Source organism: Accipiter gentilis, chromosome 9 (assembly GCF_929443795.1).
Source record: "Accipiter gentilis chromosome 9, bAccGen1.1, whole genome shotgun sequence".
In the NCBI taxonomy this organism is placed as follows: Eukaryota; Metazoa; Chordata; class Aves; order Accipitriformes; family Accipitridae; genus Astur; species Astur gentilis.
Genome location: NC_064888.1, coordinates 36828947 through 36901035, shown reverse-complemented (window position 1 = coordinate 36901035; position 72089 = coordinate 36828947). Strand labels below are relative to the sequence as shown.

General features: G+C 38.2%; 1 protein-coding gene and 1 long non-coding RNA gene across 2 annotated transcripts; both read left to right on the top strand.

The window, feature by feature from the left end:
- Nucleotides 1-18100: 18100 nt before the first annotated feature.
- On the top strand, nucleotides 18101-52389 carry RAB11FIP2 (RAB11 family interacting protein 2). The gene is made up of 5 exons (XM_049810729.1): nucleotides 18101-18610; nucleotides 30031-30473; nucleotides 31190-31652; nucleotides 44601-44646; nucleotides 47763-52389. The coding sequence occupies exons 1-5, from the start codon at nucleotides 18258-18260 to the stop codon at nucleotides 47988-47990; spliced, it is 1533 nt and encodes a 510-aa protein (XP_049666686.1). The 5' UTR covers nucleotides 18101-18257; the 3' UTR covers nucleotides 47991-52389.
- A 9820-nt stretch (nucleotides 52390-62209) lies between these two features.
- Nucleotides 62210-67006, top strand: LOC126042776 (uncharacterized). Its single transcript, XR_007507288.1, has 4 exons — nucleotides 62210-62288; nucleotides 63264-63413; nucleotides 66440-66562; nucleotides 66856-67006. It is a non-coding gene; the product is annotated as an uncharacterized LOC126042776 (long non-coding RNA).
- Nucleotides 67007-72089: the final 5083 nt, after the last annotated feature.

Here is a 72089-nt window from a genome sequence, read left to right as displayed (position 1 = left end):
TTTTGATCTACTGCAAAGACCTGCAGCAAGGGTCAGCGAGCAGGATCTCTGCCATTTGTAGAGGGACGAGCACACTGACAGGACAGGGAACTGTAAAACAGATATAGTCACGACATGCAGTTATCGATTAAGTGGTTGGGAAAGGGATCGTACGGTAACCGTTACCTGATCCCATCACCATCTGCTCTCATATCACAGGGCTGCCTTTGGTAAATCACCTCGAAAACTACCAGCAGCTCCTCAGAAATACAATTTAGGTGAGGCGATTGCACGGGGAAACAAACTATTTGGATCGAATGGGAAGCGGGAACAGGGCTCAGGGAAAGGTCTCATTGCCCTCAGGCTGCCGTGTTCTGCTCACCAGAGGTGGCAGAGCAAAACCTACTGCTAGGCTGGAAATCTTGAGATTTGCTCAAGACGTTTACACTCCCACATGCGAACGTGTCAAACGGGTTGGCTGAGCTTCAAGCTCCACCATGTTAACTGTGCCGTAACAGTTAAAGCAGCGAACCCAGCGCGTCTGCCCCGTGCTACACGCTTTCCTCCCGGCATCAACACAGGGCTGCTCCACCAAATGGCTACGTCGGTCCCATTGGCCCCAGCTGGGGAACCCTTCTGCTCTAAAGCACCTTGACATCCTCCACCGGTAAAACTAACTCCACAGAGGGACTACTACCCATGTAACCAGGCAGAGCTTGTGATCGGGGGAAAATCTATCCATAAGCAGAACAGTCACCAAAAAACCAGTTTCCTAGCACAGCTTGGAGGGCAGTGTTTTAGCCAGTCTCTAACGCTATCTTGCTGTCTCGGAAGATGTGTCAGTTTAGGTCCTGTTGTCATTCAATTAATCTTCAGTGTGGCTTCAGTAAAGAGAGAAGCTCTCCACTCCAGATAGCCGGGATAATCATTAATTAACCCATTAGTCTTACTTCACCATTCCTATCCTCTCTGTGCTTTACTGTCATGACACGACTAGATGTTTCTCCTTATTTTGACGGGGCTAAGAATCCCCCTTTGTTTTCGTTTTAGATTTCGGGGTGTTTTTAAAAAGAATTTGATGAACACCTGTGATTTCATCTGGAAGTTGTTTTTATTCTCACGCTGCGAAGAGCTAACTTCCAGATCACCCTCCTGTCCATATGTCTATCAGATGTGTTCTTGCTGTGCTGGGTTGGGCAGGGTCGGGGGGGGGGGGGGGGGGGTTCACTACGAACTATGAGCTTATCTGACCCGGAGCAATGACTGCCGCAGGTGAGTTGTAAAGCTATCTGCTGTTCAGATAAAACTCAGGTGCTATGCTGCAGGTCCGACCTCTGTTCCCAAGAGCCTTCTCCTGTGCTCTGTCCAGAGGGCCACCAGCTTTTGCTCCCCAGGGAAGGCTCCTTTGCCTCCAGGGAGCCTTATCGGCTACAGCAGAGTCAAATATTACGGAAACTCTAAATAATTGCTATGTTTCCTTGTGCTTTTATTTGTTATTCATCACTTGCCCTACAACTCTGTATCACTGTAAAAGATAGATTATCGAATAAAGATCCCGTGATTATTTCTTTGAATTCTTTCTCCCCCAGGACAGAACAAACTGAGAGGATTGTGTGAGCAACGGATTAGTTTAGCTTGAGCAAGTGTTCCCAGATCTGGCTCTAGGGTATAATAACACCTTTCTGTTGTCTCTGAAGTACCTCCGCTCAGGAAATATGGGGGGAAAGACACCCTCAGATACATTTTCTTTTTCTCCTTAGACAATAGAAGTTAGCAGACTTAGAGCTAATCATGATCCCTCTTAGGTTAACAGTGTTTTTATGACTGACTTCAGTAGCTATGATGAAGAGCCCACATACAGAAATACTCTGGAAAGGTCAGTTCACAAGAACACTCGACTTCGGGGGACAGGGCAAGTAAAACAACTCTGATGTAACGACAGCTGATATCTCCTTCTAAATAAAAAGTTACAAAAAATTAGGACCAATTTGCTGGTTCAAGCCAAGTTTTATTTAATTTACAGATTTAGCTAGCATACTTGTGCAAACAAGATAAAAAAATGCACTACTACTTTACCGCAGGTAAGGTTCTTCATTATAACTACAGACTTCTAAAACATGGTTTTCCGGCTATTCTGCCTTTATATACTATTCCACCATGATAAATCTTTAAACATATTATATAGCTGTGTTTCCTGAGGTTTCCAATGTATGGATATTTTAATGACACCTGCAGTAGTGTTTAAATGAGTATAAAGAAATAAAATTTATGGATTTCAGATGCTTGAGAGTTTAAAAGCAGACTGAAAAATACAAAAATGAGGAAGTGATGAAGGATAATGAGCTACAATTGCTTTGCATTTGGGATTTTCAAACATCTTTAAACCATTGGAATCTCTTCTTGCATTCAGATGTATTTCGAAGAGCTTTAAAGATTCTTTCTTCCTAGAGATGCTGTGCACGGGGAATGGGTGTGAACCAAAGCCTTCCTCTGAACGCTCCTGTGCCAGCCCGTGGTTCTGCCCCACAACCTGAACTTTGGGGCTAAGGTCCCTCTCTGTTACGTCCAGGATTGCCAATTCTTGTAACGCTTTGTGGAAGGTGCCGTCTCGAGTACTAAAATGGTATCGGTGACCTCTGAGGGCTACGACTGGGGAGAAGGGATGCTGAACTTCAGCTGGAGCCTCCAGACTGGTGCGTGGAGACGGGACCGCAGGGACAGATGGTGTTCCCAGTGACCACCTGTGGAAACTGCAGTACCGCTTGTCATGTCCTACAAAACATGATTGCTCTTCTGCCTGAGCAGCGTGTACTGAGCTAAAAAACAGTACACGCTGAGGTGAGTAAAGATACAGGAGGTATGTGGCCTTCACATCCAGGCTGCTGGAACCACTGCCAGAGAGTAACTGGGACAGAAGGGAAAGAGGAGCAAAGTCTGCCTGTAGACACAAAGGTGAAGCGAGCTGCATGCAGGCAGGAGGTCTTCTCCTGTCAGGAAGGTGCTGAGATAGAGCAGCCTTTGAAAGAGTTGCTGTACACGTATCATACTGATGAAAAAGTCACAAAAGAAAAAAGAGGTATGTCAGTTCATATGAATTTAGACATTTCAGGAGTTTCTGTAGAGTCTACAGAGGAAAAAAAAAAAAAAAGGCCAATGATGTTGAAAAAAGGAAAAATAAAACAGGACAGAGAAGTGAATGAGTCAGCCTCAAGAACTAGGATGCTGGTGATACTTTCCACATGCTCAGTAGGGGCTTCCTAAAAAGCAGAGTGTCTTCTGATGCTGAAAGAAACAGATAAGAAAAGCACCAGTAGCTACAACTGTATCTCCGTAAAACTTAAAGGAACACTTGCACATACAGCTTCACTACGAAGCAATGGTCTAAAAGGTCTGGGTTACTGTGTGACTTCCTAGGTTAATTTATTTATAGTCTATTTTTTCATGTTAAATATTTCCAAGTTGGTGATAACGGAGCGTGATGCTTTTTTTTCTTCTCCTCTCCTGAAGGTATGCAGCAAGCTGAGTTTTGTATCCAAATGTACGTGTCTCATTTGATGGTGGTTTAATGACTACTTTCCCAAATACAATAATGCTTAGCCTCAACAGCATTTCTACTGTAATTTATATAACAGCCAAGTGCAGGAACATTTCTCCTTTTTCTCTTTGTCTGACAATATCTCCTCGTCTTTTTTTTTTCTTGTTTATTTCAACTCAGGAGTGACTGGGGGCGGGGGGGAACTGGAAGTTATGCTAATGAAATTCTGTGTTTCCCTTTTAAAGATACAAGCATAATCTTTTCCTAACATGCCTATTGCAAATTCAAGCATGCAGGATCAAAATTCAGAATTATTCTCACTCTCAGACAAATACATAAAAATCTCTAGAACACAAGTTTAAACCACAGCAGAGAATACCACACCTTGAAATCAACAGACAAGTTCAAATATAAACCTGAAATCCCACCACTACAGACGCTGCGTGGTGAATCTAGCCCAAGACTTTGTCTGTAGATGCACTTTATCAAACAACCCCACCTGGGACTGGGAGAATGAAGCGATAGCAGAGACCTCTCCGGAGTCACCTCTCTGGGAGCTAAACTGACTGCAACTTGTCTGGAGTTGGATGTCTGGTTCTGGTTTTATTTCTACAAGGCTGAAGTTAAACTATATATTCTTACCCTCTGTCATTTGACAGAAGAATGTACTCAGACCCCTAACATTTGCACTGCCTGTCTTGCTGCCATGGTTAAGAGAACCTACTGCCTTGTAAAAATGTAACTACACGTGTTTCATAAAAATCAATATAAAAATAACAACACTAGGGTACTTACATCTTTCTGGAACAACTGAATTCTGAAACAAGCATCTCTGGTTCTTCCTCCTGCAAATGGATCAAATTACTTTTCACTAGGTAATAAAGTGTGGTACAATAGCCTGCCCAATCTGTTTTCATCTTGTCTTGTACAAAGTCTCAGATATACTTACTCATTATTCAACCTAATGGGCCTGCATTTGGCATATATTGAATGTTAGCGCTCTCCTCGGAAGTTGCAGAGGTTAACTGCTCCTAACAGTCTCTTTCCTTCCTTTCTGGGCATGTTTTCACCGTGAATAATAGGAAAAACAGAACGGAATGTCATAATACCCTAGAATGAAGGTGCCGGTACAAACCACAGAGATGAAGTAATGGTAGCAAATGTTTCTCCTAATCCCTGATCATCCCAATGGAACCTAGCCCATACCTGGAAATATTTTGAAATGTATCGGGGAAGGAATCCGCTCCTGCCAAAATGCTTGCAGAATTGAAGGCCCACATTGTTAAGCATTATTGTCATTCTTTATTCACTTTATTGGTAGTGTTTGCATGATTGTGGCTACGCATGAAAAAAAAAAAAAATGCTGTCAGAAGCTGAACTGAAGATGTTACACCCTTCATTCAATTATCGTTTCAGAGGGGGAAAGAAATATTTCTAAACACAAATGACCTTATTTAATGTTAACTATGTTAACTATGAGCTCAATCATGGTAATTGTAGTCCTGGAAGTGGTCCTGCTGCAGCAACTTAAAAGTAAAATTACTTTTGAAAACAGAAGCTTGAAAAATATTTGTATATAATTCCTAGGCTCTATAGCAAGGAATTACACAAACTGCTAATCACGCACAAAAAAATTAAAAAAACTGTTGATACAGCTGAAATTTTTCCTTTGCTCTTGTTTTGTGCTATAACATTTTTCTAGTCCCTGCACTCAAAGTAGATACATCACATTTTGATGTAGTTAGGCTCTTTTCAAGGTGTGAAATCGGTAAATACCAACACCAAAGGAAAAAAATTCTTTTAATACTGCACTGTGCCACTTGAAGCAGTATTACCCTTTGGCTTCAAGCCAACAAACTCCAGTGAGAACTATTTTATAGCACATGACTATAATAAAAGATATTTAAACATGGCCTAACAATGGATTAAACTAGTAAGACATAGTTTCTGTTAGATCCCAAGGATGAATATCAAAAATAGAGGCAATAGTTTTGAAACAACAGCCAGCAGTGAAAAGTTTATTTCTAATATAAACCAGACAGTCCTCAAAATAATTTGTGGTTTATTTAATTCTTACCGTTCATCTTGTGTTCTTTTGAGTAAGCTAAAGTAAGACACCCGCCTAAAAACACCAGCTGGTTTAGATTTTGATTCTGGATCTCTAGTGAGCTGAAAAACTGTAATCTGCATCTGCAAGGGTGGGGAGTCATTTCTGTAAACAGGGAAAATAAGGATTTGTTGGGGGGCGGGGAGGGCAGCGTATGAGAAGGTGAATTTTGGGAGCAGAGAGAAAAACCAACCTCGCTAATATATTATAATAAATTACTGTTTTGTCATTATCTGGTTATGTTTGCACAAACATCAATTGCATGTGAGCCCTGAAAAAGAATGTCTCATTGCCTTTAATATGCACTGCAGTGTGCACCCATACAAAATCATTACTGTAACAAAACCAGCTGCGTGTAATAGAAAGCAAATGATTTGCAATGTTACTATAAGAAACTACTTTATTTCATATTATCATAAAAAGCACAGCACTGAAAATTTGCATGACAAACACAAGAATCCAGGAAATTCCAAATCTAATTCATTTTTAGGTTTTAATAGGTATTAACTTACGGAGGTGAATTGTTAAGAACATTTCTTGAAGAATATTTCCAGAGAGTTTAGCTGCAATATTGGAACTCGTATTTAGTGAAATGTGAACTAGTCCAGTAGATGAAGAAAATGCAGAAGCCTTAAATAGTGGATTCACTGCTGGACCTAAAAAAGCATATTTATTTTTATCACCACGCTATGGCTGAGGGTTTGGGTCTATCAAGGACCTCTCTCTTAAGTCATTGGGACTTCACTCCTCTGAACAAAGACTGCTGGATCAGATGCTGTTCTTCTTAAAATTTCAGTTCTGTTATCAACCTGCACAGTTACAGTTCTCAACTATTGTGAAATTATAACAAATAAACATGAGCAGTTTCAAACCCATGTTCTGCCCGGTCATACGGAGTAGTTGGCTTACTCAACTGATTTAGCAGATTACAAAGGATCAACTCCCAACTCTATCTCACACAAGTCATGAACCAAGTTTCTGTTGTCTTGTGGAAGGTAAGCCTATTTTATGTAACTATCGAAGGAGATAACAGCTGTTACCAAAAAGGTGGCAAGCATGTAAAACAAAAACTAAAGTCTTGAACAAATGAAGCTTTATAAGACCCAGGCAGGACTCAAACAAATGTTCAATGAAAGTCACTTTTATGGCTTTACTTTGGTTTATCGCAAGGCAGTAATAAATGTGTCTCATTAAAAGCCAGTAAAAGAACACCACCTACACCACCAATTGCTGTAACTGCAGATACAGCAGATCTGGAATAGTTACCTAAAGACCCTCATTTCCTAGCATTTAATGCTTCCATGTCCATATAAACTAGCCTTCTATGGATTTAAAGACTGTTGGATGCTAAAAGCAGCAGCTGTTGCTGGGAAAATGACACTTTCAAAGCCCTGTTTCTTTCTCAAGGTGAAGTTAGAGGGAGGTTGAATGAACATGGAGCTCTCCTCGGCTAAAAAAAAAATTGCCAGAGGAGAACATGCCAACAGAAAGACAAGCAATTCCCCTATTCTGGCTAGAGTGTAAGTGTTTTGCCTCAGCTTTATTGCTCAGCGGGTCAAATTCATTCCTGGTGAAATGGCAGTTCCCATGGTGAAGCCGCAAGAAAATTCTGAAACCTTCTGGCACCTGTCAAGAAATGGGGATGTGAAAGTGGGGGGAGGAACTGGCATGTAGAAGCTGGGATTAAGGGTGGGAGCCACCACATAAAAGGTTATTCTTGTTCTAGTTGTTAGAACTTTTTTATTGCATAGAATTTACATACATGCTTATTAAGTGGTTTAAAAAAGAAGCCTGACAGATATTAAACAGCATGCCACACTCTTTATGCTGCTGCCATACAGATGTGTCCAAAGCATAAACAGACTTACAGTCAGCACTCGGTTGCTCTATGGGAGAGTATCTCTGCAGTAAATTTCTCCAAACTTTTCAGGACAATTAACTTGAGAATTGGAAACTTTTTTTTCCCCCAGATTTGATCCTTTCCTTGATCTCTCACTGCTTTCCAATTATGCAGGGAAAATATATAGCAAGTGTTTTAATACCCTAGATTGAATTTCCTAAACCTAAGCTAGCAGCAGAATTACTGGGCCAGGGATTCTGGCACAAGAAGTACAGCTGTGTGTGAGCTGGTGGGAAAACTACTGGAATATCATGACTAGTCTTGGTGTTCACACTTCAAAGAAGCCATGGAAAATTGAAAATAGATCAGAAAAGAATGATTTCAAGAGCTGGAATATCTGCCTTGTAGGGATAGATGTATGCAGCCTAATCTGTTTACTTTATCAAAAGAAAGGTTAAGAGTCTTGATCATGATATATTAAAACCTACATGTGGAGAAGATTTGTAATGGCTCTGTAATTTAGCATATAAAAAAATTCATCAAGACCTAGAAGCTGAAAATGGTCAAATTCTGATTATGGATAAAGCAGACAGGATTAGCAGTGAGATTAATTAGACAGCAGGAAAATTTCTACAAAAGAATTGTGGGTTCTTCACCCCAGAAGCTTTTCAGTCAAGACTGGATGGCTCTTTGACATAAGGAGACCCGTGAACTGGGCTGGGTGCAGGATTCCCAGGTGAGGCATTCTGGTCAGGGCAAATTTGTCTATCGTGATGATCCCTATGACCAGGGATGTGCTGGGGCAGGTCAATCTTATTCAGTTGAACTAGCTGGCAAAATCAACATTGGTATATGAACCACAGTAAAACCTACATCCCAAATAGTCCCCTCTTCACAGCAATGCTGATGTTCTGGGAAGCCCCGTCACCTATGTTTGGCTTGGTGCGCAGCTCCTTCTTTCCTTCCCGATACCTCTCATGCCTGGGCTTTTCTGTAGAAAATGTAAAAATGGAACCGAGTAATCTGCTTTGTCCAATCCCACTGGTGCCACACACAACCCAACTGCTCCAATCTTTCTTCTACCTCTCTACCCCTTTTCTGTCACAGACTCCTAAATTTCAGGCTTGCCACTGGATAGAAAACTCTGGAAAAATATCTTCTTTGGGAACATATGCTGCATACTTAAATGTTGAAGTGAATGTCTGTTTCTGTGATTTAAGTAATTTCAGGGATAAGCCTGAGTAAAGGTTATTTGCACAGTAATGTTAGTTTTGTGCCTCTTTAGTCACCGCTCTCTAGGCACTATCATGCTGCTCAAACCCAGCAATGGTACAATTATCAATGCTTTACCTAAAACTTTCCGTGAGCTCTTGATGTTGTCACTAGGGAGGGAAGGACCCACGTAGTGGCAGGACACTGTACAAAAGATCCCGAGATAAATCAATCAGCAAGAACATCTGATTGCCAAAGTGGAGCATTTAATTATATAGCCTTTTCTATCACTGTAAATGAAGGTGGACATGCTGTTGCAGTAGTATGGGAGAGAAATGGGAGAGGAAAAAAAATGAGATTGAGCAGCAGCAAAGAAACAAAGGAGAAGCTGAAGGAAAACAAAATATGGAGATGATTTAAAATCACTTATGAGACCTGTGCCTGCTAATGCATTTTTTCAAATGATTATGACTTACATAAAATACATTCAGACATCTTCTTCTCATTAGAAATACTGAGCTGAAAAAAGATATAACCAGTATCCCAGTGTGTTCCTCTTACATGAGCTTTTGAACCACAGCTACGAAGTTGCATCCAACATTGGTATGCCTTAACATCATATGTTCTTGGATGATGAGACATCTGTGTTCTTACATGGACAATCATATTTACTCCAACATCAGTGAAAGTGTTTCTAAAGAACAATTGCTGATGTGTTAGCATGGCTTCTATTTTGCTATTGAGACTGGTATGCTCCATCTTTGATTTCGTATTTTTCTAGCAGATGGGAGTTTCAAAAGAGCTGCTATAGAGAACCTTCACTGTTATTCACTGCTTTTTCACAGTGAGATAGACAATGCTGTCAAACATCAATGGAAAAAGAAGCGCCATTGGCTTAAGCCATGAAGATGCAGTGAAAACCTAAGGTAATGACCAAAGTAAGAAAATAAATCACTTTTGCTAATGCAAGGTGCATTCAAAGTGGTAGGTGAAGAAGCTCAGAGGGTGACGTCTGTATCCTAACACTGTTAGTATTGACTTTTTAGTGAGGTTCAACCAGAGAGCGCTCCAGTTGCAAACGTCCACAGCAATTCCTCCTTTAGAGGCAAAGATGAGGGAGCATGAAGTGAGAAGCTATATATCCAAGAAGAGATTGCAACACCAGGTAACTGTCTTCATTTTTATTTACTCAGACTCTAAAAAGAACTAAATCTGACTACATTGCTTTGCTTTCATGAGCAGATACATTTTCTGAGCACAATTCTAAAGCGATAGTGGACAAAGTGACAGAAGAGCCTCAGTAGATTTCTAGTGTAGGGGAAAGGGCTTCAGAGCTGCAAATAATAACCACAGGCTAAATTCTGCTCTCCATCCCACTGGAGAAAATTCAAAGTAATTACCCCACTGACTTCAGTGGAGTGAGCCTAGATTTATATTACTGTAAATGACAGAAAAAATTGGACACAATATAGAAATAATTTATTTAAGGCCCTAAGTACAGTTGCACAATTCAATCTGTAAATAATGCCACTAATGCACATATGGCTAATTTACATCTAGACTATGAGAACATATCCAGTGCTGATTTCCAGGATACTTGAAGCACCAGGCAGTGCCAAAATAAATTTGCAGTATTCCCATAGCCCTCACAATCTTTCCAACTTTTGGTGTTGAGAAAAAGATGCACTACAGATATTTTGAAAAAGTGAAATTTTATCTGTTACATAACTAGGTATTGGATAATTCTTACAAAAAAGGCATAGCAAGCTGTTAAGCAGCACTCCACATCTACTTGCATGAGCTCTGCAAGCTCTCTCCTCTCAATAAGTTGTTTTTATCTAATTTGTCTCTTACTGGGAGCAGAATTTTAGGAGCAGCTTGAGTTTTCTAAGAATAAACCATGCTTCAAAGAAAGAAGGGTTGTAAGTAACATTGGAGAAGAGTGCTTGGAGTACATACATTTAACGCACATAAAACTTAACTACAGCAATTTAATTTAGATTCCTTCTCTAATCACATATTTATATTAAGACCTTGCTGAAGCCAAATTGAAATTTATATTGCTAGGAGGCAAAGATGATATAAAATCTGAATTATTTATCAATTCAGTAAGAGAAAAAATTTCTCCCAAAACACCAAATATTGTTCTGGGTTTATCTCAGCTCTGCAATGTGGGGTGGAGACTTAGAAAACCCACATCTTGGTTTACCAGGGCTTGAAAGGAGACATGTTAAGTCAAAGTGTAGCAAATACATCAACCCTTCTTCCTTCCTTCATAAAATATTTTATGTTATTTTATTTTACTTTTTGTTTTGTTTTGTTTTTTGGTATCATCAGGGAAGAAGGGTTCTCTTGTTACCAACACGCAGGAGGTGTTGAGACCCTGCAGTTAACTGCAGATTAATCACGGCTGACTCAGTGCTGCAGGTGGATTCCATTAGACCCTTCAACAACAGAAGAGACATGGGGTAGTCCTCTGGTAGAAGAAAATCCCTGGGAAGAAATTTTGAGGGCAGCTAAGCCTGGGAAAAAGTCTTGGGAATGAGCAGGAAGTTTAAATGTGTTGTTTTAGTTAAGACGACCAAACTTCAAGAAGGACTTTTCACTTTTTTCAAGAGGCATGCTATACTTTAAGGTGGGTAGGTATTTTACCTGTTTGCTGCAATTCCTAACTTAGTAGACAAAGGAATGATGTAAGTATAGCAATTTAATCTTCTTGCAAATAATTCCCTTTTGTCTGCCTGTGTATGGCAGCCTACTGATGCTCAATGTGTAGATCCTGTAAAGTATTTTGAGGCCCAAGAGGGGAAAGAAGTAGAGCAGTTCAGAACTTCCATTACTAAGAACATTTTTTAGGACATAATTTTCTGGTATCTGCTGAGATGCTCCTTAAGAGAGTTGATAACTTTGGATAATTTCTGAAGTAATGGTCTCTGAGATCCTTGGAGACCTATAAAGAGAGAATAAATGCATGAGTTATTTAACCAGGAAAAATACCTCTGAAGAAGCCTCATACTCAGACAATGATAAAAATCTCTCTCTTTTTTTTTTTTTTCCTCCCAGTTCATTAGGAAACTAGAAAGAAGGTAATAATTTTGAAGTTGTTTTTTTCTATTGATAAATGTTTCTTAGGTTCTGACAAGAATGAAAAAGATTATTCTCTGCACAGATGGCAAAATTATCCTTGACTTTCCTTATATTATTTATGTCCATTTCCAATGCATAAAAGTTGTTTGTGACCTTCAAGCATCGGATATGTACTGAAAACAAGACAAGAATGTGCATATTTAAGTCTGAAAATAGATGTCATATAGCCAATTTCCATTTCTAATGTAGCTCTTTAGTTTGAGCCCCAGTTTGTGGTTCTGTGATTTTTGAACGGGTACTTCTCCAAGGGTCAGCTTGGAGGTTTCTGTGAAGTTTTAGGAAAGCCAACGGCAAATCTGAATCTAGTCCTTAGCGGATAATTGTAGAAGAGCTGGATGTGACTGGTCCCATCCCCCGTGGAGGTATTGCCGAAGACAGTTTGAATTCTACAGCGTCTAGGGCAGGGTGATGACTTTTCAGTGTGCCTGAGGTATCCCATGGCTATTGCAGGTTAGAAGTGCTCAGGGAGTTTGCGTGACGGGGATGCTTTGACAGAAGAGCAAAATGGTTTGCCTGCTTACGATTTGTGCAAAAGCTGCCGAGAGCTATGTGTTTTCATGTTTTTAAAAGACTGAATTGAAATCTAACCCAGACAGCTAACTAACATCTTGAGACACAGGCAGTTTGGGTCAAATCTGGATGACTGGCAAGTTTAATTATAGCATTTGATGACTGTTTTACAGCATTTAAGCCTCTTTGAACTTCACAATGGATGACAGTGTTGAAAGGCTGTGAAAGAAGTTCAGCTAAAAATGAACAAAAAAGATGATGCTTCCAACACTCTTAGTGGTACCTGGCGTTCATCTGAAGTCTGATATTCCACACAGTTCTGCTATATCTGTGACTCCAGGTTTCTGGTGGAAAAGTACTGGATTTTTATCAGAACAATGGACTATGGGTATTTGCCTGATTTCAAGCCTTTGCTCCCCTCTTCAGAGATGTTATTTCCTTTGCTGTTTTTTGTATGATCCTGTTTATTGCAGTAATGCAAGAAAGACGGTGAAGAATGATGGAGGGGGGACACAAACTGCATCCCAAGCAGAGGGTAGGATAAAACCATAGCTGGCTAGAGAGAACAGCAGCACAGAAGCAGTGACAGTGGCCAGTACCCGAGAGCTCAGTACCAGTCAGGTGTCTGTAGGGCTGTCAAAAGCTATTGGAGAAGATTCAGCCCTGGTGTTGAGGCCAAATGCCAGCTCCTTCTGAGGAGACGTTCCGTAAGAGTGAATGTGAAAGGTGAAAGAGAGCACAGAGAGCAGGACAGTGCCTAACTCACCCAGCCTCAGAAAACCTTGAACATTTTGGGATGCAAAATTTGGGTTCAGGGCAGAAATATGATGAATATTCATCTAGTTTTTAATATTTACATGAAAATACTTTCAGCTTAATGAATCATTTTCAAACCAAGAGACAAGAGACAAAAACAGTAGCTTGAGAAAAACCTTCCAATTCACAGTGGTGGGCTTGAGCCCAGCTATTTGATTTCTGCAATCAATTAATTCTACTGAATTCCTGAAGAAGTCACTAATTGAAAAAATAACGGCAGCTAAGATAAAGTTAACAGACAACAATGCTCAGTCTCAAAATTTGCATAGTCTCTCCAGAAAATGTGCAATCTGGACAGTTGCAACAGCTACTGAAAGTTAGAGTCAGCTAGGCAGAAAGCAGAAGCTTGTTACATGTCTAGACAAAACCAGCCTGTGCCTCACAACTACATAATGTTCAAAATAAACACGCTGCCCGAGATCTGCCAACAAAGAATTATTCAGCAAATAATTTCAAAGAAGAGATAGCATTTTCATTAAAAATAACAAAAAGTTTCCTACTTCATAAACAGAAATCGGGGAGAAATTAAATCACCAAATTATCTGCTACAGTTTACCACTGTAAACACAACGGCTCTGATCCTCTTCAGCAAGTACGCAACTGGAAATGAAAAGCAGTGGATGGAGCTGTCTCAGCAGCACAGGCAAAAAGATTTTTCTTGCATTTTCTTTCGCAAGGGCAGCCAGAATATCAAGCCTCATGTTTAATCAGATGTACTGTTGGCTCAGGAGGGAGAATTGAGACGGTATTTCAAATTACTGAAATTGAAAAAAATCCACCATAATTCTGGGAATTCCCTCTTTAAAAAACAATCTAGATCTCCTGGGCCAGAAATGCCTGGAAGAATGTGTAATAGAGATAGATGGCGCGCATGAGGATTAAGGTTCCGTATTAAATACGCCATAGATATCCACTGTTGTTCTCTGATAAACAATCATTTTTTAAACTTGCTCTCATCACTATATCATGTTTTCTGTCCCAGTCCACGCATGCTGAGGATGTTCTAGCATGAATTCTTCCAGTCCTTGGTTTTGTTTCTTTTAGAGGATTTTGAGCTCAAAGTGTTGTTTGGAGCTTGCTATCAAAAGTAGCTCCCTTGAGGGCTATATTGTGGTAAAAAGCGTTTTTCTCTGAGGACGGCTGGTAGCTCCTGTATCGTTCTCTGCCTTGCCCCTTTCCCCTGTCCTCCCAGTGCCTGTGTAGGATTGGAGAAAGACAGCCAAGAGAAGCAAGCCCAGAATTCTTGCTGCTGAAGAAAAAGCCATCAAAGCTGGAACATCTGGCCTCAGACCACTGTTTCTCCATTTCTGATTTGCGCTATCTTTATTATGCTCCTGGTGGCTGTTCCAATGTCCCCTCCCCTTGTAGATAACATCCCTCTCTTCTCTTGTGTTGTTAGTCCGCTTAGCTATTCATTCCTAAATAAGCCACTGAAAATAAACAAACTTGTGGGATTAAGGAGCATTTTGATGACGTGAGCTAACTAGAAGGAATATGGTGACCTTGATACTTGAAAAGATGTGAGTCCTTTTCACAGAGAAAGCATGAATTACAGATCTTGCCAAAAACCAATCTAAGAAAAATTCCTCCCTTTACCCAAGAGACATTTGACTTTTAATTATCTCTTTCAGAGTCCCTAGACTTTTCTTCTCTTGTATCTATTTTTGTCTGCATATTCTAATCTGCAAAGAGACAGTGAAAACGGAATTTGTCCATCACTTCTGTCAGCTTCATGGTATCCTTCCTCACGTGAGCTGTTGTTTGGTTAGTGCCCATTTCAAATTCAGGCAGAAAAAATGATTTCTCAAAGATTAGTCATCCTCATTAGCATTCCCACTGTACTGCTAAGGCAAAGTATTTAATATTAATGACCACTGATATTCCCGCACTGTTTGTCCTGCATCCACAATGCTTGGCCTCAACATGGGGAGGAAAACAAAAGCAAAGAAACAGTACAGTCTCGTAACCAAAATGGTGCATAGAAAACAAAATGGGTTTTCTAATATAACATTCACTAAATCGTGGAGAGTGAAGAGCAAAACCTACAGTGCATGCAGCCACCGAGTGGTGGTGGTGGTTTAGTGAGCGGGAATCTGAGTCGTTTCTGGATTAATGCTCTAACATAGTGCCAGGGGATACTGTGTTGCTGGAGATATCATTATTTCTCTGAGATGTTTTGTCATTTATATCGCACGTTACATTCAGGAAGATGACAATGTCCCTATTCCAAAGAGAACGAAATCAAAAGGCCGGATTGCAACTTGACCCTAGAGGGGTATAAGAAGGAATCAAATGCATCTGGTGCACCTTTGAGCAGAATTTACTTCAAGCACAGGGGTGCTAGAGAGGGCATCTCCCTAATGCCTGCCCCACCAGCTGTGCAGAGAGAGGGAGAGACATGGGAAAGGGAGAAGGGCTCCGCTCTCCTCATGTGCCAGATTGCGCATGAGGAGCAGAGGACTACTAATCTGCTTATTTTTGAAAGCAGGAAAGGCAGGTTGGGTATTGTATTGATATATTGCATGTAGAGCTACAGAAGTTCTTCCACCTTCCTCTGTTCAGCTGTGTGCATATGCATTCCAGTCGGCCCTTGTTTAGAAAGAGACAATAATAAGAAATTACAGAATACCAATAAAAGACAAGGGAAAAGCACAAATCCTGCCTGTTGTAAGAACTCATATGACTTTTCCTAAGACACAGCATGCGAGACATGATGTTTGACTTAAATTTCCGATTAAATAAATACATTCTGCCTACCTAAATTTCATTTCTTGTTTTGATTTGACGAGTGCATCGTGCTTGGTTTCGATTTAGCGCAGTGAAGAATATTCTATTAAAACAGAATTTGGATGTGGTAAAATTAATTTAAGAAATAATGTGATGTACATATGTCTCCCTGGTTTCCAACAAGAACCCTGTGGTTTTCTCCCATGGCCTAAGCCTCCTGCAGAACACTGTCACCATAATCCTTTCTTGCTCTTCCAGCCTGAAATGCTGCTACTCTTTCCCTAAGCACAGCAGTTCACGCTGGGAGCTTTTTTGACAGCTCTCTGCAAAACATTTGGGAAAGATACCTGATGATGCGGTACACTGGCAGCTGGGGAGGGGGGGGGGGTGTAGTGATTTTCAGGTGAGGGGGACAGCAGTTTATGCCAAAGAGTTGATGTGCAACCATAATTTGACCATTAGTATCTCACCGATACAAACCAAGGCAGATAACCATAGCATTAATAACTCTACAAAATTCCTACCCTAGATAATCCATTTACACGCTTTTGTCTAAGTATGATCCCAAGACACGTTGTGAAGTTATCATTTCCAACTGGACCATCTATTTTCCAACATCAACAAAAATCAGATACAATGTGGAGAAGGAAAGAAGTGCCAGCACCGTGCTAATTACCACAGCACGCAGATAAATATCGTTCCCAGTCAAAACTTAAGGGTCATTCAAATAGTTATTTAAATTGTGTACAGAGATAACGCGAGCTGGGACTCAGACTAATGACCCTGTGTAGACTGGTGATCCCCAACTTTTTCTGACCCTGGACAATTAACTCGCTCAGCATTGAGCGTCGTGGGCAGCATCATACGTTATTCTCCCTAATGGCCTTCAGCTTTAACTTTTTAATTTCCTGTAGGTCTCAGCAGTATGAGAAGGTCTCCCAAGGTTTTTGTTGCTCGCTAACCCGTGAGCCGTGGACTGGGGACTCATGAACGAGGGGCGGTGGATGAAGTATAATCTGACTCGGCCGCCGATCTCCCTGCTTGTTATGGTTTGCGGGGGTGGGATACGCGGCCTCGCAAACCCTAATTGCGTGTGGGCTTCTCTTCTTTTTTTTCTTCTTTTTTGGAGAAACAAAGCTAATACCTGTGACTCCGCTTACAGGTGCGCATGTAGGCGCACACGTACACATGTAGCCTCCAGGTGTACCATCAATAAAGTTACGTCCCCCCAAAACATCTGACAATTATTTCCGCTTTCTCATTTAAATCCAACCGAATCACCAGGGCGGGCGGATGGGGTGGAAAATAACGAAGGACTTCCCAAAGCAGCTCGCAGCGGGACGGGCCGCCTGAGAGCTTGCTCCAAGTCGCCCCTGAGGCCCTAATACGTAATATTAAAGAATAACGACAATAACAACAGCTGTCTATGGAAGTTCCCTCCTCCCCGCAGCCGCCACGGAGCTCTCTGTTCCCTCCTAAATAAAAACACTGACGGGTTAATTAACGAGACGGGGATCTCAGGCGGGGAGGGGACCCCGAGGGCCCAGCTCCCCGTCACCCCCCGGGGGAACCCCGGCCTCTTCCCCACCCGGGGGGGGGGGGGGGGGGGACGACACGCACACCGTCCGCGGCGGGTGCCCTCGGCATCGCCTGCCCCGGGTGACCGTGGCGGGGAAGGCGGAGGCGAGGCGGCCGCCCGCCCCGGCGGCGATGGCGGGGAGGGGGCGAACCCTGCCCTCTGCCCTCTGACCGCCGCGGAGGCCGCCGCCGCCGCCGCTGGCAGCATGGGGAAGGCGGAAGCGGCGGAGCCGGCCCGTCAGGCCGGGCGGCGGCGGCGGCGGCTGCAGGGGGGGAGCGCGGCGAGAGGCTGAGGGAGAGAAGCGGGCAGCGCCGTGAGGAGGGGCGGCGGCAGCCCGGCCCGACGCCGCCGTGAGGAGCGGGGCGGCGGCGAACCGCCCTCCCCCGCGCTGCCCGCCGCCCTGAGGCACCGAGGCCTGCGGGGCCGGGCCGCGCTGAGCTGAGGCGAGGGGGCCGCGGCGCGCCGGGCCGGGCCGGGCGGAGGGGCCCTGGCCGGGGGATGCCCCGGGGGAGGCGGGGAGCGGTGCCGGCGGGCCGGGGGAGGCCGGGGGCGGGAGGGGAGTAGCGTGGGTGGTGCGGGGGGGGGGGGGGGAGCCTGCGGCCCCCGGGCATGGAGTGGCGGGTAGGGCTGCGCGGGGAGGGGGGGACCTGAGGACCGGTGAGGGCCACCCGCGGCGGGGAGCGCTGGAAGAAGGACCGCGCCGAGCCCCTGGCAGGTGCCTGCGCCGTTAAGTGCCCTTAGGCAGGAACTCGAAGACTTACGGACTCGGTGTTTGCTGCTGCTGCTGCTGCTGCGATCGTCAAAGATGATGTTGGCAGAGCAAGCCCAGAAGTGGTTCCCAACTCACGTGCAAGTGACGGTCCTGCAAGCCAAAGGCCTGAAGCCGAAAGGTAAAAATGGCAGCAACGATGCCTACACCATCATACAGCTGGGCAAGGAGAAGTACTCCACCTCGGTGGCTGAGAAGACCCTGGATCCCGTCTGGAAAGAAGAGGCCTCCTTCGAGCTCCCTGGATTACTCATGCAGGAGAATCCAGAAAAATACATCCTGTACCTGATTGTCATGCACAGGTCGCTGGTGGGGCTGGACAAGTTCTTGGGACAGGTGGCGATAAGTCTGAATGATATATTTGAAGACAAGCAAAGACGGAAAACAGAGTAAGTCGTGGTTGGTCGTTTTCATCATCATTTGTACTCCTTGTACGCTTGGGAGGGTGGGAAATAGTAGCCTTAGTATCCATGTACTTTGAAATGAAATTAGGACGTTTCTCTCTTCTGTGGTGTGCTCAAAGCCCCTAACGTATGCGGTCGTGTCGTTGTGGCCTGACCTCTTCCAGAGAGAAGTTTACTGTAATCACAGTGGTCGCCCTGCACGGGGAAGGACTGTCAATAACATTAACATTTTTTGACAAATTCTTGTGTGTAACATGAACTCATTACAGTCTGTTTTTCTAAAGGTTTGGTTTTTTTTTTTTCTTTTTCGTTCTGCTCAGGGCCATATTCCCATTCAACTCCTACCTCAGTTTGAACCATGTACGAGACTCAGACTCCCTCGAAGCCTGGTGTCGTTCTCTTTAAAAATGTTTTCCTTCAGTTGCTGCAACCAAGTGTCTTTAAATATTTTATATTTATGTTTTAGTGGTCAGTGAACCATCACTTAATGAAGGCTTACCACAGCAGCGCAGTGCTTTTCTGATCCCGATTAGTCTTAGGCCGTGATCCTGCAGGCTGCTCTATACAGCAGGCCTCAACAGAGAAGACCGAAGAGAAATTTCTGCTGTTGTGGTAACCTCTACCGTTACCTACATAAGCCTTTGTCAAATAAATTGGCCATTTGCCAGCAAATTCTGGCACTGGAATGCAAAAAAAAAAAAAAAGGCATCACAGCAGCCTATTAGGCTGAACTGTAAACATATCTAACTCTCTGGGGTTTTCAACTAAATTAGTAAAATTGTTATAATTCCTAGTTAGGACACGGTTGCACGAAGATGTCTGGTACCTGTGTAATTTATTCTCCAAAGTGTATGGGAATAAACTGTAGGTGTAAGCGTACAGCAGGCGTGCCTGTGGCTATATGTTTTGTGTTTGTTTTAGCTGTGCTTGTCCCACAGAAGTAGTCTGAGAACAGCATGGAGACCTCCAAGCTAGCTATATGTAGGCAGAGATGTACTAGAGCTGACAAATCTTTCTGCAGTGGTTAAAAAGTTCCTGCCCCAGGTGCCTTTCCTCCTCTAGTGTCTCTTCAGTGGAGTAAAAAGGTTCCCGTGCCCAAAGTTCCGCTGTTAAGATTAAAGTCTGGTATTTCTTCTGTTAGTGATGCTGTGTCTATGGTAAGATGCTGGACTTTGCATCAGAGTGACCAAGAGGCTGGCATGGTTTGTCTGTCACTAACTGTGCTGGGGAGGCATGAACCTCCAGCAGAGTCAGAGCAGGCAGCTGGAAGCGGAAATCAGTACAGCAACACCAGCCAGGTCTAGCTGATAAGACAACTGCTTCTGCAGCAACTGTCTCAAGACCTGGTCCTGCTTATGTGCAGTGGCTGAGGTTGAAGGAGCACCAAAGACGAGTCAAGGCTGTCTTTGCCCTAGTGGTGTTTTGGTGGGGGTTTTTTGTAAACTAAATTTTTAGCAAAACAGTATGTCCAATAACCATATAATAGGAAAGAATGTGTCTGTGCAGAATCTCTTGTGGGTTCGTAGTCTGAAGTATTATACTTTTTAATTGCTTATCTTTTTAAGGACAAACCAGTTATCTTGATGCAATACATGGTAATGCCTGTAGCCTTAGGGTCTTAATTTCTATTTGCACTTGATTCAGGAAGTTTCAGTGCTCTTTAGACATGCATCTTAAATATTCTTTAATCATCAGTTGTAATTGTCTTGCAAGTCAGTAGGCAACTGCCTTAGTTCAAATACCTAGCTGCTCTACAGAAAAGAAGGTGAATGAATGAAGTAGAAATTCTACCAACTGTAAAAACTTTGTAAATCTGGGTAGAAATTTGTATTCAGAAACTGGAGGAAAATATGTAAATTATTCATGTATTACTGTGAATAACAAAACATCTTTTCCCTTTGAGGAACTATACGCTTCTGCACCAATTTTAGCAAAAGCAGTGTTGGAGTCTTACGAAATTATTGCAAAAATTTGTAAGTGGTGTAATTAACATAGTCCTCGTGGTAGTTAAATAAACATTCAGATCTCTTCAGCATTTTTATATGAAGTTGTGCTTAGCAGGGCTTCATAGGTGTTCTTTATTTTTTTATTTCTTTCTCTGAAGTGTGAGAGAGGAACTCATGCTGTGTGAACGTGCAGCAGTGCTTCCCTAGACCACTGCTGAAATTATTAGAGCTCCCCAAGAAAGCCGTGCTTTGCCTGCGAGCTGTACTGCAGAAGATGGGGCCTATGGGGAAATTTTTACAAACAGCCTTAGTCCTATTTTCAGAAGTTACTTGAGCATTTAAGATTGCAAATCTTATTAAAAGTTGATGGGTGTTAGGCTTCTAGAGCCGAACAGCTGTACTTGTAAAAGTCTTATATACATGTAAAAGTGCAGATAGGTGGTTAGTGGGATTTTTGGCAGCACATACTCACTTAATGCCAGTTTAAATTGTTATGAGATAAGAGCCACTGAAAGTCCCGTTTTCCCATTGGTGTCTTTAGGTGCTTAGAAACCTAGAAAATGTCCTTTGTGAAACTCACTTCTGAAAAAATAATTCCGAGTCCTTAAGTGTTTAGATGTTTTTGTAAAGTTATCATGGTTTTCTACTTGTATGCCTTTGTGCAATGCGGGTGTGTAGTTGCTGTCTCCTTTAAGCATTAGTTGGAGACATGGATGCAATATTTGTACGTATATGTGGGAGGAGGGCAAACTTTCAAGAATATATTTGCAAATGCGATCTCAAACAAAACGCTCTTTCTTTTTTTCCTTTTATTAAATCCTTTTAGATACAAAATATTCCTAGTCCTGTGTTGGCAGTAAACTAAGGGTAATATATTTGGACCCAAAGACCTTCTAGCCGTGACTATGGTGTGGGAACTGAGACACCCAGTGCCTTTCAAGACCAAGTCCAATGTCTTTATTACCAAAGCATTCTGATGGTTGAAAGCTATATTCATTGTTTCAGAAACACTAATCTGTTTTATTAAGCAATGTTTTTACTTTCAAATATGTTCAACAGGCTTGTGGTGTTATTAAATCCAGAGTTATTTTCTTATGTTGATGTAACCTTAACATTTCTTGCTTTGTTTGGGGATGAATGAGATCCAGTTATTTGATGAAGTGTCTATTGGTAATATTTCTACTTTTTAATATATTTAATAGCTTCCTCTTTCCAACACAGCTGTACATATGGTGCTGTAAGAGACAGACTCAAGAGTCACCGGGGTATTGCAAAAAAGATATTTAATATTCTGCACAATGCTGAACCCTGTCAGCAATTCCCTAGTGCTTTTTTAGTAAGGAGGTATGAGAAGTGAAGGCTACCAGCTGATTTTGAATTCCTAGGAAGACCGTAGGGTGTGTGACATTCAGCTTTTTGTATTTTTATTTTTTTATTATTTAGTATTTTAAAATTTGGAATAAAAATTTAAAAATTCACTGAAGCTTCAGAAACATTACGTTAGGAAAAAATAATCCTTTTTTCTGTATAGCTTCTTTTTGTTACTTGTCATATGTTAAGAAAAATACTCTCTGCAGTAAAGTTTTCAGAGAGAGGCCTCATGATAGGATTTGCGCGTCTTTGTTCTAGTAAACTTGCTCTGGCGCAGGACTTAATGAAACAAAGCAGTATATTTACCATAATTTGATAGTGAAAATTTTGTACGCACCATCGTCCTTTCTCTTTCTTTCTGAAACTAGTGATTTTTCGAATTCTTAAAAGTGAAAATTCCTGGGACGGTTAGATCCAGATGTGACTCAGATGGTCCCTTACTTGGTCTCTTCCAGAGACTTCAGCCAAAGCATCTGCAGGATCCTAGTTAATTTTCTTTCTGTCTTGGTGCAAAAATGCCCATCACACTGTGCTAACTTTGTAAATTTATGTCTCTGGCATCTCTGCTGTAGTTGGAAATGGACAGGCTCTTTTTACTTCTTCTGCTCTTTTCTCCAGAGTTGAAAACTACGCTGCAGATGCTGAGAGATTTTACTTAGGTTTTTTTAACAGTTCAAAAACCTTGGGAGGTTTATTGGAAGTATATTTAGCATAAGTTTTCAGATCTTAGATTTCTGACATGGTTTTTATTTTTTGCAGTAAAATCTTTTGGGTTTTTTTTTTTAATTCATCCCAAGAAATACATGACAATTTTTTTGGTCTGCTGTTGCAGAATAAATATGCCTCTTTTGCTCTTGCAGTTTAAATGTACATGATGATCAATGAATGTGTTGTTTTAAAGCATATATACATTTTTGTAATAATTTCAATTGAGTTATAATTCCTAGTTGCCTTAATACTGCTGATGATCTGACAATGCATAACATCAAAACAAATTTTTGAGTGATCATGGAATAAAAAAATACTCATTTACTGACATGTCTTAATTTAGTATTTTTCAGTAGTTTTTCTTAATGACTTAATTTTCCTAAGGAGTTTTCTTAATGCTTAGGTTTTTTTCTCTACTGTGCTAAATGAACAGAGCAATAGAAGAACAAATTCCGTTAGCTTTCAGCATGGTGTTACTTATTTCATCAGCATTTGGTTTGTCCTTGTTCTCTAATCCACTCTATTTATTGTCCATTTTTATTAGCTTTCCTGAAGAGCTAACTGTATTGTACGTTCAGCTGATTTAAGATGCAACACTTGTCTGGAATGTTATAAATTTGAGGAGGGCAGGTGATGGTAGAGTTATTATTTCTTATGGAAATTTTGTTGGAGGAGACATCTTTTATTTGTGACTTAATTCCCCTTCTCCCTGGTTTCTATAATACCTCAACACCACACCACCCACCCACCCCCAAACCCAAATTGCAGCAGTGTTGTAAAAAGTTCTTATTTGAGCACAATACAGTGAAGGAATCTTGGCCTTACCTAAGATACTTCTCCTCTGCTTACATCGATCCATATAAAATCGTCAAAAACAGCTTCTCTGCAAACAAACAAAAATAATAATGAGTGCCCACGGTCAGTACCCCTGTGTTGTAAGCACTTATTCTTTAGTGCTGCTGAGCTTCCTGAATGATATGAAAATTTTGTGACTTCCTCCAAATTAATGTGAATTCCTTCTTGGCAGCCTCCCTCTTGGGTATGGACAGGTTCCCCCTTTGATTGCTTCTGCCCTGGCCCCTCTCATCTGTAGCAGCATAAGCAAGAGGCAGGTGCTCAAGTAGGTGGCTTCAAAATACAACTTGAATTGTGAATAAGCAAACACCTAGTAAATGGATAGTATGTCGTGGGCTCAGTGCATGTTAATGAATAGTGCCTTTTAAAAATAATTCTACAAAACATAACGCTTTATAAATATTATTTACTAATTTTGCATCTTAAATCTAGTTTAAACCAGAAAAATGCATTTTAGATTATTTTTGGTGATAAAACTAAATAGTAGTGAAATGGCAGGCTGTAACAGAAATTACCAAAATGTTGTGGTTAAAGAGAAAAAACTTACTCCCCTCTAGTCAAAAGTGGGAAGAGTAGTAACTGAGAAATTTGTTAAAGGCGCAGAAATAATGAGCAGCCTGGAGGATCCATATGGATTCGTGCTGTTCCTTTTGTGGTACTACTCAGGAAATGTAAAAAGAATGAAGGAAAGTTAGTAGTGAGGAGCAGAAGAGAAAGGTAGTTATGGGGGAAAACAAAAAGTTGCGCCCAGTTGTAGATTTATGGGATTATAGTAATATTTTCAAATTATCTAGTAATATTCTCAGCATTTACATTTTGACAACAAATGCAAGCACATCCTGTGAATAAGTCATAATTCTGAGTCAGTGTCTGAGTGCCATCTGGATTGAAATACTCCATTTTCTGTGCACACACACGCTCAGCTGAAATAATTGACCTTAATTCGCATACCTTCAGTTATTTTGTTTCTAAAATAAAGGTTTTCACACATAGTCTTTAGCCAAAATAATAAGTAAACTAAGACCACTTTAATTACTGTGATTCCAGTTGATGTTAGCTAACCCCTTAGTAAGGGTGTTGTGATACATCTCAGTTCCCATATGTATTGTGGTGTTACGATGTCACTCTGTAGTATTTATTTTTAAACTCTACTTTGTATATCTCATTTCAGTTGGCTTCCAGAAAGTAATAGCATTCATCTTTGCAAATGTCATCACTTATTTTAATAAATAATCTGTTTTCTTCTTCATTTCCCCTCATACACGATGTAGTCTGTGCTCTGCCCCTTGCCTTAATTTTCCTACTTACTGACTTTTGGGGCAGTCTCTTGGCATAGTATCTGAGTGATTTATCACGAAACGTACTTCTGCATTTTTTCATAGTGCATTTGCTGCTAATCAAAATGTTAGATAGTTCTGGGCTCTGGGTGTTGGTTTTTTATCCATTAGCTATGGATGTTTATGTTAGTGAGATCTTGTGAAGTGAGTTTCTTCAGTGTATCTCGCTTGAACATCATAATCTAAGATGAAGTACTACTTTCCTGTGACAGCTGATGGATGTGTTCTCTCATTGGGATTTTGATGGTCCTTTTTAGGGGTAATTTTGCTGGTGTAGAAAATTCTCCTTGTTACTGTGTAGCAGATTAAAGTTGCTTAGTAGATCAGGATGCTGATTTTACCTGTAAATCAAGGTTAGAAGCCTTGTCGATACTGTGATGATTGTGTGGCTTTTTGCAGAATTCCTTCAGTAATTTTTGAATTAAAATCGAGATTTTGCAAAAATCTTTGGGTGTAATCTGATGATTTCAGCAAAGCAAATTATATCAGCTCAATAGATATTTACTGGTAGAGTGAAGGCAGAGTGGCATATTTGAGAAGCAGCAAAATGGGTGGGAAAATTCCTTTAGCAGTTTCCATCTTCGCCACTGGCAAGAAGGTGGAGTCAGAAGGTCATCTGTCATGCACAGGTTGAATGTGCCAGCTAGAAGTCTTCTAATTCCTTTTGAAATTGGTAGACAAGTATCCCAGTGGTTTTGGAGGCTGTATATAGTATATAATTAAAATGTAATTAAGATTACATAGTGTTTTTTCTTACCCATACTGTTACTATTTTTCTTATTGGTATTGTCAACCTGTCCTGCTCACTGTTAAATGGTGAGCAGAATAGGTTGAATGACACTTCTTAAAAGAAGAGACCAGACTAAGACTTGGAACTGTCAAATTCCGTGGCAGATTTGGAGGATAAGACACCATGACATCAGCTTCTTGCTATTTGGAGAAGAGAAACAAGATACTGGTTTCAAAATATTTGTTAAATGCAGGATGAAGGTGCAATGAGAATAGTGTATATAAGGAAAAGACAGTTGGAAAACCAAGTTCATGGGAAGAAAATGAAATCAGAGAAAGCGGAGGAAAAGAACAGTTGAAATTGTTTTGAAAATATGTTTGTAGATCACTAGCTATTTAGATAGAATAGGCAAGCCAGAATTTTGTAACTTGCACGTTTATAGTAACTTACTTCAGTTTTCTCCTTCACTCTTCCTGTCTCCCTTCTCTAAGGCAAAGGGTTCAGCACTGCTAATACTACAAAATTTACTTTAATAGAATTGCAGAAGATGGTTACTGTCTTTCTTAGAAATAAGGGAGTTTGCTTTTTCCACCCCTAATTGTAGGTATTGCCAAAATTGAGTAATTTTGTCACAGTTAGAAAATAGCCATGTTTATTCAGATAGGGCTTGATTTTTTCAGGGCTGACTGGGCAGCAGGATTTTTCCTATTCAGCCTTGAATCTTGATCTTCTCTTTATGGGTTCAGAAAAATTGTCAGCATACAGAGTGGCAATTTATATGATACTTACAAAATAAAAACGATCAGAAACCTGTGCAAGACAGGCAAAGCCCATTAGCGCACTCAAAACCAGATGAGAAAAAGAAGCAAGCGTTGTTCTGATGGAAACCATAGGGGAAAAGTCGAAATTAGAGGGTGTATGGAGGACGTTGTCCTACCGGACATTTGAAGGTGAGAGCAAGAAGTATGAATGTGATTCAGAAGGCAATAGGGCTTCCTTTGAAGTTGGGAAAATTTGCCAGACTTTGTACAAGGTCTGTTTAAATAAAGACTGTCTGCAAGACTGGATGTAATATTTGGTTATTAAATAAAAGGGCATCTGCTCTCATAAAAGCCACCCTGTTTTGTTCGTGTATGTTATTGGCTATTTTCCTACTTTGTACAGGCTTTCTATAGAATAAGCTTATGGCAGCCTGACAAATGGAGCATTTATTGTGGCTAAAAGTACTGTAAACAAAACCAAAATAGCAAGTTTTATTGGCTTTTATAATACATTACAATTTTTTAAATTGGCAGTGGTATAGTGGAATTCAGTATTTTAGGACCCAAATGTTGTTATCTGAAAACAGTGGACTTCATTTTCCAATTCTTTTTTCTATTATATACAGTGCTGTTTTTTCTATTTGTTGCTCACGCCCATGTGTTGTAGAAAGAGATTCTAATAAGAAACATTTACAGACTCAGTTGCTCATTCACGTGCAGTTCCACACAAATGCATTGCCTGCATTTGTTCTCATCTGTTTAAAAAAGTAATTATTTGCCTTTGAATTTGAAGAAAATCATGATTTGAGTCTGCTTCTCATATTGTCTTGTTATGAGCTGAAGCATATGGAACCTTCATTATAACTAAAACAAGATAAACTCTCTAAGGTAACAAAGAAACCTCCTTGAAATGCCTATGAAAATTAAATATCTGTGTTTTATACAAAGATTTAATCCAGCAATCATTATTCAAATAGAAATTCCACTGAACTCCAGAGGAATTTTGCTGGAGTAAAGAGTTTATGATTAAATTCTATTGGAATTAATGGTAGTGTTGAACGTGGTCCCAGCAGGTATGAGGTCCAGTCTCTTATGCTGTTGTGTTCTCTTCTTAGGGTAAGGTGAGTTTCTTTGTTTTCCCAGCTGAACTTAGTTTTAGCGTCAAGTTCTTCAAAGTCTACTTTGAAAACAAATGTACAGGCTGCAAAGGCAGTGTATTAGTTGTGTGCTGGAATTCTGTCCTTCAGACCTGGCGAATGTCAAAATAGTATGCGGACATATGCCGTTAGCAGGTGAGTACTGATAGTGACACCGAGTGGTTGTTGATTCATGATAACAATGTCAATAATTGAGTTAATTTAAGTTCTAAAAGAAAAGGCTTTCTTCCACACAGCAAAAGCTTAAGAATTTATGTCCTGATATTGTTCTAAAACAAGCTAGCAAGTGTCATACATCTGTTTAAAGTTTCACTAATTCCTAAGTAGAAACATACGATAATTTGGCAATCTTATTATCAGAGATACAGTATTAATGTTTGAGACCTGGGGGGGGGGGGGGGGGGAGGGGGGCCGGAGATGGAGAAGGGGAATATCTTTTCTTACAGTGTAGGCTGAACCATTACATTTGAATGTGAGGTCCTCTGCCTATTAAGCCTCCTAAAACACTCATAAGCCTTATTTATGTTTAGTGTCTGTCTAAGAAATCATGGTGAAGACTTTCTTAGTTTCAAAGTGATTTTTGGTTTGTTTTTTTTTTTTTTTTTTTCTGCATGGGCAAGATCTGTCTGATGGAGATTTGTAAGCAAGAGCTTGCTCATTATGGCTGTGTATTATTTTTATTTTTTTAAGAGACTATGTGAACATATTTTCTTTTAAAGAAGAGTTTTAAAGGAAGTGGGCTATCTTGTCTTCCAGTTTTGGTGATATTATATGTCGCAAAAAAGATTTACTCTTGGTTCTGTTGTGTGTGTTTTCTGTAGTGACTCTATAGATGAGTTAAAGAGTTTCTGGAAGCAGTTACCAAGAAGTGAACTGTTATTAACTAAAAGGAAAAATGATCCGTCTTCTTCAGACACATAACATATTTCAGGTTTTGCATTTCATTTAAAATACATAAATGAAGTTACCTCACAAGAGAAGAAAAGCTTTCTTCCTAAAGTTTTAATTGTCCTACTGGTTTGAGCTTATGGATCTACTGGTCTGGATTCATGTTGTCCAGTGCTGGGACAAAGAAGGTCTGATATTTCTTAGTTATTCTGGTTTGGTATGGGATATAAAACCTTTTGGACATCACAAAGCAACAAAAAAAGTCATAATACTCTTCATAATTTCATTATTTATTTGGCAGGTCACTTTTAGAAGTATTTTCACAACTCAAAAAATAGTATCTCTGCCTGAAAATTTGATTTCAGCTGTCACCTTTAAAAATATTTATGAAATCTGAAAGGAAATTGAGGGTTATTTTTCTCCTTTCCTGACCTTGTTTTCTATATTTGGCAGTATTGAATAATGTATGTATAACTGCATAATCAATTTTGCATCTGTGCTGATAGGCAATTTCATTTCTTTGTCTCCAGTTCAAAAGTTACTTCATCATGATAATACACTGTTGTGTTAGTATGTGTGCATGCATTTCTCCTGACAGTGGGTTTAGAGCGCTTGTTTGGAGCTGGCGGATCTGAAATATGCCCTTGTGCCCTTTTTGAAATAGGAAAAGGCTATTGATGATGGGTCTGGAGATGGGGTTGTCTTTTGGTCATTCATTTAGGTGAAGCTGTGGAAGGAGGACTGAGCCATAATTCTGCAGGGACAACGGAGCACAACAGGGAATGAATAAGACACTTGGATAATGATAAAGCCTTTGTTGGACCTGGCAAAGAAGCACGCTTGGCTTTTTGAAACAGATGATCGCACCTTTGATCTCTTTTCAAGGAGTGGGGGTTTATGTCATGGTTCCAAAGCCTGTGGAAATATTTCTGAAGTTAATCCTCCTGGTGACCTGCAAAAGAAGGGTCGGCTGTTAGATACACCTACGCGCTCACTGTTCTGCCACCGGCGCTTGTGGAGTTACCGTCAACATCAGTAGGGGTTGCAGGTGCAGAACAGAAATGATGGTTGACTATTCAGGGGTCTCGGATACTTCTTTGCTAGTGCTAGTGCAGTTGACGTAAATCTTAACCAGTGGCTAGAAGGAAGGGGAAAAATGTCTGCTAGCATATAAACTGGAGCAAAATCAAAGGAGAAAAGGTTACTAGATGAAATATTTGCCACATAGTATACGTTCGGGTTATATACATCACTGTTAAATGAAGGCCAACTGAAAAATATCAAGTGTTCTTTTAAATAGCAGAACAAAATGTATTTGTGTTGGTAATTAACATTAGATACAAATACTCCTTTGTGAGCAGATGTGAGCCCATTAGCTTTGATGAAGTTTAGTAAGCTTCCGTGGAGTTGAGTTTGGTTCTCAAAACACGTGAACACTGCAAAGAGCTTCGTGCTTGCTTAGTTTTAAGTTTTCTTTTCAAAAACAAATAATAGACAAAGAAGTTTTTCAGTACAGGAGTGTTTCAATTTTTGATACGGAATTTGGTTTTCATATTTTAAATTATACTAGCCAGATGTATTAACCAACTAAACAGAGTTTAATGAGTAGCCTCCAGAAAACACAACTTAACTTGCTCTTTTTCTCCTTTAAGGTGGTTTCACCTAGAGTCCAGACAAGGGAAGAGAACTAAAGACAGAGGAGAAATAAAGGTCAATATTCAGTTTATGAGGAATAACATGACAGCAAGTATGTTTGATTTGTCAATGAAGGACAAAACCAAATCCCCTTTTGCTAAACTAAAAGACAAAATGAAGGGTCGAAAAAACGATGGGACATTTTCGGATACATCCTCAGCAATCATCCCAAGTACTCACATACCTACTGCAAACATAGAGGTATGTAGTGGTGAAGTACAGATGAAATCAAAACCAAAAAAACCTTTCCTTTTGGGACCTCAGCGGCTATCCTCAGCTCATTCGATGTCAGATTTAACAGGCTCACATGTCTACTCAGAAAAAATGAAATCCAGCACAGTTGGCTACTCTCATCTTTTCAGGCGTCAGCTAGACTCTTTTGGTTCCGTTGATGAAGGTGGTAAGTAAAACTCGTGACCATTATAATTACAGTTCACTGCTATTAGAGCATTCAAAAGTCTGTTTCTTTAGTTTATGAAGCAATTACAAGGCCAAAAAGTTAAGAATTATTGTTGGCCTATTTTTTTTCACTACCATTAGTTGGTGGTAACTCATAACTGCTGTTTCTGAGCATAAGAAATAACTTACATTCGTCATAATTTATGGTAGTTTAGCATTTTTCTTCTTATGTCCTCATTTGAGAGTATGTCGTAGTGAGGTATTGCATTCTAGGGGGAACTGGAGGCAAAATAACGTCTTGTGAAAAATAATTCTGTTTAAAAAGTTGGAAACTCTGACCAAAGTTTTAAACCTGATTTATACAAAGAACTGAAAATACTTTGCATTGGTCAAAGTTACTGCGCAGCGGTAGACTACTGTCGCTTTCTGGAATGGCACACTAGTCACAGCTGCCTTCTTTGTAGAATTTAGTTTTCACACAGGAAACAAAAGTTTGCTGTAGTGTCTGTCCATAAACATTTCCGAATCACAACGTCAAGGCCATAGCTGTTCTTTTTTGTTTGTTTTTTTTTTTTAAATAGCTTGCTTACTTAGCAGTGTTTTGAACTGAGACTCAGTTGCAAAGCTTCTAGACCTAAGCTAAAATGGGTTCTCTGCATGTCATAAACTATGCTATAGTATCTCGCTGATAATATACTAATGACAGATTGTTTGCAGGGAGTCTAAAATCTCCACATAGAAGGACATTAAGTATTGATACTTCTAAAATGAACCAGCTTGACAGCACAGTTGATGAAACTGCACTTGAAGCACAAAATGACCCATTTACGAATGTGAGTGCTTCGTTACCCCAAAAATTTGCTACACTGCCAAGACAGAAGAATCCATTTGAAGAAAGCCCAGCAACATGGGATCAAAACATAAGTCTGTTTTCCAAACCTGTTGAAATCAGAAAAGAAATTAAAAAAGAGAAAAAAGAGAAAGTTAGTCTTTTTGAAAGAGTGACTGGAAAAAAAGATAGCAAGAGGTCAGATAAACTTAGCAATGGGGGATCAGACAGTTCTACTGACTTGAAATCACCTAGTGCGTTTGGTGAAACTCATCAGGAGAGTTTTGATTATGATTCGACTAATCCGTTTATGACAAACTTCAAGCCTACAAGCATGTTGCCATCTTCAAGGTAGGTTTTTGCCGTATTTCGATCTGATATCTTGAACATGTTATATAAATGAAAATGTGAAGTGTTGAGGAACACAATCTTTATGCTTTATATACATTTATATGATTGCTTATCTGTTTCTAAGTAAAAGTTATGAACTTTTTATATAGTTTGATCTTTTCTTACTTCATTTTGAAGTTACATTTATATTACTAATATGTACTGTGAATGTTCTTGGGTACTTGCATTTTTGGGAGACCTTGTTTGTACTTCAGAATTGGTTCTTCCTGAAAGTCTTCTGCTTTCACTGAACACTCATTGCTAATTATTACACTGTCCAAAGTCAGTGTTTTATCAAGTCTAAGGGAAAAATGAAACGGAATAAATAAAAGGCTGAAGAAAATGTGAGTAATGAACACAAATCCTGGATGTCACCATTTGGGAAAAAAACGGATTTAGGTTCTATACACTAAAGCACAAGAGTTAAAGACCATTCTGTTTTTAAATTGGAGCACCCACATGGGCACTTATCACACTTGAATTCATTTGGCTCGCTATACCTTTGCTGAATTCAAGTCATTGCACAAGGCAGCAGTTTATGTGCTAAGCAGAATGAATGAAGTTACAGAGGCTGATAAGAAACTGTGATTTAAATAATCCATTTTAATCTTTTTTTGTCTATCAACAGTTAACTTGTTTTCCTTAAAAAAAAAAAAAAGTTGTGTCCCACAGTTTGTTTCCTTTCTGGCTTTTGTGTGCTAGTGAGGAAGATATACTCTTCTCTTTTGCCCTCTTTCTTTTGTTCCCCCTCTTCCTCCCTCTTTCTCCCCCCATACACTGTTCCCAATAGGTAAATATTTAAGCAGATAATTATGTAACGTTTATTCATTTTTTTCTGTATATTAATGCCAGAAGTTAAGTCTTTTTTTTTTCAAGGTAATGATTAATTTTTATTTAATGACTTAAATTTGGTAGAAATTGAATTTAAAATTAAAATGCTCCAAACTGGAATTTTAAGTTTGTAAAATAAATCACCATTTTAAAGGAAAAAATGGCTCTAATAAATTTGCTTTTTCCCTGTCTATTAATTCCTTAATTAATGACATGGTAGTATTTTCTTTAAAAACAAAAAAAAGTAATTTGTTTCTTGTTATCTTGTTCTTTAAGATTTTACAACAGATTGATCTTATTGTATCCCAACTCAGCTTTATTCATAGGTTAGAATGCATGCACCCCTGATTTAAACTTATAGTCATTTTCTTAACAAAACTAATCACGGATGTGAATTAGATAAATGAACTGAAATGGAACTGCTGTAGAAAAGATTTGGTTGCTAGAAGCTCATGCAGACTTCAATGAATTATCTTCTTAGCGACTTCTATGAGTCAAGTCAGTTCCTAGTGTCTTAAATAACATGTTTACAGACAGAGTCTTAGAATATTATTTATTTCATAAAGGATTTCACTAGATTAGAGTAAGGTTAGGTTGTAGCTTGGTTTGTCAGAAGTTAAACTTCCATTTAAATAAGCTCCTTTAAAGAGAAGTAATTTAAATAACAATTAAAATTACATAGCATTTAATTTTTTTAAAATGAAAAATGTATTCAGGCAGATGCTAGATATAAGTAGTGAAATCTTTTGAAGTTCTTGAATGCAGCAGATCTTGATAAATATAAATCTTTAACGGTAATCATGATGGACTTTTTTTTCTTTATTTTGTAATTAAAAAGCTCATCACAGTCCCCATTCAGAAGGACTCTAGTCATTTGTTCCCCCTCTTTGTACGAGTCTCTTTTACTAGTTCTTGACTTTCATGTAAACATAAACTTTTGATAAGACAAATAGATATTCTGTTATTTTCAAAAAGCCAAAAATAGTAAACATTTTGACCTTTTCTATAAGACAGCTGTTATGGAATAATATCTATCACGCAATAATTTAAGTTAGAAGCTCTCAGTTTTTATATGCTCCAGTATTATGTTCTGTGAGAATCTTTTAGAATAAGTTCACTTTCTTTCAAATGTATCTTGTACAATTATTTTCTTTTGAAGTAGAAACTAATACAAAATGTGCATATTTAATAAGTTTACAGTTTAAGTTTACCTTTTATCTGTGGAGGATTTGTTGAATAGAATCCATTTTTAATTTTTCAAACTAGTAATACTGTGAAGAAAGAATTGTATAAATCTGTGGGCACAAAATAAATGAGGTTGAGTAACAAATTCAGTATGCAGAAAGCATACGCAGGGAATTGAGACTTTGAGTTGTTTTTTATTTACTTAACATGCTATTAAGCTCTTTTGGATGGATACCATTTCTACAAGTAAACCAGGCAGTTTCTTTTTATTAAGGTGTGTCCAAAATCAGTGTTCTGGTGTGAACGAGGAGTTTGCTCTGCAGGTGGATCTCCCAGTTAACCCCACTTAGCTAAACCTTTGTTTGAGTGATGGAACGGTCCTGGGGCATGTGAACTGGATTCCTGTCTGATGAAACTCAACTGAAAGATGTATTCCAGGAGCACACTGTAGCCAGAAAAGGGTGTTCAGTCCATGGGACCAGGCTGGAGATAACGCGAAGTGGAAGAAAAAAACCCCACAGCAACTCTCTTTCCCACCCTCAAAAAAAATGACCAAACCCAACTCCTTTATGTGCAGAGTGTGAAGGTCACGTTCTTGGCACCAATGAACCTATGTCTGTAAAGTTAGCGGGAGTCTTTTCAGCAACTTTGGTGAGCTTTGGGTCAGGCTCAAGTGCATCCCAATTAATTGTGTTTGGTAATGTTGACTAAGCAGTAATGATGTGCAGGACAGCAGCTCATAACAACATCACTAACTGGTGGCTAGGCGAGTTGCAGAACAGAGTTGCTGAATAGCCATTCCCCCAACCAATTGTTAAGTGCTAACTGGCTGTGTGCATACTCTGTCACTAATTACTCTTATTTGCTAATTAAAAGAATGAAGATAAATGCATCTTCCACATGTTTTTTCAGCTGCTGATACAGAAGATGTAGAAATGCTTCAGCAACGGTTACAGGATGTTTTTTTCCTAAAAGCAAGAAGTATCCCAGGGTTATTTGAAAATTATTATTTACTTTTATTACTACTATTTATTATTGTTATTTCAAGAAGGTTTGAGAAGTATTTTGGAAAAGCAAAACAAAACCTGCCTGGTTTGTGTATAATACTAGTTGTCAGGAAATCACAAAATATGGACCCCTAATTTCTATTAACCTCTGCTCTAGCAAAGGCTTGTTCCGTGGCTTTGGCTGAATCACTTAGTCTCCCTGCTCCTGATCTGTAAAATGGGGATGATATTTTGTTACCTCTTACAAATGCTGAGTGTATAAATTAGTATTTTTTAAGGGTTTTATAGATACGGTATTACAGTATTACATAAGTGTTAAGATTGGGGTTTTTTATTGTCTGGTGTAGGTGTAATATAGATATTTATGAGCTGATTTCTTGACAATTTAAAAATGCTGCAGTCTCATAGTGAAACAAGAAACGCTGTTTCTGCAAATATTACAAAACCTGTTAGCTCCAGAGGATTTATATCATACAGCCAATGAAGAATTTTTAAGTGCACAATATGTCTAGTATTTTTAGCCAGCATTTACCAATGATAGTTTTGTCATTGTGCTTCTTAATCCACTGCTTTGAAACTTTTACCTAATATTATCTTGAATTGCATTCATTCTTACAATTACTGCTATGGTCGTGGCTCTCAAGAGGTTAATTTGCAGTCAGGAGCCACGTGGATTTTGTATTGAACACAGTTAAAGAAATTGAGGGTACTCCTGGAAAACAAAGATTTTTTTGTGCCGTGACCAAACCTTATGCATCCTTTCTCTGAAATTGTTTGTGTTTAGGAAAATACACTACAGTAGGCTAATAAACTGATGTGAAAATTTCTCAATTTACACCACTTGACAAGTGCTAAAAGAAAAGCATCTTTAATTTTAATGTGTTATTAGGACCTTTTTAGAGAGATTGTACAAGTTATTAACAAGGTCCTCTGAGACAGGAGACGGGTAATTAACAAGACCTACAGAAAGAGAGTTTAGGTAATTAACAAGATCTTAGGCACTGGACAGAGGGAAACAAATAGTCCAATATTTAAAGCTGACAGGTTGTTACTAGTCTGATCAAATTCCAGATCTGGGAAACTGAATTGACAGGTGTTTGGAGCTTTCTAACATTATATATTTAATATATATACATAGACACAAACAATATAACTGTGTGGCTGTGTATACGTATATGTACACATATAGAGAGAGATGCATTAAAAAAGCCTTTAAAAGTAGCACTTTCATGACCTAAGTATTGTTAAACTGAGACAAAAGAAGATAAAGCTTGTGCCTACATACCAGTTACACTTTATCTCAAGTTCTGGTAATAAATATGTTACATTCTAAACAATGTGGAAGATGGAATAGTGGAGGAGAAAGAAACATGTATCTTCTTAGGATTCACTGTAACAGTTATGAATAATGTTCATATTTATAAAATTAGTTATTGGTCAATTGGAGCATAAGATACAAAAATATTTTTTAATTTTTTCTGTGTTCTTTTGCTGCTTCATCATTTTTCAAAAATTGCAACTCAAAAAAAACCCCAAAGAACCCAACCTTTAAACTCATTTCTTTTGCATCTTTCTGCTTTGTCTGTCGTTTCCGAATGTGGTTATTTTCTTCAGCCTCTCTCCCCCATACTGTCATCACACATAGCCGTTAGAGCTGCCTGCCTCTCCAGTGTTGCCTTTCCCAGACACATCAGTGCCTGCAGTTTCATTTTTCCCAATGGATGCAATGTTTGAAATAAGCAGTGTCTCTGCATTTTGATGTGTTCATTACTAGATTTGGAAAAAAACAAACACCGAGGTGCCATGAAAACATGAGGCTCTTGATAACTGTGATGTGTTTGGATCATGTGAAATTGTTTGGATCATGTGAAATTGTTAAGTCTAAAGAACAGCTGATGTCTGTTACGTTTCAGCAAATATTAAAATTTTGTGTGTGTGATGGTCAACCAGTTGGAGCAGCTTTTGCAAAATCATGGTGTTACCCTGACTTTTAGGTTACTGCTTGTCAGTTGAGCTATGTTAGTAGAGCAGGTGCCTGTCTCTAGTCAACTGCAGTGGTAAAGTAAAACCTGTTAGCTTAAACCATAGTGAAGATAAGTTATTAGTGCAATAACTTCAACATCGTCAAAAGATAAATGGCTGTTAAATGGTTTCGATCTCGCCTGTTACATATGATGTGCCTGAGGCAGAGTTACTGGCCACAGCTCTATTGGAACGAACCTGAGACGTTGCCTGATCAAAGCAAAGGGTTGTAATGGCTGTATATTTCTTTACCAAATAGGTCATCCTTTTCCAGTGTACAATACAAGTCACTATTTTTAATTTTCATATGCCTTGTTCAGAAATGTTCATCTCTAACAAGTTTATTATTGTGCTTGCTAGACTGTTCTGACATTTTAACATATTTTTTTCCTCTGTTAGTCAAAAAATGACATCAAGTGAACTATGCTATTTTCAGAATCTTGTTTCCTCTGTCAGTGTTAGCATGTTTATTTTAAGAACAGCATACTTCTGCATTGCTTTTCTTGAAATGAAAGGATTTTTTTCAGTTCTCTACTGAAATTTGACTAGACTTATCTCTAGTCAACTGTGATTATCTATAGTCTAGGTAGAATATTGATAGACTATGATAGTGCATTAATTATACTGTAGACTGTTAATATTTGTTAATTCAGTGTGGTAAAGCTGTCAGCAGAGCATTATTTCAACAAAACAAATACATTACGGGTACGTGAGAGGTAAAGGGAAACTACAAAATGAACAGAAGTCATGCAAGGATTCTTAGTCTGTCCTGCCAGGACTGTTATCATCCAATTTAGAAAGATCACCGCATGTGATGAGAGAATAATGAAATCTTTTTCAAAGTTACTACAAAGCAATGGTCACAGTATTTGGGACATTACTAGAGTGGGTTGGAGCAATCAGTTCTGAGAGAGATATTGTAGAAATACTTAGTATTAATCTTGACTTTTGGAGACTCTTCACCAGCAATCACTTACTCCTAATTAGTTGTCTTAGGAACATTGTTTTGAAAGTTCATCCTGCTGGCTGCATGACAAGATTTTTTTCAAGCTGTCCTTGTCTATTGGTGTACATTAGGGAATGTGAAATCTTTTCTGAGTGGATGCACGAGGCATATTATCTGTCCCAAGGGGAAATGCACTGCCTGTTCTATTTTCTTTTAAGAGAAAAATAATTAAATAGTAAACCCAGTTTCTTTATTAATAAATGCAGAAACTATGTAAAATTAATGAACTTTTTTTTCCCCTGTTTCATTATAAGAACTAAGAATTAGTGATTTTTTTTTTTTTTTTTTTTTAAGCATTCAAAAGTGGTTCTGGAAGTTTCAATATAAGGTTTTACTTTAGGGTTATTTGATATTTTTGGTTGACTTATAGATCTCTAACAGTAGGGTCTTCTAGTGGAGGTGCTGGCACAACTTTTAGTATAACAGTTCTTTAGTGGTCTCTTGAGAATAAAACTTCATTAGTTTTTTAGCCATAGCACAACTGCCTAGTAAAAGGAGGAATATTTATATGCTTTAAAATACTAACTTTTTATGTAAAACTGTTGTTGTTTGTTTCCAGAAACTTTAATTGAAATTCAGTTGAGTACACTGTGCGAGATCACTTGATTTTAGAATGTCTTATAAGTCCTGAACAATAAATGAATTTGCACGACTAGTGTGTCCAGTGGTGTGCAAGTACAAGTGCCATTGTTTTAAGATACTTAAATTTTTGGAAGGAGAAGGCTAGTCTTCTGGAGGAGCTTGTGAATACAGCCCTGTTTGCTTCTGCTTCCCTTTGATCTGTCTCTAGCAGTATCAGACACCTCAGAATTGGTCACCAGCCTTTTGTGGATCCAAATCCATGTGTGTGTTCAAAATGAAGGTGTTTACACATAAAGCCCAAATTTTGTTAAATTTTTCGAGTTGACTGAAAGTTTCTGTGCTTCTATATAGTTGCATTGTCATGTTTCTACTGTGCTAAATTTGAGATATACGTGAGCTACAAGAGAAAAGGCAACTTCCTTGAAGTGCATGTTGTTATGGTGCTTGAAAATGGTCCTCATTCTGAAACTCTAACTTCTTTATCTCATGGAGCCTTCTGCCTTCTTTGAAGGGCTCCATAGAGTGCAGCAGTATACTCGTGAAACAGATCATTTCCAAAGTAGTCTGTGTAAAGAATATGTAACTGGAGAACAAACGATTTGCAAAAGAAGTGTGTCTTACATTGAAAGTTCAGGATTTTTCATCCAGTTTCTTAACTCTTGGCCTGAGACTTTATAGTAATATTAAGAAATGGAATGATAGCAACAAAACCTGATAGTCTTTTTTGTGTCCTCCTGGGGTTACAGAAACTCCAGAAGGCCTTGGAGCACGGCTTGACAGCAGGACAATTTATATAGTGAAGTGTCTTAAGTGATGTTCCCCAGAATCTGATTGGGAAATAAATGGTAATATGCTTACTCCATACTTGCTTAGCTGCCAGACATGACAGTCATTCCTTCTCAGAGTATAAAGTGATGTCTGCATTGCCAGGCACAGCAGGCTAATAATATTCTATGGAAACCTAAGTTTCTGAATTTCATTAACTGTATCTGATTTTACTCATTTCTTTTGTGTTTCTAGTACGTTGGTAGTAACTTAAATTGCATCCTCATATTTCAAGGTTTTGATACGTGTTGTGAGAATCCAAAGAAAAAATGCATAAGCAATTGTCGTGGTTTAACCCCAGCCAGCAACTAAGCACCACGCAGCTGCTCACTCACTTCCCCGCACACCCAATGGGATGGGGAAGAAAATCGGGAAAAGAAGTACAACTTGTGGGTTGAGATAAGGACAGTTTAATAGAACAGAAAAGAAGAAACTAATAATCATAATGATAACACTAATAAAATAACAACAGTAATAAGAAAAGGACTGGAATATACAAGTGCTGCACAATGCAATTGCTCACCACTTGCTGACTGATGCCCAGTTAGTTAGTTCCTGAGCAGCGATCCCCCACCAGGCCAACTTCCCCCAGTTTATATACTGGGCATGACGTCCCATGGTGTGGAATATCCCTTTGGCCAGTTTGGGTCAGCTGCCCTGGCTGTGTCCCCTCCCAACTCCTTGTGCCCCTCCAGCCTCCTCGCTGGCTGGGCATCAGAAGCTGAAAAATCCTTGTCTTTAGACTAAGCATTACTTAGCAACAGCTGAAAATATCAGTGTGTTATCAACATTCTTCTCAGATCTAACTCAAAAACATAGCACTGTACCAGCTACTAGGAATACAATTAACTCTATCCCAGCTGGAACCAGGACAGCAATGTAATAATCAGTCCAAAGACCGAGAAGTAGGAATAGGAATGATATTTCAACTCTAATGGAAAATGAACATGGTAGAGCTTTGCTAATTACCTGTACACAGACATTCCATATTAAAGGATAAAACCTGAAAGCTCATACTGAGCATATTGGCGTAATGGATATTTTACAGGATGTCAAATTAGTGTAGAAGATTTCAATACTTTGAATAGTAATGTTTAATGTAAATATCCTAGTTTTAATTTCTAATAATCTATAGTACAATGATCATATAACTAATATGAATAGCAAAAGATAAGTAAAAAGCTTTTGTTCCTTAGGAAAATATGCTTTCCATACAGAATAATTTAGGATCCCGATTCCCATTCATTATGTTGTCAGAGTAAATGGTTCAGGCGCTAAAATGTTTAAATCAGTTATAGGAAAGATTTTTTTAAACATTGTTTTAATCTGTAGGCATTTAGAAACTAAATATTTAAGCAGCCACTAGACCTAATGTTTGAATTTTTAACTACTATCACACTTCAAAAGACAAAATTACAAGCTCCAGTCATAAACTTGAGCTTGTGATACATCCTGAACTCAACTCCACTGTATTGAAGTTTCTATGCAAACTGCAAGTAATCAGCAGGCAATGTAAGTATTTTAACTACCTCATAAAAAGTAGGTGTTATGAAAAAATGTGAGAGTTTCATGTAGTTCTAATGAAATGTATTTAACTGGGGAAAATAACAAGAAAGTATAAAATAATATGCTTGCTATGATTATGAAATAGTCATCCAAAACAGTCTACAGAATCAGCATTATAGTATGTCTGTCTCCATTATTAGTTAATATTTTTATTTCTCATCGCTTTTCTCCCCCCAGCAGCATGGTGGTAGAGAAGGGTTCTTATCTCAGATGAGCTAAAATTTAAATCCAAGCTAATAAACCCCCAGAAATTCAAACATCTTCACGATTCAGTAAAAATGCCCATGTAAAGAAAAAGGTGCAATAAAATAAGGGATATGATACAACCTGATAAAAAGATCTGATATAAAGTAACTGTTAAGGAAAGTAATTGAATTCCCAGATGAGTGGAATGGGGGACACAACTAATTTCTGTGCTAGACTGAAGAAGTCTATTCTACTTATAGTGGGGTAGGGGCAAGTGTAGAAGTTGGGCGCCTTGCTTGGTCAGCGTCACCTGCCTGGTCCTACTGCAGCTGATTTTGAATCTGTGCTGGTGTGATTTACCTCTCTTTTACTAGTTCCTAACTTCTTTGAAGTTGAATGAAAGTTTATTAGCTGTAAAAGACAACCCATGGAGCTTCTGTTAAAAATCGTTATGGGACCTGGGACCTGACCTTGCGGCACGTGAGACTCCGCAGTGGTGGAGAACGGGGCTTCTTGTCCGGTCTGGATAAGTGGAAGAGGTAGATAATGACTTGATTCCCTGAGATGATGCAGGACGCAGGAGCAAGAAGCTAGATAAGCTCTTTTCAGTGAGCAGAAAGAGGAGTCGTCAAGCCAGTTTGTGTAGGTTGGGAGGTATTTCTAGTAAGGATGCGTTAGACTCAGATATAACACCTGGGAGTTACATACAGTGTTAATGACAATGAGCCAGAGAAACCCAGTTTGACTTTAGTTCTCTGGGTGAGTTGGCAGAAAGTCCATCTGTTAGAAAAGAATCATCCTTTTACTTGTAAACTGAGCAAATTTACTTTGGGCATAATTGAGAAACAATAATTATAGACTCCCACAATGCCGGGTTTTTTTTACAATCGCTGTTCACAGAAAACTGCACTCAGAAAAAAGGTAAAAGAAATTTTTTTTCCAAGCTGTAAAGATAGTTTTTTCTTGCTTCCATAGCAGAAGTTCCTGGCCAATTTATCAAACCCTGGGGAAAAAACAGAGATGGGACTATAACTAGCATTATCACCATGAACTGTGATTTTAACACAGAAAAAAAAAAAAGACTTTTTTTTATAATTGCTTAGATTAATGGTTTCAGAATGCTCTTAGGATGTCAAGAAAATGGCTGCTCGAAGGAGGCTTACGAAGGTTGTACAGCTTGTGGGCTGTAGTCCTAGAGGCATGTTTTCTGTAACCTATTGCCAGTAATCAAATGAGATGGTAACTTTAGGGGTGTATTTTTGTGATGAAATTTAAATTAAAAAATGAACGGTCTCATGAATGTCAATACACCAAACATGCAACTCCCCCAACTGTAGCCATTCATAATTTTACAGTATTTTCTTTTGAGGTATTACGTGGTCCTCTGACAGTGAATTATGGGTACAGCGGTGAGAGCCTGCATCTGCTCACACTCACCTCGGGCTGGAAGCGCTGGCAGGAAACCTGCGGGGCTCAGCGGGGCCGTGGAGCTCCTACCTTACTTAGCAGACAATCGGATTTAAAAAATGTTATATGCAATCTCAGCACCTGTTTCTTCCTTAAGAAGCAGTATATTTTCCACATTTCTCTTTAAAATAGGAGTAAGAGTATTCATGGGGTTGGGGTTTTTATTGGGGAATATTTTGTTTAACAGTTTTTCATTTTTTGCAAGTATATTCAAATTGTTTCATGTAAAATACGCAGATGTGCTCTTTTGTAATTGCACTTATAATGTCCGCAACGTTACGGAAATGACTGCAGGTTTTTTAGCTAAAAAAAAAAAATAAAAATTAGTCCGTATTTCCAGTGATTTATATTTCTGATTTTCAGACGTAACTTTTTGTAGTCAGAACTGCTGCTTTTCTTTTAAGCTGCTGCTATGAAAGAGTCCTAGAACTTATTTCACAGAAACTATAAAGTCATTCAAGGCAGTGAAAGATCTTGCTTTTTTAACCTTTCAGAAAGTCACTCAGTTGAGCAGTCAGGCCATATTATTCTATATCTTGTCTAACATGAGGAAACAGTCCCAAAAGAAAGATATCCCAAATTAACGCCACACTTCGTTAAATAGAGACATTCTTGGTTTTCACCAAGCTAATTCGATCCAGTTCAGTTAACTCATTTTTTTTGTGCTCGGATCACGAAAGGCAGCCATGAATGAAGGAAGTTCATCATGTGTTTGACACATCAGTGTGAAACTAAAAGGCGGGCTGTGAGGGAGTGTTCCTGCCTTTAGCTTTTTAGACAATACCCGATGAAAGAGGCCCCTCATTCAAAACTGGTCTCCAGCAAACTAGGCAGGCTGCTGCGGATCACTGTTACAAACAGGTATAATGGGAATTAGCCAGAACTTGATTCGTCAGACACCTCTTGATTTCTAGTTGTGACTGTTCGAGTAATCCAATCTTTATCTAATATCCTCAGTCCAGCAGATGGTTCATGGGACTTCTGTATGAGCAAAAGACTGCCTGCTTTGGAAATAAAAAGTAATGTACAGAATTAAAAAATTTCATGTAAAAAAAGAAAAATTGTAATGTAAACAAAAGGGGTTTTTACACAAACAAATCAGGGTTTACATTTTACATAATTTACTAATGTAAATTATGTCCCTTCCACTTCTAGACCATGAAATACATGGCACTTAAATTCAGATAACTGTGTGATGAACAGTCACAGAATACATGTTCCTTACTTTAAGCTACCTTTAAAATAAAAAAGAAGTGTAAACATATTTTTGTAACTTTCTGCCTTATTCTCAGTCAACAAACTTCACCCTTGACAGCCAGTACATGCAATCTAACGAAATAGTAGATTCTGTGATGTGAAAGAATGTCTGTTCTAATGCAACCAAGTAAATGGTATTTGTGAGCCAAATCCAAATTCTGAACACATTTTCAGAGAGTTAGTTTCCGCTCCAAACTTGCTGTAGCAAGTCCATGAGAACATAGCAGTACTGATTTTTGAAGATATTTGCATCAGCCTGAGAGACCAGTGGACCATGTCTTAGGCCTGACACTTCGACAATGGCTGCTTTTATCAATATCAGCTGCACTTTTGCAGTTGAAGAAGAAAAAAAATCTCAGCAACATCATGAAATGTGCTTTGCTTTTTCGATATGTGGGATAATCACTAGGTTTATAAAATAATAGATTATTTACTCAATTTTAAGTATGGAACAAAAGTTGATGGCAGAAGATGGCTTTTCAGCTCTGACTTAAGCTGGTGATCTCACTGGAGTTTCTAAAGGACCTTTCTCCTCTAGCAGCTGCCATGAAGGCTGGGAATACATGTCAGTCTGCAGGGGTTTGTTGTTTTTTAACAATCTCATCCTATGGACCTGTTTCCAGGATATTTCATTTAAAGTATCTCCGTCTGCTTAGAAGCTTGAGCTAAGTCTAGAGATCAGAGAAGAGCAAGGGAAGCCCTATCCATAATATCCTTTCTTGCATTTCTTAATCACTTACTCAAATTTTGTGACAAAATAATACAAAAAATACAAAAAAATATGGACAAAGAATATATTATTATTTCCATTAACTTTGAATATTTTCCTGCTTTTCCTAAGTTCAACGAATCAAGAAAATAAATCATATTAGATATTTTATGGCTCTATACCTAATTGGGTAGCGTCTTCTAGTAGATGTTTTGGTCAGATAAGTATGCACTGCTAATATTTGGGCTTTTGGCTTTTTCCCACAGTTTTAATATGAATCCTTCTGGCATTGAGGACCTCAAGAAAACAATGGTGAGTTATGAAGTGTTATGGAAACCCATCAGTAAATGCCAGCTAATTGGTGCTTGATACAATACAAGCTATTCTTGTTTAACCTCTTAGAAGGAATGTTGGGGATTTTTTGTTTTTCTTTTGACACATCCAGAAAATCTAATTTGAAAATCACAGCCTTAGTATAAATTTGGAAATAAAGAAGAGTTTTACACTCAATATGCAGTGTACTTTTGGTATGATGATGTAGAGAAGAAGAGAAAAATTAGATCTTTGCAAAGTAATCTAAAGTAAAAAGAAAACTGTTGCTTTCAGGTATTTCAGATGACTCTAGCGAAGTAATAGTCAGGTGAGGAACTCTGCATTAGGCAGTGATGTATTAATTGACCTAACAGGAGTTTCCTATCACTACAGTTGGAGACTTGAGGACAGTCTTTAGATGGCAAATCAAAATGGAAGCAATGAACTGATATATATGGTAGGATTAATAATACAAATAATAAATGAACAGCCTCTCAGAAAACACTAAAACCAGAAATACTAGAGGTTATTCAAAATACTCTTTTGACTCTAAAAGTACCTAGAATAAATTGTGTACTAAGAAAAGACCAAAAAAAAATCCACAGATTTCCTATGCAGTGTCTTTGTTTGAAAGAAAATGTGGTTGTACTAGAATCTGTTCTGTGAATAGATGAAATCTTTAAAAGTGGGTTTGTTTTCAGTCTTTAAAATACATGGAAAACAAGTTTCACAAGCAAATATGACTGTACTGTTTGGTTTTTGCTGGTTTATGTAAATGATTTGTAATAACATTTGATGTTATTGTAAATGCCCAAGTTTTTGTAATGTAAGTAACTGGTGGGAGATGTCAAAGTATATGAAGGCTGCCTTTGATCAGATAGTAAACTGAATTCTACCAGGCGGTTACTTAATCTCTGACAAAAAGCGACATCAAAAAAATTGATTTAACTTAGCAGCTATTGTCTGCAAAGTAACCATAATTACAGTTTCTATGTGCTTGCAAATGTACTACCGCAAATCATGTAATTTATTGCTGGTAAAAGCATCGGTTTAATTCTTTTAAGAAATAAGATGTGAATGGTTTTATTTAAAGGATTTAAAGGTGATAAAAGAAATCCTTGATGATTTTTCTTTTGGAAGACCGGCTATCCTAAATGTCAGTTGTAGGATTATGAGGTGGTGTTCATTTAATACAAAATACAAATTAGGAGGAGAAGAAACTATATCTCAACCGTAGTTTTGAATGAAACCGTTTGAATTTTTTTTAAAATATTCAAGATTGCTTTCTAAGGTGTTTGAAGTAATTTATTATTAGATTCTGCAATAATAGCCCTCACCAAGTTATTATATTTCTTCCTTGTGCATCACATTTAGTAATTATGTTTGTATGTCTTCTACTCTGGTGCCAACACCTGTCTGAAAGCGGTGTTTAAATGGGAGCAGTAGCCAGTTGAAAGGGCAGCGTGAGCTCTTTAAGGCCTAATTAAGAACTGAAAGGAAGATGAAATAAGTAGGACAAAAGATGTGAAAGTAGCTTAGATGATATTCCCAGAGCAGAATTCCTCATTAGAACAATAAAGAGATGATCAGAGATTTCCAGGCCTTCATTTTAGCTAACTCCATTTCCTCTGGCTGTCAGTGTGTACCCCCAGAGTATTTTGTAGCTGAAACAATCGCTCTTTGCGTAGCTTGTTATTTAGAACCTTTTCTCCTTAATAATTCATTATAAGATTAATGTTTTGTATCAAAATTCTAGTATCTGTTTTTGTAAAGATACAGTTGTTCCTTATACATTTAAGTATCACTTATTTGCTCAAACTGAACATTTAAAATCTTCTTAACTTTAACAATATTTATTTCCAAGTACTAACATCCCTTAACTAGAATTTTCTTGTGTAATTAATGTCATAGGTTATTCCCCCCATAGATCTATATGGAGCATGTGTATGATAAAACATCTTTAAAGCATATGTATTACACACAGTTTTCCAGTAAACATTATATGATAATTAAAGACATCATTGCATCTTAATTCCTGTTTCTTTGTCAAATAAGAAAATTAGGCAAACCCTGTATTTTAGATGTGGAGGTGTTAATGATGTCTTTTCCAATGTGTACAAAAATTTAGTAGCAGAAAGGGAAAATTTCACTTCCTTCTTGTAGAAGAAAATGTGCTAAAAATATAATGACCACAAAGTGAAGTTATTTTCTCTTCTGTACTAGTTGGAAATCAATTACTAACCAATTTATAAATTTCATCAAGTTAGCCATTTTAATAAAGTGGGAGTTATTGATCACTTACAATCTTGTAACTTGATAAGTTTAAAATCCTGAATACACGTACATAAACGTGACATTAAATATCTCAACTGTAGTGAGAAACCCCTAAAAGCGCATATTTTTGAGAGCTGCTATTAGAATATAATTGATGGAGAGAGGCTGATTGATCTGTCGTACTTCAGCCTATTTGCAGTGCACCATCACTTTTAATTAGGTTTATTTGAAAACTTTGGCCACCTGCGTATTTTAATGATTCGACATATGCCAATGTGCAAATACGGAGCTGAAGGAAAAGGAATGAATATGACTTTATTACGTGGTGTGCTTCCTAGCTGTGCAAGCTTTATCGTTTTTAATGACAAGTTTCTACTATAAACAAAAGCTATCTTGTGTTCTTCTTCTGCCCTGTTAGATGTGCAGGATTTGAGAGGTTAGATTATTTTACTTAATTAACAGTTCCACTTTTTTTTAAATGTCTCCATTGCTGAATCAGATTAAACTTACTGCTTAGCATGCCTTACAGTGCTAATGCTTTCATAAACCAACTCTCACAATTTTTTTCTCAGTTATACGTTTCCAAATGTTTCCTAATCTGGTTACTTAAGGTCACAGCTAATTCTTCTTGACACAGAGTAAGACATTCAAGTTTGATTTGGATCACATGTTGCATGTGGTTGGGAAAAGCTCTAGAGCAAATGGAGGTATGTTGTCTAAGGAGAAGTAGCTTCTGGCAAGAGGTGCACATGAGAAACATGGGAAAAGTGATAACCCATCAACTTGTTCAGAACGCTGAACTATTTAATAAAATCTGGTGTTTTTCTTAAACTTATCTCTAGGATGGAAATCCTTTCGATGCCACTGCAGGATACCGTAACCTTACTTATGAAGAGGTTTTGCAGGAGCTGGTGAAACATAAAGAGCAACTTAAGAAGAAAGACACCCATATTCGTGAACTTGAGGATTACATTGATAATCTTCTTGTACGAGTAATGGAAGAAACACCTAGTATTCTCAGAGTGCCATATGAACCTTCTCGAAAAGCTGGCAAATTTTCCAAAAGCTAAGATAGCAATACTTGATGGTACTTTCTGCTGAATACGTTTGTGGAAGGAAATCACACTTTAACATTTTGACTTCTCTTCATTCCTGTTCTCCTAAGAAATTCCAGGAATTGGGAGAGGACGGGACTATGGCGTGGATTTTTTTCATTTGTTTTTTACTCCAAACACTAGCAGGGACTGCCAAAAGTAATATTCTGTTAGATTACCTAAATAACTTTTTTTTTTTTTCTCTTTGAAAACACCTTTAGGTACAGAATACTTACGGTAGAGTTAATAATACACATGAAATGCGTCCATGCAGTTTATATAATAGCTTAGTGTTCACCATGTGGCAGTTTCAGCTGGGAAGCCTGTGCTGTTACAAATGTTTTCTTGAATGATTATTGGTATTATGCAAATACATCGATTCTGATACTACAGCATGCCATCAAGACCACTGTTTTCAAGCCAGTGTAGTATGCTTTACTAAACCTAAGTGCGGTTTGTTGCAATGGAATGTGGTTTGTTCTACACATATTAGAGGAAAACAGTGATGCACAGTCTTTGCAGAGTAAATGCTGTAATTCTATACAATGTGCTTTTTGTATAACAATGTAAAAAATACCATGCCATTTCAGTAATGGCACATGCTGGCGTCAGTTATTTTACACTTAAATGCTGAATTTTGTGTATAATGATTGAACTTTGGTAGTGAGCTCATGACATAAGGTTGTTTTGAGGATCTTTTTGTATGAAGTTATTGCATGCCTTTTTATATGTTAAAGTACTTTGAACAGTGTTAATAGAGCCAGAGGTAGGACTGGAGAAAAGTATGGAATAAAGGTATGAATACTTTGTTCAGTCAAAGTCTACTACAGTGAAAATGTAGGAGAAATGAACAGACTGACTTAAATAGACATGATAATTCAAAAAATATAGAACTGACTCAATTTGAGGTTGAGTTTTACATGATACATATCTGTCTTAGGTTTTTAAAAATCTTATGACAACGAAGTGTATGCCTTTAGAAATAGGCTATGTTGCTTAAACACATATAGAGTACTTAGAAAGGCTTTTCATTAAAAAAATCTGTATTCCTTGTAAGTACTTCTAAAAGTCAGTTTTCAATGAGGCAAATGAAAGAAGAATGTAGTAAATGACTTCCCGATCATTTAAGAATTGTTTGTAAAATGACATATGAAAAAGGTATCTGTTATTCAATAAATTGGCAAAATATAGTGATGAACGTATAATGGGAAAATACTGTAGGAGAAGAATCCTCACAATATTAACATAAATAGATTTTAATTTTATTTTCCTTCATAAGAGTCTCAGTTGGATTGTCTGTTGCTGTGAAACAGTAAGATGAGATTTAAAAAAAAGTACAGAGAATATTTTAGATTTGGATTCAAGAAAACTAATTGTCTTTTCCTCCTCCTTCTTTTTCTACACCTGATCTGGTTTTTTTTCTTCTTACAGCACCGTGTAATGGCTGTTGCTGAGGAGGGGAAAAAAGCTTGAAATTTGCAATTTTTTGTTGTTGTTGTAAAAGTTCTAAATATGTTTTCATTTTTAAAACTGCAAAAATTGGTAGTATCTTGAATAATTATGATCTGGAAAAGTTGAAAAAGTTCTACTGTCTGAATGCTTTTGACGATGGTAGTGTTGTTTGACAGCACAGAATTATTTTTGTTAGAAAAAAATACTTCTTTGTACAATTGTTCTCAGATTTCATGTACTTATTTTTGGCTTTTTCTTTTTTATTTCTTTCTTCTTTTTATTTTCTTCGTTTTTTTTAGCAACTACCTCCCATCCCCCTAGTGCTGTGTCCCTAAAATGTATGCAGTTTGAGTGTTCCCAACCCACCATTGGGATCCCTTAGCATAGATCATTGTGCCTGGACGGAGCCTGAGTGATTCAAGCCCTGCCTATTTGTCGTGCTCTGCAGTTAGACATTTGTAGCACAGAAATGGGCCCGCTTCATCAGGTAGTCTCTCTTTTGACTACCTAAGGATTTATCAAGTTCGGTACCTCATAAACCGATGAATGTTCTTTTGACCCACTTAAGATCTAAATGACTGTAAATTTGTTGTAATATATTCAAAGTGCCAAAGGTTATGTACTAAGTTATGGTACGTTTACTGTTGGAAGTTAGGTTTTGCACTCAATTAGATTTTGATTTCCTAATTACACCAAGATGTATTTCGGTTACACAGTATTTCCATAAAAGTTCTTAAACATTTTCAAATGTTTGGCCGAAGCAAGTGGTTTTCTCATATTGTTAGTGGGGAAGTGTGCAGTTGTTTTGAATTCCACAGTCATTTTCAAACTAACTGGTATGAGACCATCTGTAGTATCTACAGTGATTAAATCATATGCACCAACGGGGTTTAACAAGTAAACTAACCAGAGAATATGCTCCAATGACTTTTCACTTGCAAGCCAACTTATAATTATTAAAATGAAACTCTACTATATTTAGCACCTCTGAAATCACTTCTTTTAGAATGTAAATGTAGAATATCAAACTGCATAATTGACTAAAAGCAGATCATTTGACATATTTGCATACCAAGAACGATAAGCAGATTAAAGGTAGCGAAAAGATCAATTTTTGTGCATTAGTGAAGAAATTTAGTGAAGCTTTGAATGTGCTATCTAGTCTTTATCTGATCTGTAAGTGAATAAAAGCACCTTTTGTTTCTAACGGTTTGTCAAGAAAGAGGGGAGAGTGACAAATGCAATTTAGGAAAAGGTAAAGTTACTAAGAGAGGCAGCATGGGACATTTACAACTATGAAAATATTTTTATAGAGTTCTGTAGCTAAAGATAGAGACTGCTTTTGGAGCAATTCTGTAAAGGTTACATGCACGTCATTTTCTGCTTAGAAAGAAAAATTTTAATGTTTTTCTGTATTTTGAGATTATTTTTGAAAAGCATCTTCACTCCACATGTATTTTTTGAACCATGCAGCTTTTCAAATGAAAACTTTTCATACAGAGTAGTTTATATGTTGAAAACAAAGTTCTGTTTCTCCCATAGGATAAAATTGTAAACTTTCTTGCAGATAATTTTAAAATTTTAAAAGGGATGAAAATTTTGGATATCTCCACATTATTTTGGTTTTTTCACTCAAAAATTAGCATAAGAGTTTATCCATGCACACACTAGACTTTGAAATTATTCTTTGAAACAGCTCTGCTCATAGCCATGTACATTACGTACTTCAAAGAACAAATATCAAGGCCATACTTTAATGTTGTAAGTAACAAATTTAAACTTTCTGCCATTTGAGAAGGATGTTTAATATTTATATATGTTACCTCTTGCTGCTGTATTTTACGTTTAGCTGAGTTTTCCACCTACTAATGAATGTAGCATTCTCCCTAGATTATACATAACTACATTTATTGCTGTTGGCTCTGTATCAAGAACTATTTGTAATTTTCCAGCTGTGAAAATGTTGCCTTGCATTTAGAAAAGTTTCATGATTTGGGGACCTAATGAAACTCATGCTCATTGGGTACTAGTCTGCATTTCTTTCTGTACAGGATGCTCTTTCTTAGATGCATTTTAAAACAAGCAGAACTGCTGTCTTAATATGTTTACTGCTGCACTGGAGGTTTATTTACTTCCAGCTTTAAAGAAAAAATATTGTCCTACATCAAGTACGTAAAATAAGCTCATGGTTTTTCGCTCTTTATGTATCCATTACTGTTGTAGATATGATCGAGGCGTTAGCTGTGGGCTTTTAAAATGGTGGTACTGAAAGCATGTTGACTAACTTCCTCTCTTTGAAGTACATGGTGAAGGATTATAGCGCTGCTGTGTTGATGATGCTAGATTTAAGGGTCTGTCAGCACTTTCGGTATGAAACCCTATTTTCAGGGATTTATAACTTCTAAATGTAGATACAGTCACTGGAAGTATTTAATATGCAATAGGTAGCACTTTAATCTGTTTATGAAGGGTTTGAGATTTGTTTCTGTTGAAAAAGTCATGGTCTCTTAAAGCATGGTAGGCGTTTGCTTTATCTTTCATAATTTGTACATTGAAGAAGCCACTGTATGTTACAAATGGTAGAGCCATTCCTATTCATCTTAGAAGCTTCCAGATGTCTTGTATTACAATGTACTATAAAAAGCTGAAGATCCAGGTTATATAGGAAGTCTGTAAAAGATATGAACGTACTTATAACTTAAGGGTTGATTTCGTCTCGTGCAATCAATGGTAGTTTGTCTACATTTAATAATGGTACAGAATCACAACTATATGCACATGTGAGAACTATAAACTTAGGATGCATGAAAAACTTTATTTTTGTTTCATTGTTGCAACTTCAACTCCTTTAATTTGATTAAAATGTTAACTTAGTATTTTAATTTCTGTTCATTAAATAAATATTGCATGTCTAACACTAATAAAGCACCACAATGCACTACCGCAGTATTTCTTGAATTGTGATATTAATCTGTGTTATGCAAAGCATCTAACCCCTAAGCTCCGCTTAAGTATGTGTTTGGAAGAGCCCTGCTGTTAAGACTCTCAGACCACGGAGAGGTGTATTTCCTTAAGGACAGCTCTAAATGAATATCCCAGCTGTTTGCAGGGTAGCCATTAAGGGAAATCTCTTCAGTAGTGTCCAAAACTTATAATTAGTGAAACAAATGGCATGTTCTTAAATGTGCTAATATCTTATGTCTTTTTTAATATGACAGCTGTAGTGCCTTTAAACGTGCCATTCCTCCAGTTCTGTAGTTGTGGAAATATTAACTAGGAGATCTTTCGCACTGCAGGCCAGATCAGCATTTAGCATGAGGACAAACACTGTGCAAATTTTGATATGGAAAACATGATGCGTATTTCTCTTCATGCTTGACAGAATAAAACCCAGCCAGAATGACAGAAAACTAGAGCCTTCTCCCCCACCTCCCTGCCCCATGGGTATTTTTTTTTCTATGCTCCCACAAGTTGTTCAGCACGCTTTTCTCAGAAAAAAAATGCTTTTGCCTGTCTTCTTTTCCTCTTCCTTGGGGCAACAAGACAGCAAAGTCTGTCCCCTGACAATAGTAGGTTTTCAGGATGCTAAGGGTTCTGGCTCAGGAGAAGAATGTTGTGAGTAGTTCACCCAATTACTTGGAGGCTTGAATTTCACTGGGATGCGATTCCTTTCCTTGCAGTTAACTTGCTCCCTGACTAGGTCCTTTGTTGTACATCTAGGAGCTTTAGAAAAGGTTCTTCTCTTTGAGATATGCATGAAATGTGGTGGTTACGGGAAATCACAGTCAATTTTTGAGATGTACGTGTATTTACACATGCTTTGTTATGCAGGTTTCCATCGGCTGTTTCACCTCATGTCTCACTGACTTTGCAACTGTCCCCCGATGGGTGAGTAGATGAGGAATGAGGACAGAGGAGGAAGGCAGGTTTCGGAAAGCACCATGCTGTTTACGGTTTCCATCTGTAATTCACATCTGGTAACTAATCTCAGTTCCTATGTCCATTGGAAAATGGAGCCAGCGCAATTTCCCTACCTCAGAGGCATAATGTTTGTTAGTTGATATCAACTGTAATTCTGTTGACGATATAAGAGCCCAGCTTGATTAAATAGCTTCTAGTTTCCCCAGCACGGAGTTGGGTTTTTGAGTTTTCATTATTTAACATCTCAACGCCCTAGTAAAGGTTTTCAAGGATATTTTGAATATAGTTTAGTAGTTAAAGAGCTATTGAAATATTTAGATGAAAACTAGAAGGATCATTAAGGACAATTCTCTCTTCAGTTACATTTATTAAAGTTAATTCTTTATGGAACCATACAGAGTTAAAATCAGGATTTCATTTCCATATGTTGTTGCTTAATTTGTTTTTATGGGAGTGTTCTGCAAGCTCTGGCTGCAGCTCACCTGGGATGCGTTGCCTTTTTGCGTAACACTGGGCGTGTTAGTAAAGTTATAAATAATGATGATGATGACCAAATCCTGTCTCTTATTCTGCATTATTAAATTAAATGTTGGATTATTATGTTGGATTATTTTGTAATAGTGTCATTTTATGAGAGATAGGAATACGGCTATCTGCTAAAGGAAGCTGTTTTCTCTTTGTCTGTACTACTTATTGAGTAATGATGATAGAAGGCTACCACACTGAGTACAGCCCAATTTGAGAACCGTGTGACATTGTCTGTGTAATGTTTATATAAATATCAGTATATTCAATGCTGGAAGCCAATGGCTGTTAGAGGGAGATTATTACAATGTATTTATAATGTGTTTTTACAGCATTTAGCAACGTAGATCAGTCTTTGATAAATGGATGATGATTGAGGACAGAAAAGTACCTTCCGGGGCTAAATGCTGACATGTTTATACTTTAAAGGTAAGCAGCTGAAAAAGGTTTTAGGGACATGCAACATCATTTAAATGAAGCCGAATAGTAAAAAGGGGGAAAACTTCATGAAACGGTCTTTTGTATCAGCCTTAACTGTATTTGCTGTGTGACATAGAGGGAGTGAGTGTAAGCAACAGTGGGGAGATTCCACTGTTGGGATCCGAAAAAATCCCAACAACAAAAAGTTAGTAGGCCTAGGATTCAGATTTTAAGGGGTCTATTTGCCCAGCAAGTGCCGGGTTCTTTTTGTAATAGGAAGTTAACACAACATCCTTCACTAGCAAAATCAGTGTCAGGGTGAAAACCCCCCCAAAAAGTGGGAGTTAGTTCCCAAGGTGTTGGGCGCGAGGCAGGTGTCGGACAGAAGCGCAGTGCTTTAGCCAGCTGTCACCTCTGCTTTTTTAGTCCCTCTGACACTTGCATTAACTCTAGGGATTAAACAACCACTTTCCTAGGAAAGTTAGGAAATGCCTCAGGAAATTTGGTGTATGCAGCACGTGGCTGGCCAGATTGCCTCTCTTGTTACTTGAAGTAGGTGTCTGACTCAGGCTCTCATGGAGTCTAACAAATAAACCACCAAAATGTGTCATATCACCCTCTTGTCTAAATGATTCATTCGGGGCCTTCTTAGGTGATGAATGTCCCCTTCTCCGATAACTTGCTGCTTACATTATGAATTCCTTGAAAATTGACTCCCTGGGACATCTTTACAGGAGACATCAAGGGTCTCCATTTAAATTTAATGAATATTATGTAATTTTCCAAGGACTTCTACAAGGCATTAAGAAAATCAGCCTCTTTGAGGCCAGAGCTTTGTCAAAATAATGGCAGCCTAATGGCATCCTTTAAAAGCAGCTGCTGACTCTCCAGCTATGAGTATTTTCTATTTCCTAATAAAATGTTTTCCCCATTGAAGCAGCTTATTTCATTAACTTATAAGTCATAGCTTAAATATGCTTATATTTTGCTAATTGTAGATTACTTGGTACTTATTTTTAAGGAACATTGAAGCACAAAATGCAAAATGTCAGGGTTTTTTAAAAGAAAACTCTTGCCTTGTGCGTAGCAATTGCATTTGGATAAGCATTTTTCAATGCACTATTTTTAAGGAGTTTTTATGTGCTATTTTAAACTAAATCATTAAATGTGTATAACAAGAAACAATTCAAAGTGTTCATGCAATTTAGAGTTTTAATTCCTTTCTGGATATGTGCTCCAGTATTTTATAGTTCTGATTCAAAAGCTACCACAGTTACGTATTTTAAATTGTAAGGTAACATTGTGAGATTCCAAATCTGTACTTTTCCAAAGTATAGAGAGCCAAAGTATCTCATATACTCTTTTGCGTATTGTAGAATTTAAAAATGAGCTCTGGGAGAGTTAAGGTTTTCCTAAAAAAATTGTACAAACCTTTGTGTTGAACTGCAGTGCAGCTAAACTTGGGCCTGTAGCCTCAGGCACTCCTTTATCCAACAGGCTAGCATCAAATTTGCTTTATTTCTTTATGAACTGGAGGACAAGAGAATAGGGATCAGTTTACAACAGGTGCTAGGTACTGCTCTTATGGAGCAAGGAAAAAAATGTTGATGCTTTGTGAGATGCGGTCTTGACTTTTTGTTGTGTAGGGAGTATACTGAATTTGAATACCAGGCTTATGGGTTTCCAGAATCAGATATAGAAAACTTCCTATTTTCTTACATTTTCACATTTAAAAACTTGTATAAATAACTATTTCTTTATTGTTAAGGGCCAGATTATTGTTGGCTGATATATATGTAACAGTTCACTTGATTAACATTACTGCTATTTAAGAGCCTCTTGTAATTGGCCTCCATGTAATCCACACAGAGAATACTGTGAAATGGTGTGAATTTTAAGTTGAGAGACTAAATGAAAGGAACATCCAACAGCAGTGGAGAGGAATAAAATAATCCTAATTAAAAGCAAAAGAATTGTGTGGTCTGAATTAAGATTCAGTTGGTGGATACTGAAGAGTATTTTTGCTGGTATTTTTATTATAACTGTCCAGTATAATTGCTTTGGAAAAAAACCTCATCCTTTGTGTTTGATGGCATAAACTTCACTAGCTCTTTGTAAACCACATACTAAGTTAAGGACTTGTGCTTAACCTTTGTTTTGTCAGACATGGTTTCAGAGAGTTGAAGCACTGTTTTATTGATGGAGTTGATCACGACAGAGTTATATTTACTAATGGGGTCTTAGCTATTCTTTTATCTGTTTCAGGATTTTCTTTGTAGTTTTAAGTTCTGAACATTTCACCACAGTCTATTTAGAGCATTATTTAAAACTTGTTCCAGTTCTCTTCATTCTTGTGCACGCCGATGTGCTAAACTACTCCAGAAACCAGCTTAGCTCTCACCATATTTGGAGGCTGTTCCTCTTCTTTGCTCTTGGACTGTTTTGGCTGGGGACTTATGTCTAAAGTAACAAATGAAATATGTGACGAGAGCTGACTGCCAAAACTGGGATCAAAGCAAGTTTCTGAAGGGCTCGTTGGAAAACTATCTTGAACTTTGGAAGGATGACTCAAAGCCACAGTCTGAATAGAGCAAAACATAGTGAAATAAACGTCAAGGTGAGAACAGATTTCTTGAATACAGGTGTGTGTGGGGGGGGTACCCCTAAGACTAGACAGTCATTTTAGTCTTAGGGCACAGGAAGCAAAAAACCAAAATTAATTTCCAAATGCTTATCAATCAGGATGGGTTGGTGAGGGTGTTCTTCATCTGCCAGCCCACAAAGTTTTGCAGTTCCTGTTTGGGCTTACTATACAAAAGTGCGTTAGCCAAGGAGCATTCAAAATAAAAGGTAACATTTGTTGATAATGTCATGTGGGACATCATTAACTTGTTTGAAAAGTTGCCAAGTTTGGAGGTGTGTTCTGTTAAATACATTCAGTGTCTTCCTCATCTAACTTAAAAATAGGAGAGCATTCAGCTTCAATTCATTAGTTTAAGCCAGCTCATCTGAATAAAGAGACCACATTTTTCCCTGTCCTTCTAAGAAACATGTAGACTTGCAGAGGACAACTGCTGTAACTGAGCGGCTAGCTGTACTTTGCGGTTGAGTGTGTGTGAAAAAAAAGCTAGCATTGGAGAAAAGAGAGTTCTTCTGTGAAAAACCTAAACCTCTCTCACAATCACAGCATCTTGCAAAGTTCGAAGATTTTAAGGTGTTCAGAAATAAGAGGAGAAAACGATTCAGCAGTGATGGTCTCTAGCAATTGGGAGTTATGCATTTAGTTAAAAAAGAGAAATGTTAATTTTAGAAGGAGAGGAAGTGAGACAGGTTTTAGATAGTCACTGTATTGTAGATTGATCAAATGCTAATATGTAAGATAGCTGTAGAAGGGAACAGTATCTCTCGGAATACAAAAGGTGAAGAATGAGCTTGTTGAGTTTTCCTGTGGTAGGCATGAGAAGCAATAACTGCTTCCTTACAGGAGGCAATAACTGACTAACTACAGTAAGCATCACACTTCAGGAGTGTGTTAGATGCTGTGAACACAAATAGTAACAGATTTCTCAGATTTTCCTAGTGCCTGGAAAAAAAGTACACAAATTTTCCCGCAAAGTAAATTGCTTGAATTACAAGCCCCTGATTTTCTTTCTTTCTTTCTCTGTTACACAAAGGACATTTAGCAGATACACAAAATATTACATATTTTACTGCTTTATTTGATTCCTCCTTTGACTTGTTTTGAAAGAAAAATTATGGATTTTAGTCTGACTAAAGGCTGATGGAATCAATGCTTTGTTCAAAGACTGACATATAAACAAAGAGTGATGCAGTTATGAAGGGGAGATGCCAGGCTTTTTACAAATTCTTTTTACAATTAAAATCTTCCAGTGAAATGGTGGTCTTCTGGCAGGAATGCTTTTTGCGATGTCCTGAGAAACATCCTTCCCTCAATAAATCCCCATACAATGTAGCCGTCATTCTAGCTTGAGAAGAGTTAATAGCATAATACTGGCCAGTTGAAATAACCACTCGGTGCAATCGCACATACAAAGTGATGCTTTTTCTGAAGTATTTTAGAAGGCAATGCTTCCTCATTAGAGCACTATAAAAGATACTGAGGGATAAAATCATCACATTATAAATTTTCCAGAATTTCATCTTTTTCTCATTGCTAACCTAGGACTGGCGCTTGGATAGCTGAGTCAGTGTCTGAAAACGTTTGAGCAAGTTGGTTGTAGCCCTTGCAGTTTGCACGGTAGCAGATCTCAGCATGACTTTGGATTATTGTTATCCTTTTGCTACGGTACCCAATGGCACCACTGTATATTATATCAGCTTGTATCTTTCAACTGCTGGATATTAATTATTTAGACCACTGGAAAGCTGAATCTCCCTGCTTCCCACAGGTATAAAATCTGTTTATTTTAGATGTGGCCCTCGAGTTTACGCTGCCTGTTGCTGCCTGTGAGAAAAGCTGGCAGCATATCTGCTAAAAAACATGAATCTCTTGTTCTCAGACTACTTCTCATGAGCAGCAAACCCCAGGAAGCTCGCTCCTGGTTAAAGGGTTTTTTCCTTTTTCTGCCTCTAGACCCTTACTAAGCAGAAAGTTGTGGAATTCTCAAAAAGTGTAATTAATTTTTTCCAAAGTTTGACATTAATGCCAAATTTTAGCATTATACCATGTCAAAATGAGCTTCAAAGGCTACTAAATTCCAATATTAACAGTTATTCCCACTTTGCACTGGTTTTAGTGACTGTCTTAGATCCAGGGCAGCAGACACTTACCACTCCTGTTTTCAAAGTAGCAATTAGATTTGCTGACATAGAGGAAAATTTAGGGCTGAGTATAAATCCTGGTCCCTATGAATGAAACATTTTGGCTTGTCTGGTGGTAAAGTTAGACAAAAACTAATGTCTTTGTAGCCCAGGATTTTTGTGAGATGGCAGTAGCATCAGTCTGTTTCTTCCTGAGGCTTTTTCTTCCTCGCGGCACACAGCTAAGGAGTTGAAGACATTGATTTACACAGCTTCAGTTCTGAATATAAGCTTTTTCTTCAGCTATTGAAATACTTTCTCGCCTGTTGGTGCACCTGTACTTTCAATTTGGCTTCAAACCAGTATAGAGCATGCACTTGGGCAAGTTGTAAAAATTAGTGGAAGAATAATAATAAATAAAATGGCAAACTGCCCAAGCACATTTTATTTTCTTTACTAATCTAATTGCTCATTGAACATATTTTCCAGATACAGTTCTGTATATTTAAGTATGTATCTGAATAACTGCACTTTTAAATTCCAAGAGTCAAGTAGCTACTTTGTATGCCGTGCTTATCTTAAATAGAGTTTGATTTAAAACATTTATCTTTCCCGGTATCATCTCCCATGTCAAAGCACATTTAAATCATGCTCTGTTCCTAATAGCGCTCATGTTTAAAATGGTATCCGAGTACAAAAAAGTTTGATGAGTGCTCTGTTATTTGCCCACTTTGTAGTTACTAGCTGCTCTGTCATTGTTTTGAATATCACTGAAGTTGAGAAGGAGAAGCTTCAGCAAAGTAAACTTTTAAAAATTAAAGCCAAGGTCAGACTCCAGGGTTAGCAACACTAGAAGACTGCAATTTAAGATGCATCCAATTATGCAAAATCATGTGTTGAGTTACAGCTGCCGGTCTCCATTGGGATCTGTGAGGTTGCCTAGGTAAAAATATCAGAGGAATTTCAGGAGGGATTTTCTTTTGTTTCTCCCTTCATCTTGACAGAGAATGATGCAATTCTGGCAGTACTCGGCGTTTCTAGATCAGTAACTCAAAAGGAAAAGTGTTATTCCAGGAGCGTGGAGCAAGCGCATCATTTTGGTGAAGGCAGCAGACCCAGCACGAGACTTCGGAGGCGTTTGGCGCCTTGTCGTGTTTTATTGGTTTGCACAGGTAGAACATTCCGGCCACACCTCTGAATCTAGAAGTAAATCAGTCGAGGGACAGCAAGTGACCCGCTAAGGCAGAGCAGATTTTGCTGATTATATTCTCAGTATTTAAACCAAACACAGTCACAGTTAAGTGGTTTTTTTCCCAAGATCTTAACTTATCCTTACTTTTTCTTTATCTTTCCCTTCAGATAACTGGAAGGCTCATGCACGCAGTGGTGCCAAAGGGTGGCTCCCAGAAAGGCTGGAATGGAGAGGTCAGACTCAGTTTACTTGGATGATTTGCGTGGAAGTTAGGATAATTAATTTGCCAAAAAAATCTATTTTACTTCTCTTTTCTGGGTGAAAGAACAACATCATGTGCTCTGCTTTTGAAGTACTTATCCCCAAGCCAAAACACTGTAGAGCTATTTTGTAGTCTTCCTACTTCAGAAAACATCAAAACTTAGCACCATTACATTTTCTCAACTTCTGTGTGAATCTGAGGTATAAAGTTTCATAATGTTGATCATTTGTATGAAAGCATTCTTAATAAGAGAAACAGACAGATTATGTTCAATAAAAACAGAAACACAGTTCTGAATATGTTTAAACAAGTTTTTGCATTGATAAACAAAACCAGTGGGTATTTTTTTTCAATCGTGCAGACACAAAAAAAGTCATCAGTACTTACTAAAGAATTTGTACAGTGTTCAGGGCAAGTTACAGCTGGATCCTCTTAAAAACCTCAATCTTTTCTAATAAATGACTCATAAAACTACTGTAGCTATGAAGCTTTTCAGAAAATTTATATAATTAAAAGGGGTTTTCACCATTTGAACAAATGTTATTGTAAATATCTGCTTTAAATATGAGGGGAAAAAACATGTGTTGCTTTTGCAAAGCATTTCTCTTTCAAACGGCCCAGAGACTGAGTTTCAAAACTGACAAATTTACTACAGTGATTGTTCAAATGTTTTTGACAGAGTGATACTTCCTACTAGGCAGGGCTAAGGCACCTGGAAGGAGAGTCTTGTGCATCTCTCTGCGTAATTAGTTGAGTACGTGGGAATTTGCTGTCTAATTAACTCTGTAACAATTCTACTGAGCCAAACAGCCTTTTCTTTTCTTATGCGAGGAAAACGTATGTATTTGTAAATATTACTCAAATTCCATTGAGTCATTGACAAAGGAAGTAAATTCTAAACCTTAACTCCTTCTCTCACCCTCCGGGATCTGCTCTCATCTTTTGATGTTGTTTAGCCCCCAAGACATCTCTTCTGCCTTCCACGGCGTGCAGGTGAAATCCTGTTTTAAGCTCTTCCTCCCATCAGCAGCTTTTCCTTCCCCTCCAGGATGTGCCTTACCTCTACTGCTCTGCGTATCCATGTGGAGTCAGGAGACCCTCTGGTGAGGCACTGGCAAAGCCACCACTGCGAAGATAGTGACACAGCCTTAGAGAGGAGAAAAAGTTGAATTTAAACACCTATCTTCTTCATGTCCGCTCTAGAAAAAACGGTCTGTGCAATAAGGCCATTAGCAAGTCTAACCAAGAAGGCTAAATTATTTCTTCATGACCAAAGCGCTAGCAGGAAAGAAATTCCCAGTCAATATTTAAAATATCTAATGACTCACTGGGGTGGGATCTCTCTTTTCACCGAGTGCCATAGGGGCATTTTTATCATAGAATAACTCAGGTTGGAAGGGACCTCAGATTGGATCATCTAGTCCAGCTTCCAGCATCTTCAGGCAACATCACCTTTCCAGGAAATTTGTGGTACTTAAACAGGTTTTTCACAGGAATGTAATCAACTCTCATGTTTTTATATCTCAAAATACGGAATTGAACTGGGTAACATCTTTTAAGATGTAAAAAAAAAAACCCCAAACCCTTGTAATCCATTATTCTTCTATGTTGTCCTATTTATGTTAACAGGACTACATTTGTGAGTAATGGGTATGGGATTAGGTCATCTTCTCGTCAGCTGAATGGTCTGATAATAATGAATTCAAACTGACATTGCAGAACTCCCCAGAGATGCGTGAAGGTAAGTATTGACGTTAAAAGTGAATAATACTTCTAGGAATCCAAGAGCAACCTTTCATAAAAACTAATATGGACTAGAATAACAGGTAATATTAAAATATGTTTTTATTCTGATTAAAAATATTCATCCATATTAGCAGAAAAATTGTTACTGAAACAACAAGAATAACCACAAGCTTTATAAAAAATTATTATAATACTATATGAGTATATATTCTCCAAGGGTCATGTTAGAAAGTGCCAGCTTGTAAAAAGGATAAAACTGTATCTAAATATACTGTCAAATAAAGTTCTCATAGCCAGTGAGGGGAAAAAAATTAAAAATCACTTAGGGCCTATAAACAGATTTAGATGTAGAATAAAACATGGAATGTTCAGTCTATTGATTTATCCACTGATATTAGAGAGATAAAATTTATAATAATCTAGAACTTGGCAAAGAATTTCAAATGCTGTGAGGTTACCATTAAATGGGTATTTACCCCAAAGTCAGAGGAGGCAAAGGGAGTTGGGCTGACAGAACTGAGATAACATCTATTTGAACATAAATGAATAAGTAAATTCAAGAACCACATTGGACAATCATATTCTGATATCCTGTAAAACTCTGGATATACTGTAAGTTAACCAGTGCATTCCTTAAACTAGGAAAAATTGTAGTCATATAAAATTTACATCAAAATAATATTACTGAACTTTTATGAACCAAACACAATTCGATGTACCAAATACTCAGGAACAAAGTCTGTACAGCATAGCGAAGGTAGGATAGCTAATGAGGTTAAGGAGGTCAAAATGGAAATTATTGCAAGAGGAGCAGAAGCAAAATCAAAAGCTTAGCACACTGAGAGGACCAAGGTTCCTCTAGCCCAATCTTCTCGGAAGAATGGAGATGTGCTAGTAGAGGCTTGCAATAAAGCCTAGAAAGACTGAGCAGGCAGGTCAAAGATAATATATCTTTTCTTATTCTCTGCAGCTTTCAATTCAGTGTTAGAAGAAAGCACCTTTTTCTATGCATGGATACCACTTCAGGAAACTACCTGTTTCAGGACAGCATCTTCAGAGACCTCCAAGACTGAACACTTCTAAAGGCAAATTCAAGCCCACCATAAAAATTAATACAGAGGTGCAGTATGGATAAATAAATGGATCTAGTCAATGAGTGTAGAGGTTGAAAACACATGGTAGTTTGGTGGGGGGGGTTTTATGGATTGAAGAGATCCAAGAAAAGGTAAACCTTTTACAAACAAATGGTTGATTGTGCTCATCATGCTCATTCAAGATAATCCAATATTTGTTTTTTCTTTAAAAGGAAAATTCTATGAAATTGATCTTTTTTACTTAAAGGTCAACAAATACTTACTATAAGATTAGACCAAAGCTACAAGCCACAGGAAAAAAAAAATATTTCTGTGAGCCAAGTTGAGCAGATTCAAAGGAAAATAGTCCAAAAGTAATTTAAATAATATTAATAAGCATGCAAAACACCTTTAAGGCTGCTATAACTTTGTCTGAACTTTGCTCATATGTAGGGCACACTATATCTTGTATCTATTATTTAGGCACTTGTATAGATATTTTTTTTATATTTGCATTTATTGTGGTGTGGATAATGATTGTATCCTCATTTGTGTAGAAATTATAATTCTAATGGATAAAAAAATCTAGGAATTAATCTTGTTGATGCTACTGAAATAAATTACCCTAAGTAGGCTAGATATATAAGAAAACAATATAAATTCATCTAAATTCAATTATTAAACAAAGAGAATATTGTATTTAATTAGAAAATTGAATCAATTTACTTACATTCATCCTTATCCTTCATAATTTTAGAGATGATAGATCTCTTCCTCTTATACTGTATTGTTATACACAGAAAGAAGAGAATAATCTCTCTTCCATTTTTTCAATTCCTGTTTGATTTTTTTCAGCTGTGGGTGAACTAATTACTAATCAGAACTAGTGGAATAAACTGAGGCAGAAAAAGTATTCTTATACAATAGAAAAGGATAGTGTTGTCAAAACCTGGTTTAAGACTTCAACAACTGATACAGATGTTTAGCCAGGATTTCAGCTAGCTCAGTAGCTTGACTTTCTTCAAAATTTAGAGAAAACTTGCATGAATATTTCTTAATTTTAAATAGTCGAATAGATTATAGTAAGATTAGAACTGACAAAAAATATTGTGAATTTATTGAAATACACTTATTTTTAAAAGATTTTTTAAAATCAAACTTTTAAATTGTTTCTGTTAGTCACCTCAATTTATAGTGGATAAGTGGAAAACAAAACAAAGAATATGAAACTTAAGATACCTAATCCAGCTGTTGGAGAATTCTTTAATTGTTGAGTCCAGTGCAAAGTCTGCTCAAGATGAAACCAGAAGATTGAGCACAACAAAAGCTAAATGGGGAGAGATAAAAACCAAGCATGAGGAGGACATGAACTGTGCTCTGATTTCCATATAAGCAAAATCATCATTTTCTCAATACTGAATGAAAAGAAGTAAAAGGCATTTTATCTTGGTTTAAAAGAGTGGAATTTGGCCACAGTTCTGATGCTCATAAAACAGAAATTATTTTTAATCCTGACATTTTGTCATGCCTTTATCATTATTTAACCCCTCCGAACTCCCCTAAAGTAAGCTGATACAGGCTTAGGCTGTAACTTGTAACTGATGTTTGAAATCCCAAGTCACTGGACTGAAGCAAAACTCGTGGTTCAGAAAGGCACAATATTTTCACACAAAGCAAGCAGAACAAAAAGAAAAGAACAAATCTGCTTTTGAAATAGACTTTATTATTTGGGTTTGCTGGACTTTTGTTTTTTTCTAAGGGAGACTTAGGGTACTTAATGTACAATAATTAAAAAATTGAGGATTTCTTATGATACTTCAAGATATCATAAAGGCTTATGCAAAACAAGAGTTCAAATTGCAGTTGGTCTAGTTCCTTGGAGCTGTTTAAGCTAGAAAGAACTCATAAGTTTTACAGTCTAGGTTTTTATGAAGCGTATTATCCCAAATGGGTCAATCTGAAAATCACCACCGTAAGAGCTTGTTATATTTGGCTGGGATCTGCAATTGTTAGGAGTTGGTCCAAAATTCAGTGAAGTCATGGATTTTCATCAAGTCAGTATAGGTTAATACAGACTAGATCTGTCACACTTCAGCTAACAATGACCTTTCTTTACATGTATGTGCATTCCCTTTCTGAATTCGATTACCAAGATATCTGTTTCTTAAGCCCTACAAAGTACTTTTCTTGGGAAAAATACCTTGCCTGTCAGTTTTTCAACCAGTGATTATAAGTATTCATGGTAAATCCTGCAAACTACAGTGAGACTAATCCTGGCAGAGGAAGAGCTGTGCAAGTATCAGGAGCACAGGTATCCAATTTTTCCAAATAAATGCAAGTATATTTAAGTTTTTAAATCACACATGAATATTGAAAAAGATGCACCAATAAGTTTAAGGAGCTTCTTTGCATTATTTTTCCTGAGAAACTATTGGGCGAATTTCCACCCGAATTTATCATCACATACAAAATTGCTGTAGTTAAGAAAATTGCTGTTTGATGTATAAAGGGGTGAATTGTTCTTCTGAAAGCAAGGTATTATAGGGCTTGGCAGTTGTTATATTAGGGTTTATGAACTGTGAATGTTCTACAATGTTCCCCTGTACCTAGTGGGCTCAAACTGTTGATACATCTCTGAATGAATCTTGTAAACGGTGGTCCCGTGGGTGCTCTCCAATTTTGGAACCTTTGTTACAGCAAGTGGAATAAAGGTTTTGATAATCAAGTAACGTATATGCTCACTGTAGCATGTAAATTACACCACTTCTGTTTCTCTAGATTCACTTTAGAAATACTTGATTGGCACCACACACTTTGTATATGGTTACAGAGTTTTCTTACGTTCACTGGCATATGTGGAAAAGTTTTTTTGCAACACACTGCAGATTATTCATTGACGCAAGTGAATCTAAGGACAGTATTGAGGTATTTAAGCAAGCATTTTGACTGACTGGACCACAATAATTTGTAGACTCCACTGAGCTAGACTGTCTTCTGTAATTAGGATGTTTATGTCGTTCCTTTTAAAAATGGAAGTGATAACTGGCCTTTTTTGTGTTTTATTTTAATGAAGGAAAAGAGACACATGAGCAGGATAAAGAGCACGTTAGTGATTAGAGGGCTTGGCCAAGCCTGGGCACAAGGACACTCCACTTCTGCAGCTAAAGCTTTGCCAGCGCTGCAGAAAGCACACCAGGTACGGGGCTGGGAAAGGAAGGAGGCAGAATCTCAGTTCTCTGATTCGGTAACGACAGCATTTGGTGCCTTAAAGCTGCAAGAGCTGTTGATGAATGTACAGTGTTAAAGGCGATGCCACGCATGTTTAGGCATAGTATTAGAGCTAGGCACTGAGCCCTCGGAGGATGATGGTGGTGCTGGGCTATAAACATTGCGAAAGTTTTACTATTAGAAATGTAGGTGCATATGCACCTACGTGACCCGTCTACATTTTATTCTTGTCTTGCTTTTTGTGCTTGCGTCTTTTGGCAGGTGATGGCTTTGGCGATTTGCCACGAATCATGCAGAAGGCTGTAATGGAGAAGGAAACTGAACCAAAGCCACCCATCTTTCAGGCTAGTGATACAATTGGCAAATCATCCTCTGGCCCTGCTGTTCTGTTCTGGATGATCCCTATGAAGAGGATCAGGTTTGTTTGTAAGTTATCCACTCCATGGCAAATCCTAGGGGCTCCACAACGGAGAAGGCGAAAAGGCTTAATTAGGACCTGGTGGTGTTACCAAGCAGTTATTTACAAATAGGTCTGGTAAAAAACCCCAAGTCCAACAGGGCAGAGAAGCCTGTAGGGACACTGACAACTGTCTTGGAGTGCTTACATCCATGTGGACAGCCAGAAGTAAAAAAAAAAAAAAAAAAAAAATTCACAGTGGAGGTGTGCCCCACAACTTAGTCAGCTGCCTCAAGAGTCATACTCTCCCAATGTGATATAGCCTTCAAATTGCATGTCACACGCTTTTTCTTTTCCTGCAAAATCTCCGCTTCATTCATCCGTCAGCCAGAACTGACTGTGGCCTCTGTGCTTCCACGTCAGCTGCTGAGGCATTAGGCCCAGTTCATCTCACCTGGATGTTGTAAAATAATGAGTTAACGAGTGTGAAATATATCAGATGCAAGGCAGTTGAGGGCCTTTAAAAGTCTCTAAGACATGAGTCTTTAAAGCTCGTCTCCTCTCGTTAATTGAGAGGGGGCAGGGAGACAGCAAGAGGTATAATTTCGGCTCTTATCGTGAACACAGTACATCTTCTGGAAAAACTTAGATGTGAATAATAAGGCAACCCTAATTCTGTTCTTTCTCAGCTTTGGAGCATTTGAATTTATAAACTTACATTCCTAACATTTCTTGATCTAGAATTTGATACAATTTTAGCATAAGGCTGTTTTCTACCGGCACTGAAAGGAGTTATGAACTCACCCTAATGCACGTGAATAAGCTTACACCTTTGGAGAGTCACCAGAGAGTAAGTGACCTTATTAATGAATTTAAGAGTAATGATGCTGTTCACTGGTGTTCCAACAGGCATCGAGGTGTCAGCAAGGTTGGGAATCTCATGATGCACGCTCTGGAACAGCCTGTTCTTGCAGTTTTAAGAGGCATGAGCTGGCACGCGTATATTTGTCTCCGGGGCTTTCTGCTGGCGCGGTGCGCTGCGTCGGGCTCTCCTCACCCCTCCGGGTGCTGCTCCTGGGAGGCTCTTCCCTGCGTGGGGCGAAGGTGCAGCACCCAGTCATGCTCTGCCGCATTCCAGGAGTGCTGCCCGAGCCCAAAATAGAAACTCCTAACCAAGGGTGAGAACTTTGTTTTGTAAATCAAAGTGTTAGTTACTAAGCCGGGGAGGCCATGGAAAAATAGTTATTTAGCAATAGGTCTGTCCTGGAGCATAACAAAATATACACAGAGTTCATAGAGTGTGGCTTATAAATTTGCATTGTTTGGATCAAATTCTGTTCTCAACGTTAAGAAATTCTGTACCAGCCCAAGCAACACTGACAAAAGCGGTATTGCTCTGTAGTTCCTCTGATTGAAGGGGTCATAATTTGCCCTCAATTACCTTTAGCTAAGCATGGATCTAAACTAAATCCTTGGAGCTGACCCTCCTCAGATTTGCAAAAAGTTCAGATGAGCTCTGGCTTTAAATGTCGCACACAGCTCCCATCTCGCACTTTAACTGCAGTAAATGTACCTTTTGAGTTTACCTGTGCATTTGCAGTTGGAGAATTTCAGAAGATAAAAAGTTAATATGATATAAATTTAGGGCCGACATGCTTGCACTGTGAAGGCAGGTTAATCAGCCTCTTAACATCCTGTATTTCCCCTGGCAAGTAATGACATTATGCTTCAATCACATCAACCTTTTTTTAACACTGCCCTCAAGAAAGATTTGGAAAAGATAAACATTTTCCGTAACATTTTTTTCCCCCCTGACTTGCATCAGCTATATATGATTTATCTTTTAATGTGTTAAGGCCAGCTCAGTACTCCCTGCCCGAGATAATCTCTCATTGACTCCACCGGGAGATTTTCTTATGGCAAGAACATTAAACAGAACACCAATTTTATTTGATTTTTAATGTGCTTCTGACAATTTTTTAAAAATTTGTATCTCTTTTTTAATTTCCATTTCTGTCTCAGTGATGTGGTAGAGATAATATATTGGTATATAGTTTCTACACTATTGTTTCGGCCCCGCTTTAACACCTGCCATGGATGATAAATAGATAGCCTGGCTACTGGTGTAAATTATGGAAGTGCAAGTATTGCATTAGTCTCTCTAAAACATTGTCAGCCACAAATTACTTAATGGTACCCAAAGTTAATAGGACGTGAACAGTATTATTGTGGCCAGTACGGAACGTACAATTGAATGGGGGGCAGGTGTTTGCATCACAGGTGTGTAATATGCCATGTGCTAGTATATCATGAAATGTGATTCTTCCTCCTTTGCTTTGCTTCTAACTTTATTTATTATAGTGGCCTTTGTGCGTAGGCACCGAGTAGAGTAATTTTTGGACGGCAGGACTGCTGTTATCGATGATTTTTTCTTCATTCACGTTGGCACTTACAATATTTTCTGCTAACTTCAGATATTCATCCTTTTTTACTACAAAGGCACTTTGACAGTAACTTGGTTTAAGAAATTGAAAGCCTCCGTAAACCTTGCCTTAATATTGTGGACTGTAGAGGCTAAAAAGTTATTACACTCTTTTCTTTTTGTACTGTGGAGACAGTCCAAAATTTTATCATGTGTTTGCTAACTTTAAATTCCACTCTTGAAAATGCTTGTATTGATGATTACCTTTAGCAACAAAAAAGAACACATTAAATCAATGCTCCTGTTTTTCCTATTAAACATGTTTGGAAAATGAGGTCCTGAATTAGGATGCTATAGAGAAATTAGCTTTTCTTTGATGATGTTCTTCTATTTTACACATCATGGTAGCTGTCATAATTAAATGCTTTAATTGGAAAATATTTTTTGTTTACTTCTTGGGAGTAAATTTTGATTTTTTTTTTATGACTTTTGCATGAGCTTCATTACAAAATGGCATGATCAATTTAAAACAGTTACTCTAATGATTTTATAAGGCTTTTGAACCTTTTTCCTCACTGTGTGTGGTTAGTGACATGTAACCAATTGTAAGATCAAAAGATAATTTTGCTTATGGTACGTGTTATGAAACACAGTGACCTTGTCCTTTTCAATTTTTTTCACTGAGATGCTTAGAATTTGCATCTCCCAACTTATGCCAGTTCTGGTGTGAAGTTTGCCATCCAGTGATATTTAATATGAGGAATGGGGAGGAGCGGGGGGATTGTTTTTGTTTTGCTGTGGGCTAAACAGAAAACCAGAGAAGTGTGCCGCTGAAAGTGGCAAAGTATTAGTGAAGGGACCCAAAGAAACTATGTCGTTGCTGCCTTCCTCAGTTTCCTCCGGACGTCCTTGAATGGAAGGAGTTGGGTGCAGCAGGATAACACACGGGGAGGTCGTGACGTTTCTCTTTGCCTTGGGGGGCCAGTCATGCTGATTAGACTCATTTCTCAGCTTTCGGTTTCAGTCAGCTGTAACCCTAAGAAAATGTAATGTCTTATTTGTCCTTGTCTGATTTTGGTATGTAAGAGCCATTACGGAGATCCACATAGGGACGGAGGATGTGTCGCCGCTGTTTTGCAGTCCCTGTGCTTCCCTGCTGTTTGGCACATGATATGATGGAAGTGAAGTCACTTGACAGTCCTCTTGCTTAATTAGTTTCAAAGCTGCAGCGAATGTTTCATGGTAGACTTTCACTTCTGCTTTCGTAAATGAAATGAAGATGTCTCAAACAAAAAAAACCCTGAATTCCAGTGCCACAGCTAAGCCTTAATCTCCATCCAGGCTGACCAGATTGCAAAGCCCTACTGTGGAACTGACCCTGCAACGCTGCACAGCTCCAAAGCATATGCCAGGTAACTGTGCACAAAGTCCAGGCTCTCACTTGGATCCTTCTACTCCATTTGTGTTTTATCTGTGTTTTGACTATACCAAATCCCGCTTTCCTAGTAGCAGAAATGGTTGCCCTACCTTGGAAACTATGGGGCCAGGTGTAATTTCTGAAGACCAGCCAGGAAAAGCAAAGTAGACCAATCCTTGGGATCCCTGCCCATCTTGCAGGAAGCATTGTCTGCCACAGTATCAGACCTTAATTATAGTAATAGAAATACGGTAACACAGCAAGAAGGGATCAATATCTACTAGCTTCAAGTTAAAAGAAAAAGTCACTTTGTCCGCGGGATGATGGGTGTCCAGGCATCCTCAGACAAGAATGTGTCTTTCCATGGTTTGGTACCTTCATGGGTGAGGCTCATCTACGAAGCAGTGGTATTTCTGGCCTGCTTGCTCACAGTTACTGTCCCTTCTTCATGTCAGCTCTAAAAATACTTTGCCAATGCAAAGTGGCAGAAGGTATTGAAATCATGCTTAAAATTGCTGTCACCGTGTTTAGTTCATTCACAGTCATTCCCATGAAGGAGGTGGTTTCTAGAAACATTTCTTTTCTGTGCTTGCGCTCATTGCAATGCAGACTGAATGCCTCTGCATAAACAATTAATCTGACTTCTTTGCATCAGGCACCCTTTTGATAAATACTGCTGTTGCAACTTGTTTGCACAGGGTGAAGACCTATCACTTAAAAACATTTACTTGATATATTTACATATAATTCTGCATTCTCTCAAGACCTGTTGGCAGCATTAAGTTATTCTACAATGTCAGCTGTTACAAGGTTGTGAGTTTCTTGGCTCTTCAGTGTTGCATAGAAACAAAGCGCTTGCAGATGCTTTGCCATTTGGCTGTAATGTTGCTTTCCATTTAACAAAAAAAAGCATTTCTTGGATGTCATATGAGCATCAGTATCAGATTTCTGAGCGATTAGACTGGTGGTACAGGTAGATCTAAAACTGTTGCTACTGCTGGTGTGTACTAAACCTTTAGTAAGGTCTTTGATGTTCTACCTGAGTGCTTACAAACTGTTGCCACCTTAGTCTGTCAGCATTTTTGATGTTCCAAAATGTGAAAACGATAACCACATTATCATTAGCAACCTGTTGCTGTTCAAAGATAAAAGCCAGCGATGGCAGAAGCAATGTTAATAGCCACGCTGTTATCTTAGAGACACGTTAGCTGAGCTGTGCCGTGCACTAGGATTTGTCTTGCCATCCATTAAAATAATTA

Excerpts from the sequence above, each read along its gene's own strand:
- RAB11FIP2 (XM_049810729.1), top strand. The coding sequence starts at position 18,258 with ATGATGTTGGCAGAGCAAGCCCAGAAGTGGTTCCCAACTCACGTGCAA. Across the intron at positions 31,653-44,600 it reads AGCATGTTGCCATCTTCAAG|TTTTAATATGAATCCTTCTG; the intron begins GTAGGTTTTTGC and ends TTTTTCCCACAG. Across the intron at positions 44,647-47,762 it reads AGGACCTCAAGAAAACAATG|GATGGAAATCCTTTCGATGC; the intron begins GTGAGTTATGAA and ends ACTTATCTCTAG.